We start from the raw sequence: 72,089 nt of genomic DNA on the forward strand, positions 1-72,089 counted from the left end.
CACAGATAGACCGACGGACATTTTTCAAAAATGTGTTTTTGAACTCGGAGAAGTCTAAAGCATGGAGACTCATCGAAATCTTGAGTCCCAATTTTTTGACGATTACAATACTTTCTCTGTATTTAAATACATGAAAAAGTAAAAACTGACACTTGTGTATTAAATGCATATCATTGGCGAATAATAATGATGAAGCACGGGTCTTTGGCGAGAATTTAGCAATTTTGCTTACTTTAAATGTGGGATCATTGGCGATTAATTGCTGCTACAGCTATCAGAAAATCGAATATGTATTTTTAGTAGTTTTAAGTGTCCGGCAAGTCAACCATCTAACTCTCCGACCCGCCACGAAGGCACACGGATTTAAACCATCAAAACTGAATGACCGGACCGTCGAAACAGCAACATTGGCGGGAACTGTGGTTGAGTCCTAAGGGCCGTCACCGGCCACGATACAACCCTCCCCGAAGGAAGTACGTCCCGTCATCGATAGGAGGAGTCGGAACCCCCATGTATTAGTGTACCCTCCAGTGTGGCGAGATCCAACCACCATGCCGGAAGCATCTCATCCTCATTTCGAGGTGCCCCCCGGGGGTCTTAAGTGTCTGGCAAGTCAACCATCTAACTCTCCGACCCGCCCTAAGGCACACAGATTTAAACCATAACACTGAATGACCGGACCGCCGCAACAGCAATTGGCGGGAACTGTGGTTGAGTCCTAAGGGCCGTCACCGGCCACGGTACAGCCCTCCCCGAAGGAAGTACGTCCCGTCATCGATGGGAGGAGCCAGATCCCCCACCTATTAGTGTACCCTCCAGGGTGGCGAGATCCAACCACCATGCCGGAAGCATCTCATCCTCATTTCGAGGTGCCCCTCCCCGAGGGTCTGGCAAATTGAAATAATTAATTCCTGGTTATTTTCAAGAAAATTGGTTTCTCTATCTCGCTTATGAAAAAATTCAAAATTGAAATTTAAAGGCAATTTCAAAAAAATAATAAAAAGGATGAGTAAACTTTTTAATATAGCCCAAATGCTATTTTTATAACATGAGTGGACAATTTTTAACTTGAGAATAATTTATTAAATTATTTAAAAAAGGAATATAAAACTTATGGCAGTTAATTCATTAAGAATTATATAAGAATATTACTCCCATATTTAAAGTATGCTTGATTTTATTTAAATATTTTTATGCTTGTCAATCAAATTTCTCCAAAAATACCAAAAAAATTCGAGAAATCTCTGGTCATCTAGGCAATTGCCTGCTTTCCTATTTTTTAATCTAACCCTGAGTATAGGGAGTATTGATTGTGTTTAATTTCAATTAAATCTCTTTCGTATAATTTATAATCATGATTCCCTCGATTGTAATGATCTTTGAAGTGGAAGTTGAATATATCTATTCTAATAGTAAGTTATATAAAAAAAATTCTTTTATTAAAATCTCGTTTTTTTAGAAAAGACACCTATATAGATAAACTTTAAAAGAAAATCCTTATCTAAATATAAAAGTTAATCCAAATCGTTAGAACTGTTTCCGAGACACACGAAACAAATAAATTTAAATATATACAAGAATTCCTTCTTTAAAGTTGTAAGAAAATTTAAAATTGTTGAGGGACGACATTCTTTATAACTCCTTATGAGATTATGAGGTAGATGAAAATAATAAACGAGTTTCAGGAACATTCTTCATAACTCATTGTGAGGACATTCTTCATAACTCCTTGTGAGGACATTCTTTATAACTCCTTATGAGATTATGAGGTAGATGAAAATAATAAACTATTTTCAGGACCATTCTTCATAACTCCTTATGAGGACATTTTTTTAACTCCTTATGAGATTATGAGGTAGATGAAAATAATAATAAATGTGTTTCAGGAACATTCTTCATAACTCCTTGTGAGGACATTCTTCATAACTCCTTGTGAAGACATTCTTTATAACTCCTTATGAGATTATGAGGTAGATGAAAATAATAAACTATTTTCAGGACCATTCTTCATAACTCCTTATGAGGACATTTTTTTAACTCCTTATGAGATTATGAGGTAGATGAAAATAATAATAAATGTGTTTCAGGAACATTCTTCATAACTCCTTGTGAGGACATTCTTCATAACTCCTTGTGAAGACATTCTTTATAACTCCTTATGAGATTATGAGGTAGATGAAAATAATAAACGAGTTTCAGGAACATTCTTCATAACTCATTGTGAGGACATTCTTCATAACTCCTTGTGAGGACATTCTTTATAACTCCTTATGAGATTATGAGGTAGATGAAAATAATAAACTATTTTCAGGACCATTCTTCATAACTCCTTATGAGGACATTTTTTTAACTCCTTATGAGATTATGAGGTAGATGAAAATAATAAACGAGTTTCAGGACCATTCTTCATAACTCCTTATGAGGACATTCTTCATAACTCCTTGTGAGGACATTCTTTATAACTCCTTATGAGATTATGAGGTAGATGAAAATAATAAACGAGTTTCAGGAACAGCTATTTAAATATTTTATAAGTTCCTCATTTCAACAAGACAAACACGAACACGAAAATACACAACACTCACTAGAATACAATCTAATAATGACTTCCCAAAAGGATCATGGGAAATATACTTTGATGCCCAACACCATCTGTTGTATCAAAAGAGAAGGTGTTAGAGTTATAAAACCGCTACAAAATTATAATTAAAATTTTTTTTAAATCACCTCTGGTGAATATTACTATACTCCAAAGTATACTTTAACCAAATTCAGTAGATCTAGGTCTGTAGAGCCTCAACAGATGGCCGACTAGGATTTTCTTTTCACGATTGGAGAAAAAAAGAGAGAGGGAGAGAGAATGTCAGGATTCTATTTCTTTTTCAGCTTCTGTTTGTTTTTATTCAATGATCCCTATATATATTGTTTGATAAAACTCGTACAACAATATACTCTGATTTCATGTTCTATGATTCGTGACAAAATAACATTGTAGAAAGAATTACGATGTCAATGGCAATGGAATAGCTTTAATCTTTTTCGAATCAAGCGCAATCTTTTAGAAGCATATCATTCGAACAATCTCTGGCGCATTCTATTATGTTCCAGAATAATGAAAACCTGATATGCTATTTTAGTTCTCAGAAATATAAAGACAAAGTAGACAAAAGCCACTGAGCAGACGATTTATAGCTACATTTTGCTGTAAACTTACCTTGAACTAAATGATATGGTATTGTGATAAATCCTTAAGCCTGATTTATGGCTTCACAGCAGGGTTGTCTTGCTCAGCATTTTAAAGTAAAGTAGAAAAATGAAACTTTTTTAGCAGACTTGTGGTTCAGGATTTTTCCATGCGACCGAAAATTCTTCTTTGGTCCTTTTTCTTTTGGTTTATTTTTTATCAGTCAATATTATTTGAATTTTTTAGAAAATAGCATTAAAGCACTGTTTATATGTTTTTCAAGAGACTAGACGATGTATGAATATATAGTTGATTGTGTAAACTTTTATTCTAACAAATTTGATACTATTAATACAAATTCGTTTAAAATTGCTAAAATTTTTAAAAATTGCATTAGTATAGCATTGCAATGTATTGAAAACCAACGAAATTTGTCTCCCTAAAATTTATCGCATATCTTCTGATAGATTTGTCATGCCAGAGAACGCCATACATGGCATTGACGACAGTAATTACGAAATACTAACTTTTGGCGTGCATTAATACTGAATTTATCATGTCATCCTTGGGAAGTTATTTGTCGATTAATCCGTGGCATGCGTTAACAGTACATAAAAAATGAATTTGGGATTTAGACATGTTTTGCCAGCGTCCTGGCATAGGAGTAGCGTGTTTTCCCCTTGATCTGGGCGTCCTGGGTTCGAGTTCCAGTTTGGGCATGGTTGTTCTTTCGTTGTTCTGTCTGTGAGATGTGTGAATGTGCCCGCCTGTAAAAAAGGGTTGTGCAAGCGAATGAGGGATGCATGAATAGCAAAGTCGTACTCTTGGCCCTATTTGGCGCTACTATAAAAACAAGAGACGCTCCCCCTCCGACTTAAATCGCTGTCTTCAGCGGATGTCCATGGCAAGGGCCATAGGAAACAACAACAAGAAGACATGTTTTTCTCAACCGATTGAAACAAAATTTGACACAAAATTGCATTTGTTGTCAAAAACTCTCATACCAAATTGGATATATTTAAGTCATTGCGAATTTAGAACTATCGCGTTTACTTATTACCGAAAGCAAAGACAGACAGACAGTAAATCCCTCGTTGTATTTGGCTCAAAATTTGACAGGCGTCTATATTATAGATATAAAATTCGTGTACTCAGTTTTATCTACCAAGCTTTCCTCGTTTTGTAACTATCGTGTTAAATTATACTGGGATAGCCGGACAGATGGACTTCCACTATGTGCGAATTTCTCTCAAAGTTTGATCGAAATTCGCAAATTTATTGTAAAGACCGTATACCAAATTATAACTGTGTAGCTCAAAGCGGTTTTGAGTTATCTTTGCCTCAGGCAGACAATTATTTTCCAAAAAAGTTTTTTTTCGAACTCGGATGGATGGATTTTTGTGGCGCAAGAGCCAAAACTGGCTCTCAAAACAAGAGGTATTTGTATATTACCATATGATTTTTAAACAAAACATTTCCTCAAGGTTAAAATACAAACAACGTTTTACACTTATAAAAAGAAAGCACAGTAAGTTTAAAGGGTAAAGATCTTAAAATTATGACTCCAATTATGGAAAAAATTCCAAGAAAATGTTTAAAATCCCTATAGTATTCATATAAAATGGAAAAAATTTATAGCTCTTAAAAATTCAAAGATATTCCTGTGAGACCTGAACTCTTGGAACTTCCTAGACCTGAATTCGGAAAGGTCTAAAAAGTTCTAATGGATATATCTGCATGATTCTCGAATATTCGGTATCACCAAATGATCGTCAAGATCGGAAGTCATTGACCGGCACCCATTTAGTATCCGATAAATCTATCTATAAAATTCTTTTCCTTCTTAAAATAATTATAGGACAGGGAAACAATATTACAAATTTGTAAAAATATTGATTTTTTTTTTCGAAACTATGATATTGGTAGTGGGACAGATGCGTACAACCATTTGCGTACGAATCATAAAACTGTCAATCAGTTGTCTCGTTTACAATGCGGTTGTATTACTGAGAAGGTTCAGTTCTAGAAGAGGTTACAACATCTTAAACGTTATCTAAAAGTGTCATATTTGGCGAGAGTTAGCCTGATGTTTGACACAATTTCGAATACTTAACGATACGTTCATTAATATAATTTCATGCGTTTTAATACTATAGGAGTAATTTCTACTTGCTTTTTATGAAAGATGGATTGCTTTTCAATGTATATATTTAAAAATGTAAGATAAAAACATTGGGGAAAGATATTTCTGCTCATATAAATAGTGTACCCACTTCGAAATAATAATCATTTTTTCTAGATTTCAGATATAAATGCATTACTTTACATAAATATAACGTTTTGCATTAAACGAAAGAATTTGCGTTTCATTAATTTTTGATTTATTTCTTCTTGATTCGTTTATTTAATTCAATAAGTTCGTTATTTAAATATAGGCAATTAAAAATTATTTCTTAAATTTAAAGTACAATTAAATGAGGTTAGTGGAATTGGAAGGATTTGTAAGGAGGGATTTGTATTTGTTTTTAAAAAATCAGTTTCCAGAGTAGAACGCCATTCAAATTTAAACATTTCTGTTTATCATCGTAGATTTAATTTAAATGTTGTTACATTTTTTTTCAAAAATCTGCACTCTGATAAAGATAAATTATTTGTTCATTATACGACTTTGCACTTTATGTATGAAATATTTTAAGTATAAGGTGCGTAAAATAAGCAGCTTACTAAATCAGAAGTATATTAATATTTTGCTAACTGATCATTTGTACCTGCGAAAATTTGTAGGAAATATTAGCTGAATTCAAATTTAATTTTCTTCTAGTTGCACTATTCATTAAAATATAATCGAAATCTACTGTTAAATATGAAACAAAATTAAGAAAAAGGATTTTTACATTAATATATGTAGTATATATTCTTCAGAAACTTTAATTTCATTAAAGATCGTTCTTATATGTACAAAAAGTGATTAAAAATAGTGTTGAATGAAGTTCTGGTAAAATACTCTTCAACAATATACATCTACCCCTTTATTGAAATGTTTATTTATTAGCTATGCGTTTTTTTTCCATATTTTAAACAATGTAATTATTTCTAATTTCAAAAGAATTCATGGTCGTTTTAAACCTTCCTGGGGCCCTGAGATAATGCAAATCTCAAAACCCCTTTTTCCCTCCAAATTTTTTATTGATTTTAATTTAATTTTTATTCACCAATTTTAAGTAGTAAATTTTGAAAACTGAAGTCGCAAGTCCCTTTTTAAAAAGTCCATTTCAATATTGTACAAATAAAAAAAGTGCACTGTCAAGACGTAAAATTAATTTTAAGCAAAATATCGAAAACAAAAGAAAACTTTCTATAACACTCTAAACAATATTGTAAAAGGAGGGAATATATTTCTTTAAACTGTAAAGCTTCAAATTTTTTAGAATTATAAAATAGCATAACGAGTAAATGGTAATTAGAAATATTACTAGAGTAAAGTCTCAAAATTAATTTATAATTTTGATTATAACTTGAATAAATTTGACTGCACGGCCCACTGTCATTAAATGAAAGTATAAAACTATTTACCTTTCTACAACTATTAAAAATTATCAAGAGCTGAGGGGTTCCTTGACAATTGCCAACTTTACCTATTTAAAAATCTTGTCCCCCCCCCCAGATTAGAATTATTTAAATAATTTTTTTGGACTATTGACATAACAGCTCCTGTATAGTAGATTCAAATCTCTTGGGAATTTAATTATATTTAATAGAAATGGCTTTAAGGGCATCTTTCGATTTTACCATTGATTCGGACGTTCTTAAGCGATTTTTTTCGTGAAAACAATGCACAATTTGCAGATATTTTGCTATGAAAAAAGTCTGGTTATCTCACAATGAGCCCATAGTTTTCAGAAGTCCAGTCGAGATCCATATAAGATTTTAAGAGCAAATGAATTTAGAGCATTAGTTTCTTTATTTAAAAAAATAAAGTCAGACTTCTTTTACTGCATTGCAGAAGAAACTCTTGCTGTAACATTAAAGAAGTTTTTAAAGAGATGTTTTATTTCTTCATAACTATATAAGTGAACATTCACTTCTATTTCTGTAATTTACTTTCATTCATAATACATGAAACTTTGATTAAATCTTCAGTATTCCATTATAGTATTTCCATTATAGAAATTTGCAATCTTGTAATTAAAATAAAATGAATAATTTCCTATTAGTATATTGCTAAATAAAAAAAACTGCATTATAATACTTATGTAACAGTTATAATTTTTTTTCTCAATATAGGCTAAAAGTTTGGTGAGTTTGTATTGGATTTGAAGGAATATTTCACAGAGCATTAATTCTTTAATGCTACTATGTACAAAAAATAATTTAAATGATTTCTTAGATCATAGTATTCAATACACTGCAATATTATAAAAATCAAATAAATAGTAAATGCGGGATAAGTTTAAAAATTGTGAAAAATGCTTTCTTACGTATTATTATTCCATTTCCATTTGTAATGTTCCATTAAAATATCCTGAGTTTTATTTTTAATTCATAAAATAAAATAAGGGCTGTTTTAGGAACTTAAATAAAAAATTACCTAATAACATACGCACACACACACAAAGGATGGAGGGGGGGGGGGTGGAAAAAATTGGCTTTTAACACGGAAGCATATATTTTAAATTTCACAGATATCTCCAAATTTTTCGTTTAAAATTATTCAAAAATTAAAGTGTTGAATATTCAGACTTTAATCTAAAAGTTTTAATTAACAAAATAAGATTTTCTTCCAAGAATGAAAGTGAATGTATATATATGCGTCTATCATTCTATTTAAAATATCGACCATTGGACGTAGAGATACTAAATTTAACACACGTATATTTGGAAGAAAAAAATATGCAATTCAGTGCATTTAAAAATATTAATACAAAAAATATTATGTCTTACGTAAATTATCTTAAAATTTTAAAAAAATTCATTAATTTTATTGGTTTATCAGTCTTTGCTTAATTTTATTCTGTAAAAAGAATACAGATCTTAGATAGCATGTATGTTTTATAGTCAAGATCTTCCGTTTATATTTACGTACGAAAAGATAAGTTTTCACATAAAAGAGAATACTAGATTTTTAAATATAAGATAAGATGTATTTTTATTATATCAGGCTTCTTAAATTATTTATTTCATGTGTATTTGAATTATTTATTTGAGTTCCAGAAATTCAAAAGCTTTGAACAGATTTAATTTCAAATAGTAGTAAATTTATCACTGTTAAATTCTCTTATTGATTTATGTGCTATTAATTAGCTGAAATGCACATTTAAATGATCCACTTATTTTAAAACAATGGGAATCGTTTGTGATGGTAATAGTTAAGTTCAGGTGTATTTTTTTTTTAGAATGGAATTTTTATTTCGGATTTTTTTAAAGTTTATTGATTTTCATTTCATGAGAACTATATTTAGCATACTTTGATTTTGAATGAATAATGCAGAGAATTTATATGATTTGGAAGTAAAAACTATTTTTTACTGTAAATTTTTAGAAAGTTATCAAATAATTCTTTTATTTTTTGATAAATTAAAATTCTAATTAAAAATTCAAAAAAATAACTTTCCTACGCTCCAAAATAGATATTTGCCAAATTTGATAGGCAGACGGCAAGGTGTGTACAGAGCCAGCATATACACATAGAGACAAAAGTTTTTTCCCTGTGTTTAAGCATCAAAATTTAGTTAAAATACCAATACATTTTCTCGCCAAATACTCTTGCCAACAGATAACATATGTTTTAGCAAACCTAGACTAATTACTCCCTACCCCCTTTTTTCAAAGAGCTACGCGTGATTTATTGGCATTTTTATGAGCTGTACGAAAATGGTTGTACGCATCTGTCATACAACCATGATATTGGTATTACACTTCATATGCTCCTCCAAAATTATTTCTGTTCTAAAAGAACTCTAACATGTTTTAATACCGAAAATTAGGCTATTCCAATTATGTTGAAACGTCATATAAATACAAATAATATATAAACTGGAAATAGTATTTTACTGTATTTGTTAAACTTTATTAAGTAAATTTTTATGCAATCTAATTTTTTTTTAAATTTATTTTTACTTTAGTTATGAAAAAAACTGTTCTCTATGTTTGAAAAAAAAGTTCTTATCAGATTTCTTATTATTTGGGAGCCGTTGGTGTTTATATTTGGCGTATTTGTTCTAATTCTTATTCACTAATATTCTCATATATTTTCCGAGTTATTGAGGGAAAAAAATCGATCATTTTTTAATTAATATTATAATTCAAATTTTGAAAATCGTTTTTAATTAGCACCTTTTCTCAAAAATAACTAAGCAATAAATTTAGTAGATTTAGATTCCATAGTTTGCCTTAAAGAGAGTTTTGAATAATTTTTGCAAGGCTCAGTTTACAAGTTAAAAAATTTTATCAAAACTTTTTTTATTAGATAGAATAATTTTTTGGAACTTCCTGTTTAAAATAGAAGCATATTATTTGCCAGTTAAATTTAGTTATATTTGGAGAACGAATTTATCTTTTTCTTTACTTTGACCATTCTGGTTATGCGAATGTCAATAGGGTTTCATTGCAATTTAGATGTCTGCTTTGTTGATTGTCTGCTCAGCTGATACCGAATTCATCTAATTGTGACTAAAATTATGATATATATTTCATAACAGTCCTGTGTAACTTCTAAATTAAGCTTTACTGTCATTTTATTTTAAATTCAATTTATTTTTTTAATAATCATTTTATTGCAAATTTTATTTTTTCAATAAAATTTGGCTCAATCTACTTTAAAATTGAATACATCCATTTTGATGTTATTTTGTTTCTAAGAAGCTTTCCATTAGTGAATTAGTAAGGAACTTAAATGTGAATTTCGCTTTATCGCTGTGGAGTTTTAAGAGCAAAATTTTCGAGAAATATCAAACTGCTCTTTTTTATAAATATGTTTGATATCTAAATTCGATTTGAAAATTATTATAATAAGCTATGAATTTTATTATAAATCTTTTCCTTTTAATCCTTTGAATTTCGAGATGGCATCTCGAGTACGAAGATGGGAAGTTACAGTATGAGCAACCAAGCATAATGATGTTGTAGCAATTAACGGCTCAATCGTCGATCAACACGGGAATCGACTATCAGATATTCTTCAGGGGGCCATTTTGTAAAATAATTTGTGTCATTCCTATAATTTAAAATCACAATATGGTTTAAAAGCGAAATATTTTTAAAAAATAACTGAACTATTCATTAAGCGATAATTAACTTATATTACATTTTTACAGGAAATTTATATATTTACTTAATACAAAACATTAAATAACTGCATAATTATTTCCAACATTTATTTATATGCAACAATAATATGTATGTCTAGTCTAATTTATTTTAGATTTGATCAAAACTTTTGACACTCCACTCTTTATAGCTATGATACTTTTACAAGTTTTTTTTAATTTTATTTGAATAAAAAGTTTAAATAAGGACAAAAATTCAGAGAACAAAAATCAGTTATATCACAAATAAATAGCAAATGAAAGTATATTGTAGAACCTCGTTCATGAAACCATTTATTCATAGGTATATCAAAGTTCACAGTTCCTTATTTCTTATTTACCTCTTCATTTAGTGACCTAGCGAATTCTGCCCGCAAGTTCTTAGTATTCTGTTTTCTAAAATCCCTGGAGGTACTTACTGCCAACTGATGGCAGAAAATGTGTGTTCTGTTTCTCATCTAAATATTCGAAAACTTTCGAGTACGAATCAATTTTTAATTTGCTCAAAAATAATACTATTGTAACACGATTATCCAATGCATTTTACTTTTTTCATTAGCTAATGAAAATAAATACAAAACACCACTTGTATTGGAGAAAAACATTTATTCAAGAACTATTTACAAAGAAATTCGAGAAGTGCGAATCAGATTCAAGGACGGAGTCGGTGCAAAAACTACACATAAATACATTATTGTGAGAAAAAAAAAACTAAAGGATGATATACATTCAGCACAAGAAGTTATTGAGGTACAGTATGATATTGTCTGAAAGGATACATACAACATAAAATCACTAGATTCTGCTTACAGTACTATTTCCCAATCCAAATTTAATTCATTGCGTTCCAAACAATACGTGCAGGCTGTGTTTTTAAACCCTCAGTGCTGCATCACGAAAATTCAAGTGATTTTGAAAAAAAAAAAAAATCACCGTCACCTAACTTTTACAACTTATGATTCAACAATCAAAAGATGTAAGGTATATAATATTATCATCGCACCAGTCGATTCAATTAAAACAATAATAAAACAAACTGTATTACATCTGGTAAAATTTACGATGTACTTGAGCATACATGGAAAGTTTGTGTCCAAAGTTAAAAGTTTTATGGAATGTTTAGAGCTGGATTATAACTTTGAGATGACTCACAGTGAAATGTATGTACAAGTTCGAAGAAAACATACAAATGATGCATTTAAAGCTGACATGAATTCATTGAAATCAATTATTTAAAAATATTAAATTAAAAATTGAGTTTTGTTTTATCTATTATAGTTTAGCTATTCGTACGAATATATCGTCTGCGATAAAATATTAAATTAAAAATAGCAATTCTATTTAATCAATTAATTTTGTTGATCGTAAAGATGAGAAACAAAAATCGTCTGCGATAAAAACTGGTATGAAAAAAAAACCTCTATTATTTTTATGATGTTGGTAAAAAAAGATATTTACACAGGTTTTAAAAGCAACTCTCGGGAATCAAGTTTAAAAAAATATTATTCTATTATAATAATACTAAACGTCTTACTTTTTATTGCTATAGTTTTTTTAAACAAATCTATGCAAGATAAATGCATAAAGACAATTTCTTTTAAGAAATACTGTTTTCTTCAATAGATTACCAAAATGTTTCTAGTAGTTTATATTTATTTTCTCCTAGCAATTAATTTTTGGCACTGAATATGTTTGTCATAGGACTAAAAAAAGTTTAAATTGTTTAAGGTAGAAATGTTTATCAGTCTATGAACTTCTTGTCAGACGTATCTTTCTAGAAGGAGAATATGGTCCCTAGTTTCTATTCTGTGGTCTGAATTGACCCTGGGGTCGAGCATTGGGTCGAGAACGTGGTGGGGCATCAGCTTGAATTTGGTTTCCAACGGCCTTGGAATCATCCTCATCTTCTGCAGCAGGGGTAGTTGGAGGAGGTTCACTGGAAAAATAAAAGAAATTATTGTTATGAGCAAATTTCTGATGATTAGCGTATTCTATATTGACTTAATTTTAAATTAGATTATTTTAAAAAAGTAATTATAATACAAATCATCAAGAACATTATATTCTACACTGGCTTCATTTAAAACTAGATAGCATTTTGAAAGAAAAAATAATTTCAATTCAAATCCTTGAAGAACTTTGTACTCAGTATTGATTTTATTTTAAATGAGGAGCCATGTTTTTATAAAAAATAATCATTACATAAATATATGAAGCATACTATTTCTACATTTTTTTGTTCTAAATTGATGATCATTCTTGTAGAATCTATAATTGTTTTTTTGCAATTTTTCTTCAGCATCATAAATTCAATGGCTTTGCAACGTCAGAAGAGCTGTTAGCCTGTTATCGAGAATCTCCGGAATTAACAGGTATTAATAATATTGAAAACAAGCTAAAAACATCATAAAGAATTCATCATGTATTTGGACCTGGCACAGTTTTGGCCAAATTTCGGGAAGGAAAAACGAAATGCCGAATCAAATTGCGTCATCTGACATAAGGTCAAAATGACCTCGAAAAGAGTTCCACCATTAACTAACTTTCATCAGCTTTAAAATGGAACTTCAATCAAACTAAATTAAATAGCAGATGGATAATGTTTCTGAGTATGAATCTTCCTATCTGCAAGATGAAGAAAAACTGTAATTCATTCTTTGAAGTATTTCTGAAGAATTTGAATTCTTATTCTGTGCATTAATAAAAGAATGAATTAGGAAAACTGAATAAATGATGTACTAATAAATTAGTTGTAGTTAACACTACGAGCAAATTTATGCATTGCGCTGCTCAGAAACGATTGATATTCTGTTATTTCTTTTGTTTATTATATTTTTAAATTCATAAAAATTCAGTAGATGATTTTCGTGTTGCAGGCAATTCCATTCCCATCAAGATTATGCTAAATATAAATATTAATACGTTTCAGTGCTTCTTTAACCATTTTATATGGACTCAAGTGTGATTAAAATACATTATTTAATTCACATTGATTAAAATAATTTCTGACATAGTTTTCCACTTTTCTCAATTTTAAAGAGACATTTGGCCATTTTAATCAATTGTTGAATATCATATTACGATTGAATTGTTACTTCTAATGCAACTAAATATTTAACAGAAATATTTTGAAGCCAATGGCAATGGATAGTAGCTGATTTCTTTCTGTTAAGAAAATAGTTTACGAAAGACTGATGATCTAATTCTATTTGTTGGTTTTGCCCTCAAAAAGCAATATTTTAAAGGTCAATCTATTTTTCTTAAAATTGTATAGAAATATAATTTTTCTTTTATTCATTTTCTTTGTTAAATTATACCTCTCTTATAAATCACAACCTTATAAGAAAACCTTTTACTGAATTATGTTTTGTTTTCATTGAATTCTAGCTCAAATTCGTGCTTGTTTTAAATAGAAGAATGAACAAACAACCGTTTATTGTTCCGTTAGAACATCATTTTTAAAGCAACTTTTTGTATACTTTCAGGTCATGCAATAGATCATTCTGTATTGCCGGTTGCTAAGAGAGTGTTCACCTTGAGGGCAACCATTATGAGAGAAAAAATAGAATGAATAGAATAGTTTTGATGACCTACTCGGATAAAGAAAACAACAGGAGAGAAGTTACATCTGATATTCCCCTTTCATAAAGGGCAGGTGTTAGAATGAAAAGTAGAAATATTATTCTGAAAAGTCGTTTGAAACAGTGAATCATTTGAAATCTATCTTTTCAGAGCTCATTATTTTGAAAAACGAAAAAATACCACTGTTTGAAAAGGTCAAAAAATCGTTTGAATTACATTCTTTCTCAATGAATTGTGGGAAAAGAAAAGATTAATGATTGCGGTTGAAGGCATCGCTCTCGAGATCTAACCTACTCGAATAAATTCTTTTTGTTCTTAGATATGTTTTAGTATAATTTATGTAACTGAACTTTTAATAGCGTAATATTTAATACTGTACGATTTCAAATGGATATTAACGAATTACAGATTATTTGTGGAAAGAGAGTGAATTCTGTGGATAATGACCGACAAAGAACAAAAAAAAAATTAACATGAAACAGTTTTAGTTTACTTTTTAATTACTTTTAAATGGTTTATATTTATTGTAAATATCTCCACATATGTTTTAATAAATATTAGATTTCTGCAAGTATAAATTTATTGATTTACTTCTTTAAGAAACAGTTTGATGTTTTAGTCTTTTTGTGTTAAAACGCATCTTATTTGAGACTGAATAACAATATTATGAAAAACAATAACAAAAGAAAAAGAAAAATTCGGATTAGTAAGAATTATCTATTTTGTAGCAGAGAGTTACTATTATCCAGAAGAAAGATGATGTTGGTGTCAATGCAGGAATTTCTCAAGAAGCTGTTATAAAAGTTGAATATAGAATAAATAAGAAAAGTAATATAAAATTTTCACATTTATGGAAATGTGCCATTTTTAAGCCTTCTCTAGTTTTCCTTCACAATCACACAAGAGCCAAAAGGCACAAGTATTTATTACATATTAATAAACAAAAACCATTATTTCTTCAAACATATTTAATTACCATGTTTCTAAAGTAGACATTGGCGTCTCCCAATGTTCCTGTCATTAATTATATATCCTTGGAGAAACATTCGAACCGTGCTATGCTAAATTCTTGACTATTAATGACCAACTCGTGGAACGACATTTTCAGTGACCTACTTTCCAAAAAGATGTTTACAACGCTTCCCTTTCCTTGTGCTCCAAAAAAGTATGCGCTAATTAGAGCGACCATCAACACCTAAGGGAACTCGACCGGCTCTGAACTGAAATTTGGAATTTGATTTTCCTTCTCCTAGCGGAATGTTTCGGATGGGTTAGAGAAATAGTAATAATTTGAGAACTAATCCTTCACAATCAAGGACAATTTCTAGGTTTTTTTCTGAATTCAATGACAGATTTTCTTCTAGAATATTTTTTTTTTTTTATCAAGGTTGATTGATTTCTTCCAAATAATCCTTGTAGAAAATTTGATTTGTGATGACTGAATGTAAAAAGATATTAGATTTCAATATGGATAAATAAAAAATAATTTTGATTTTAAACTGATTATGTTGAAATAAATCATTAATTATTTTTTTTAATTTCTGAAGGCATCCAATAATTCAGTAAAAAATCTTTAAAAAAAATTAAAACAAAATACCTAAATGAAAATTTCAAAACAAATTTCTTTTTTTTAAAAAATTTTTTTTGACTAGATACTGTAATTTTGGGTGAGAAAAAGAATTCCTTGGAGCGTGAAATGACCTTTGAAGAACTGTAAAGAGTATATTTTTCAATTTATAAAATAATAGTAAGACCAGCTACAACTTTAATCAAAATTCGATTATTTTCTTGTGAAATCTACATATATGTGCATGTATGTACAATTATTATCTTGTCTTTTTATCCACAAAAAAATGACAAAAACAGTTTTATGATATTTTGAGAGTAAAAAAATATTGGTAAAACCATATTTTAAATGTTAACTTGATTATAATTTGGTTTATGTTGTAACATATTTTTTTCCCTTCTGAAATTTTATAAAAATATTTGGACCCATGAATTTACATTTAGTCTTGCTAAGTTAATCCAAGCGCATATAGAAATAACAACCGAATATAGAAATTTTAAATTCCCTATTTAAGTATTGCCTAACAATAATGACAAAAAAAACCAAAACTTGCGTGTTCAAATCACGTCCGGGTCACCAATGTAGCTGATTGGAATGAGCGAGGATAGAACATGGGACATTGTGGTTCGCAGCCGAGTAACATAACCACAATACAAAAGCAATTGCTCGTGTAGCGTAGCTGTTAACTGGCTTATAAGCTTTCAGCTTCATTGTAGCTTCATTGACTGAAGCTATTACCTGTTTAGATACCTTTATATAAAAAGGAATCTCAATAAATTTCCCCTCTAAAATAATGAACACATGAGTTAACTTACCATCCAGGAACATTTTGGGAGAGTTCACATCTCAAACCAGTGGGACTGAATGCCAGACCAGCTGGGCATCTTTGGAGTCGAGGGTATCCACCAACGCAGAGCCAGAACCTACCGCAAGACTTTTCAATGGGGATGTGACCGTTAGGTTGATCCTTGCAGATGGCTAAAAAGAAAATAAGGAATGAATATTAAAATGTAAATTTAAGCACATTGTTTGTTTAAGAGACTACGTGATTCTGAAGAATTTTTATGTAACACTTTGCAATAACGCGAGTACAAAATCAGTGCAAATTTTGGTTTAAATCTTTGCAAAGCTAACCCTAAATGTTCGTTTAGCAATATGTACGTAGTCTCCAAAGTTTAGTAAAAATGAGTCGCATTTGTAGAATTAAAACAAGAACAATTCGTTAAAGCGTGCAACCTTTGCAATTCGTTCTAAGAACTTTAAAAAACGCTTCTCGGTTGAATGAGACAAATGCAAAAAGCAAAATTAAAAAATTTCAGAAAGAACAATTCGGTTTCAGAAAATAAACTGTTCTATTTAAAAATACTGATATTTAGTTTTTTGTTTACGCAAAATAATAATAATAATTTTCTGAATAAGTTTTTTTTCTAACTTTTGTACATTTTGCACCAACAACCATTATATGCTCAATGTTGGTTTGAATTTTGAGAAACTTGATGAGTATGATTAATGATTTTTTATAGTTTGCATGAATTATATTGATTTTGCCATTTGCTCATAAAGCTTATAATTTGCAAATGTTAAACATTACGAAAATTAGAAAGCGTATTTAATAAATTATAGAAGAAAGAAAGTCTTTGAAAGAAATCCTTGTTTAAACAATTTCAAACAAGGAAATTTTAGGACAGCTATCACTAAACATATCATTGTTTGATGACATTTCTGCTATTGTCTGAAGGGCATACGGTAAGGCCAGTTTCTTTAATATTTAATGAGCACTGTCGTTTTGTCCGAGTCTTTCCTACAGATTGCATATGAATACAATCTGAGAGAAAATACACTTCTTTAAAACGTTCACGACTTGAAAAATTCTATTGTGACGGTGTAGTATTTACATCGTGACGCATAGATGGGTAATGATATCACGATCGCCATTTAAAAAATATTTTATTTCGCAAACTTCTCATCATACTCATGAATACTTGTATTTACAGTGGTATTGTCAGGACATTTTCTCTCGTTATTGCATGAATTTAGAAAGAAATACAATAGAACCTCGAATATTAATCAATCGAGATCTGTTTTAACTGAAAAGATACCAAAAAATTGATTTTTTTCCCTTTATTTTTTTAATAAGTCAATTTATGAGAAACATTTAGAGTGGGCATTGAAGTTGATACGTACCATGTTAAGTTTTGTAAAAAAATAAATTATTAATTCTGTCAATAATGAAAGGTTTCAAATGCCTTTTCAACGAAATAACGACGGCAGTTTAAGGCGCCTGGTTATCACTGCGAAATTTCTCCCCCTTTCGACATTTGTGATTAATTAATTACCCAAGGTTCGTGCTTCGCTGGCTAGAGTCGCTCCTGAATGGGTTTGGAGGATAACGAAATTTTCGAGAACTCTCAATGTTTAAGCATATATTTACTTATTAGCTATAAGCTAAGCGGGGCCCTCTTTTTTATATCAACCCTTTAAGAACATGATTTGTCACTGCATTCTTTAAAGAGGGCTGAGAGTTTAACAATGACTTAGGAATAAGAGGTTAAAACAGTTTTTCGATTTTATCCAAGGTGATTATGGTCTCCAAAAGGGATTTTAGAAATGAAATGTTAAAAGAATTTTCGATTATCCCAGGTGATTACGGTCCCCAAAAGGGATCTTAGAAATGAGATGTTAAAAGAATTTTCGATTATCCAAATTGATTATGGCCCCAAAAATGATCATAGGAATGAGAAGCTAAAAGAATTTTTCTGTTATTCAAAGTGTCTACGGTCCCCAAAAGCTGACATAACCAAAATTCTTCTGCGTGCTTTCTTTTTTCTAAAACGAATTGAGTTTCTTAAATACTTACGATGTTTCTGGCAATCAGGAACATTGTCGGGCCAGTCGCAAGAGTGGAGGACATCGTTGTACAGAAGAGAGAAGGGGCACTGCTGGATGGTGGCAGTTCCGTTCCAGCATTGCCAGTATCGTGTGCAACTGGTCTGGTGAGCGAACACTCCATACAACCAGGGGCAGTTTTCAGTTCCAATGGGAGCCTCTGTAAATGAGAAAATATAAATTAAATATGATTTTATTACTGTATTATTATTGCAAGCAAAATGTATATAATCATTTCAAATAATTTTGGATTCCCGTTTTAAAATGAATGCAAAACATACTGTGAATATAAGAATTTTTTGAAAAATATTTCGAAAATCTAATCGGAACACATGGTAGTTTGATAGTTAAGGATTTATTTATTTATTCGTATTTTATATTTAAAATTTACTTTTAATCACATGACGGCAATAAAATGTGCACAAAAAAGTCCATTTAATACCATCGCAAACCCCTATGTGTATAAAAGCAGTTGCTAAAAACAATAAATAGCATAACTATATATTATTTTTAATTTTTTTAAAAAAATTACTAAAATAAGAGAAAATAAAATTTTTATCACGAAAAAGCTCATTGTTTTAATTTTAAAGTGATGTAAGAATGAATGTTATGCTATAATATGCATCGAATTTTAACAGTGTAAACACAATATTTCTGTGATCAACGATGGATGTGTGATAAAAACAATTAATTCTTAGATTTTTTTATTTTTCTAATTTATTTCAAAATTTTGGTGTTTCTCGTCTGTTTAAAATAAGGAAATGAAATTCTTCGCCGTTAAATGCCGAATCGCTATTCCAGCGATAAAAAACATGGCTTAAATTAAGAAACCACATTAAAGTTAGGATTGCATACAGGCTGTCCAAATGTCAGTGTTATTTGTTTCCTAGCAACATCATCTGGCAGTCAGATGATAATGTCGCCTTGTATTTAAAATCCTTATCTAACAGCAAAGTGGAATCTGAAATAGTTTAGGTAAAGTAAAAAAACTGTAAAAAAAGTTTCTAGACTTAACTTCAAAACTTGTTTTACAATTAAATTGGTAACAATTATTTGTTATCTCTGTGAACATCATTCAACTCTTTTCAAAATAAGACCATTATAAAAGAATGTATGATTTAATAATAAATAAGAAATTGCCAGTTTAATGAATGATATTTCGAAGAAAATTATCTTGGCGATATTAAAAATTGTTATTATTAACTCTGATAAAGCAAGACAAAAATCCAAGTCTATTGTGCCATAAAATGGGGCAAAAGATCATCTTATGATTTTAAAAATGAACAGAGGAAGTATGCGGACTTCGGCCTCCTTGTATATAAATACAGTATGACATGTTTTGTTCATTCCCACTTAAATATGTCTGAATTCTTACGAAGTGGCCAAAGTCCGCAAGCTAGTCTCCTGCTCGGACGACGCTACTAGTACTAAGCATATACTGTCCAGTGTTATGGCTTCGTTGTGTATTAAAGAATATTGAGTTGCAATTTGGATGCTTTTTTTTCCATCTGGTTGGATTAAAATTTGATGCATGTTTGTGCATTTAGTCCAATGACCACATTTCAAATTTCGTTTATCTATAACTTTACATTCATAAATTATCGTGTTCAAATTTAAAGACCGGTTGACAATCAACCAGGAAATGGTTTGGACCTAAAATTTAATATGCAACTACTATTTTGATAATAAAACTTAACGCTACATTCCAACTATGTACTTCTTTGCATTAATTAGATATCTTGTTCATAAAAGGATAGACTTCCTGTAGATACATTTCCCAGAATTTGAAAGAAATCTACAATTTTGGTATGAAGGCAACATGCCAAATTTCGTTAGTTTGGTTTTTTTTATATTTATGTTATCATATCCACATACAAACGATAAAAATTCCAATTTCTAAATTCAGAAAAGTCTGGAATAAAAAATTTCCTCGAAACACATAACTTGAATTTTTGATTGTTCTAGAAAATTTCATTGTATATTCCACATACAAGAAAGAAAAAATACTGTGCTTAACTCTGAATCAAAATGGCGATGTGAAAAATCACATGACATTACAATTTCAAATAACAAGAAAGTAAAAAACAACTTCGAAAAAAATGGATGGTTTACTTACGTCCCATTATAGCTCCATCATTTCCTGGACATCCTACTCTGTGTGGGTAATCACAGTTCTGGATAAGACCCCTAGATTTGCCAGCGAAAGATAGACCATTAGGACATGCTACTTCTTTAGCAACGCCATTCTCACATTCATAATAGTAATCGCAGTATTGGTCGTGTGGATAGAGTCCATTTTCTTTCTTACATACATTATTTCTCTGTGCATTTACTGTAAAGAAAAAAATGTAATTAGATTTATAAAAATATGAAAGAACATTTCAAATAAAATAACATCATTATATACAGTTTTCCGATAAGATAGAACGATATTTTATTCAAGCAAACGATATTTTATTTGGTTTTTATAAAAGATAAAAATTAAAAATTGGATAAATTTTAAATAAATATTCAAAATCGAATTCCAACAAGCATATAATAAAATTTTAAGACCAAAAATTCATTGATAATGGTAAATAATATTTTTGGAATATTGAAATTTTGAATAGTTCAAGTTAGTTTGTTCTTTTTATTTAAATTGGGTAATAAATAAAAAAGATCTTTTTACACAAAGGTTACGAAAAAGTTTATTTAAACAAAATATATAATGATTCTTTTTTATTTATAAAATTATTTCAAATACGAGAAAATAATCTACTGAAACTTAATATATAAAAACCGTACAATAAAAATAATCTCTTAGCTAAAAATTTTCAGATAATTTATGCAGCTAAAAAAATTTTACATTCTTAGAATAGATATTTATTTATTTATTTAAGCTGTTTAGTCATTTTAATTAATTTGGACTTCAAAAGGTGTTCTTTTTTTAATAAAAGCTTATATAAATAATCTCAACACATTTCAGTTTTTAAAACAGAATAACGATTTGCAAGGCATTGTGGAAGTCAAAGTCATTTGAAAACAATTGACAGTGATTAATTAAAGTAATTTCAAAATGTGTGAAAACGTGAAATTAACACAAAGGGACCTACTTTTAAAGTTTGCTTTAAACTTGAATGAATGAAAAAGAAAAATTTCAATAAGAGTGTAAAATAATGCCTTCCTTTTCGGAAAAAATGAAAACACCCAAATTCTTTTAGAATAACTGCTTTATTTGTATATTTTGCTTGAATGAATTTCTATTCTATGTACCTTAACTATTTTAACGAATAATTTCTGTAAAAATGTATCATGAAATCATAAAATTACTGCATCGATTAAAAAATGAACAAATCATTTTAGTTGTTCATAGTACATTTTTATCTATTTTAATATATTAAAATTGATTGTAATTGACAACATGGTCGTGATATTTAATATTAAGCAATTAATGTGTATTTAATTCCATTTTTAATTATGTATTTTTCATATATATTAAAGGTGCTAAGAATTTTTTTAGCTTAATATATTCACGGTTATTTTTAAGCTATAAAATGACATTCTTAAAATTTTCTTGATATGATATCACAAGACTATGAACGGAAAAACGAATATAATTTAAAACCTAAATAAACGACTTTTTACATAGTGCTTCGCCTATAATTTCCTTCTAAAAGATTTTCAATGCATCCAAGATGTATCATATTTAAAATATTAAAAAAATAGATTTTACTTAATAGATTTCTTTAGAAGTTTGATTGGAGACAAATTATGTTTCAAGTGAAATATAATAAATGCACCTTTTTTTTTTTTTTTCCTAATTTTCGAATCCGTCAACCATTTTCCCGAATAAAAGAGCATGACATCATTAAAAGTAAGGCTACTTGTTTTTAAGCATTAAACGACTCGTGCAATTTCATTTGTTACGCGTTTTGATGTCGCATGAATAGATTCCTTTAAAAAAAACAAGACAATACTCAAACTCTTTTATGAAAAAAAGAAGATATTGAATATTGTTTTACTGTTTAGAATTGAAAATGAAAGTAATTTCTGACAACTTAGGAAAATGAAATACTATCAGTAATCCAAGCAACAATCTTATGAAATTCTATATCTCCTTTCATTGTCATTTTAAGATAATACTAAAGTTTTGATAAAACGCAAATACATTCTTGACATTGCATTAGACACGAACTCTGCTTGTTATGTATTACTTTCACATTTGGTTTTATCAGTTGTTAAAAATGTTTCACTTTCGAATTAAATATGGATAACCCTTATTAGATCATGGAAGTAATCAAACATACTTAAACAAAAAGTTTATTTTATATTTGTGTAAGCAAAAAAAAAAAAAAAATTAAAGCTGCAAGTTACTAGAAATTATCTTAATAATTTAACTTATTCAAATACAACGGTAACAGAAAAACGTAAATATTCCGATTCGAGGCACAGAAACGCTTTATTATTTCTAGCTGTATAATGCAAATTACAAACAAGCATTTTTAAATCAAAAATTAATTGGATTAAAATATAGAAGCTAAAATTGTATATTAAATAAAAAACAGATTATTTTTATTATGACGACTATCCACAAAATCGTCTGCCTTTTGAATATGATATGGAGTGAATGGCAATTAATTTAGCAATAATTGATAATATAATGTTTATAAAATTGTTATATTAGAATTCTTGCTTTACGAAATTCGTATTTATAATTATTAAATATTTGCTTGAATTCTTTTCGCAAATTAACTCGCATTATTCTTATTTGCAAACTAAATAACGTTTCACGATAATATGCTTCAAAATTAAGAATTTCAAACTGTAAATTATATTAATCTGGATTTTAAAATTCCTTTTTGCAAAAAATAGGAATTTTTTCGCCCAATTTTTTATATACCGTTCATTAAAAAATAGTTCTGTTTGATATGAATTTTATTCAGAAAAAACTATGTTCTTTCACAAAAAATTTTCTTTTTTTAGAATTAAAATCACTAAATATTTTGTAATTTAAAGCAAAAAGAAATCAAATATTTAGAACATTGCATTTTTCTATGTTTCATTTTATATAGATAGCAATTGTCTCACACTTTTTGTTCTAGAAAAGAATAAAATTTCCTTTCAAAAATATTTTTTTTTAAGTTAGCTCTTAAAATTATGTAAAGAAACATATTTCAAGTAAAACATATTCTAAAGAAACTTTCTTTAACTTATGCTAATGAAACTGTTATCATTTGATTTGAAATTCTGACAGGTTTAGGCCATTGACTCACAATCGCGTTTCACCACGGAAGAACCTGTTTTATGTTTGAAATAAAATTTTACATCTCAGTTCAGAAACCTTTATTACTTTAAAATATACTTAATCTTTCGAACTTTTTAATGGACTTGATACGTTAAACTGCATGGGAAAGGTAAGATTTGTTTATTTTAAAGAAATAATGACTGGTTAATGCTCTGATAGTACAACTTAATAGCTTTTTCGTGCATTTCGTGCTGATGATTACGATTGCATTAAATAATAGCTTAAATGCTATCTACAAAACGAATTGCAGACGATTTTGTCCAAGTAAATTCACACTGCATGGAAAGAACCAGCCATTCATAAAATCAAAACTATTTTATATATGAAACACGTTTCTTATATTAAAAAGGAAATTTTTATTTTCCGTTGTATCTTGTTTCTTGTACAGAATGTTCAGGGAATATGCTTGGAATTATTCTGATAATTCTAAATCGTAATATAAATTTTATAAATGAAATTATTTAATATATTGAAATTAAGATATTTTATAATGAATTTTAATATTCCTTCAATCTATTGGCACAGGAATATTATAATCAATAGATTCCCAAATTCACAGTATAAAGCAAATTATGTGATGTATCACAACCACAAATTAAATAGTCCATAATATGATTTTTACACATTTAGAGGCATTTAATATATTTCAGTAGAATTTGAACCTATCGTAAATATTATGTATTATAAAAAATCTATATTTGTGACAAAAGTTTCTTAATAACTTTCTGTTCTTTCTATGTTTTTTTTTTTTTTTTTTTTTTTTTTTTGCTTGAAGACGAAAGAGAAATATGTCTTCCCTCATTCAATACTGAATTGTTCTTTAAATTATGAAATAATCCCGATACATTCTCAGTGAATTTGAATTCAGCAATAAAATTGCTTTGCGTATGGCACTTCTAGACAAATTAATACAAAACCTAGTTCTAAAATTCGCATACATAATTCTTCTACACTTAATTTATTAAATAATCTCCGGGGGGCCCCTCGAAATGAGGATGAGATGGTTCCTGCATGGTGATTGGATCTCGCCAACCTGGTGGGTACACAAATATGTGGGGGATCTGACTTCTCCCATCGATGACTTCCTTCGGGAGGGTTGTACCGTATCCGGTGATGGCCCTTAGGACTCAACCACAGTTCCCGCCGGTGCTGCTGTTGCGGCTGTCCGGTCATTCGGTTTTATGGTTTAAATCCGTGTCCTTCGGGCGGGTCGGAGAGTCAGATGTATGTCTTACCCATATTAACTATCCCACCGGAAGAATCTCAGAAATAAGGATGAGAAGCTTTCGGTATGGTGGTTGATTCTCACCACCCTAGTGAATACAGAAATGGTGGGGATCGGCTATCTCCTAGCGATGACGGCACGTACTTCCCACGGGAAGGACTGTACCGTAGCCGGTGACGGCCCTTAGGACTCAACCATAATTCCGGCCAGTGTTGCTATCACGGCGGTACGGTCACTCGGATTTTTTCCGTTTGCCTTCAGAAGGGTCGTAGCCAGGGGGAGTAGCCAGTTATAGTTGCCTATATTAACTGTACGAATAATTACACTACACATTAATACATAATAATATGTTATTAGTTCGTTTTCCCCTTTATTCCTACTTTTCGTGGCATCCCTAATCTTTTCAACTTTAACTTTGATATTTATTTTTTTTAATTTTTTTTTTTTTGCATCTTTTTAAAAAATTCAATCTGAATTTTTTCTACGAATGCACTTTTTTTTTTGTAATATTTAAAACCGAAAGATAACAATCAAACTTCTTAAGGTCAAGGAAATGCCTGTCATAATTAAGTAATCAATTCTCAATTTTGAATCAAATAATCTTTTAAAATTCTATTTCACTTCATCTCAGCAATGTTGAAGAGGTTAAGATTCTCGCTATTAAATGAAATTATAAATTTTATGCCCATTGCCTTATTATGGAATGCATTAAAAAATCATTAAGTTTCTTGAATAAAACCCTTTTATTGCAGACACAACCGCTCATTTGCGCAATATTCTACAAATTGAAACTTGCATCAAGCCTGGAAGTTCGGATCTTATCAATTAGAATTCTAGACGAAACACCATCCAGGTGTTCTGATAACAGACAGGGAAATGCCGTTGGGGACAGCGAGAACCAGAAGAAAAAAAAAAAAATGAGAGTGTAATGAAATTGAAAATAACACACCGAACAGGTTAGAAAATGAAGTTATACAGCATTTCATTTCCCTCCTTTTCCCCCAGCGACGCGACCAAAGTGGGTCACCGAACGAATCAGAATGTCCTCGGGTACATTCGATTGCGCGACAGAGAAAGTTCCAGACTTCCAAAACCGAAAGACAAGAGCAGGTGGTGACTAGGGCGGTTTCAACAGAAGGTGAAATTTCAGCAAAGTTCACTTTCTTATTTCTACATCCGGCAATTAAAAAGTAATTGATTCCTTCCCCCCTCATCCACCGGTTATATTTTTTAAAAATTCTTTAAGGGACAAAAAGAACATGCGGTCACTCACATCACGTGACTTCGATTTCAAAAGAAGAATGATATTTGGTAGTTAGTATTGATAAATTATTATTATTTTTTTTTTCAATTCAGTTTGAGTTTCAAATAGTACTAAAGGCTTACAATTAGGTTTAAAGCATTGAATTTAGGATTTCAAATAGTATTAAAGAATTTGTTTAAGATTTCAATTAGAATTTTTTTAAATGGAATTTTGAATGATATATAAATTGATCCTTATTAAAATAAAAATAATAGTCATTTATTAAGGATAGAAATAAAAAGAATAGTCATTTATTAAGAATAGAAATAAAAAGAATAGTCATTTATTAACAATAGAAATAAAAAGAATAGTCATTTTCCAGTTTCATTTATTAAGAATAGAAATAAAAAGAGTAGTCATTTTCCAATTTCATTTATTAAGAATATAAATAAAAAGAATAGTCATTTATTAAGAATAGAAATAAAAAGAATAGTGATTTTCCAATTTCATTTATTAAGAATAGAAATAATTTGATAAGTTTTTCATCAAAATGATCATTACAGATTTAGATCACTTCATTTCTATTTATGTTGACAATATCTTTGTCGAACTATCAGTTTCTTCTTAACGAAATTTAATTGACTTTTGTCTTTGGTGAGAAATTCAATTAAATTGAATGTGTTTGAATAATTTTATTAAATAGGTAGATTTTTTTTCGAAAACTAACTTCGAAAGTAACGAGGAGGATGAAATACTTTTTTTCCCTTTACATTCAAATGTTTTAAATTCTTTTCATTTGACCAAACAATTTTTAACATAAACATACTTATAACTATTACATTTATGATGAAACGATACATTCAGTTTAGAATTTGAATAATCTATTTAATTCAGCTTCTTATTCAATCGTCTGGTCTTTTTCTTATTACAAGTGTAAGGCATATAACAAAATATTTATTTTTCTAAAAATATCGTTTACGTGTTTTTTTTTCTTCGGGAAAATAATTATTAAAAAGTCGTTATAAGTTATTTTAAGCAATCTTTTTGAAATGAAATAAGACTATAAAATAGTATAATCGTTGTTTTTTGAACAACCATAAATTACCATAAACAGTTTATTCGTTTTAGTTTTTTTCTTATTTTTTTATAGCAGTCGTCATTTGAGAATTTTCAACATATTATACAGCATTATATGTATATATATACGCTATTAAGGCTTTGCGTATAAATAACAATTTTTCGCCCTTGCGAAAATAATCTAACATCTCAAGGTTGCATAGCCGGTGGCTCGACACAGCAAAAATAAAAATTCGCTCCAACTTATTCATTCAAGCATGCATATTCATTCTTTTCTTCTCCGATCACATACTAAACTGCATTTTGTCGACTAGCATTACCATTTCAGCTTGCGTCAACATTTTAATAATCTTAGTGATCTTCATAATGAGTTTTGGAGAAAAATTTGGCAGAAATAATTTACGATATTTTTCAAAAATCGTCTTCCTTTAGGAAAACAATTTTTAAAAAAATGCCTACATTTGTTTAATTTAGATTTTTTTTTAAAATTCACGAACTTCTTTCGTTGAATTCAATATTTTTTAAAAGCAATTATCTCAATTGTCTTTACATAATTATTTTTCATTAAAAATAGTAAAATGTATATAATGTTATTTTTGTTTTTGAGTCAAATAAAAACATATTGATGCGATTATTATTGATCTTTAAATTAAGCGTTTTATAAAAAAAAATTCGCTTTATAAAAAAATCGCACTATAATAAATTAATAGATTGTATTAATTCTTCGAACTTTATTTTATATATACTCTTATTTCAAATCCCTTTGTTCTTTTTTATTATTATTGTCAGAATGCAGCTTTTACATGATAAATTTTCTTGAATTTTCAACAGAATTTTTATGCGATCTCTTTAATAAGTTTCATAGTATTTCGGTTCCTCATGTAAAATTGATTTAAAAAAATCGTAAATAATGTCCTTAAAAAGTGCTTAAAGAATATTTTTTTGACAAAGAAGGATATTTTATTTAAAATTAAAACGCTTTAAGACTTTTAATGTAGAAAAATTTCAATGATGAGAAATACTTGAACAGGATATCCGATTGATAGCAAGTTTTCATGTCAAATGTTAATAATTTTTAGTCACAAAATGGATAATTTCACATATAATTTATCTTTTAAAAAACAACAAACGATATTGCTTCAAATATTTCCTTCGAATGTAAGACTATTTTTCTTTTAATTGACCCTTTCATGAATCAAAGAGAGTTAAAAAAATATAATGAAGTGAAGTGAAGATTTGAAGACAGGCGGAATGTCAAAATTTTCGATGTGCAGTAGAAGGAAGCTGTCTTAAAAAAATTCTTTCAAAGGAGAAAATATAGTGTGTGTTTTTTCCTATCTGAAATTGCATTCAATAAATCAAAATATTAAAAGAAAATCTCAAGAAAGATTTCCATAGAGTTGAGTAAAAATAAGCAATATGGCACTCCAAAGAATTAAGTAAAACTTTCAGAAATAAGAACTTCAAATTTTAAGGGGAAAAAATCTGTATTTCAGAGATTTTTCTGACAATGAAATTCAACAAATAAGCAATCGTTGAAAATCAGAATTGTTTTAATATTTTTTAGTTGACTGAAAGTTGAAATCGTTTGGTTGAAAATAAAAAATATTATTTATTCTGAAAATCTTGAATTACGATTTAAATCCTCAAAATTCATTCAATAAATTCTGTGTGAAAATGGAAATCGTTTGCTTTAGAATAAACATGTCGTTTTTTATAAAAATATTTATACAGCTATTTTTATCCATTGAAAATTTTTACTTCCAATAATTTTTCTTTAAATATCAAGCAAAAAAGAATAGAAGAATATCTTACCAGCACAAACGAAGAGCGCTAAGGCTGCAAACGCTAAATACACTCTCATGGTAAAATTATTCTAGCTGCTGGATGACTGAAATTTTCGAGAATAACTCTCGAAGAACACTGATCGGTAGGTCCGTGGGCTATCGTCTGACAGTTGGTTCTGATTCAGGACCGGTCAACGAATATCTTTTTGTAGTCAGAATGGTGACGAGTAGAGTTAGTAGGGCGAGACGTGTTCCCATTGGCTACCTGCTCTTCTTAAAAAGATGCACGTAACATAAACAAATAAAAAAAATGAATCCCATTCGAACGACATCTAAACTCGTTCATTGGCAGAAAAACAAAATGGAACAAAATAAAAAAAAGGAATAATCAAGCGTTGCCATTTTAGCCGGGTTTAATTTTCAACCGGTTTTTGACATTGAAATTTTGTGAAGCGATTGAGTGGAAGATCTTAATACCAAAGGATTTTCGATTATCGAATACTTTTCGGGGGTGGTTATCTTTACACGTGCACCATTGAGGGATGGATCCATTCGGAGGGGGTAACAACTTGACCCACATTTTGTGTTCGATGAACCCTGTTATCACGGTATCGTCTGCTTTTTAAGAAGTGGGTTAGTGTCACGCACCATTTTTACTAGGAGATGCTTTTCATTTTGGTTTTAGAGCAAATTAAAATACAAAGAAAAATGAAAGGGCGAATCTTGCCTGCTTTTATTTTCATTTAACGTCCAAGTCATACGTAATCTTACTGCACATTCGAAGACTCGTAGCAAAAACTTCTGCGATAATATTTGTATGAAAGCTCTTGTTAACTTAAAATTTATCTGTTTCCATATTTGTATTGTTAATTATTACAGCTGTCAGTTCTTTTTTTTTTATTTTAATCTTTTTCCTTTTGCCTAAGATGAGGTTTAAAGTATCTTTTTGTAAGCAGAAGCGCTTCACAAAGTCAAAAAACATATTTGTTCTTCAATAAAAGTACATTTTTTAAGATAAATTTATATTACTTTCAAATAAATATAATTTTTGTGAAGGTAAGTCTTGTTAAGATACCTTCTTTAATAACATATGAACTGCTATTAAAGAAGGCACAACTGGTTTAAATAAAATGAATCATATGCTGGCGAAATAGTAATATTGTTTGATTATTGCACTTAAGATACAACTTTAATATGAATCCTTGCTCACGAATTTTCTATTAAAACTATAAGGCCCATTTTAAGCACATTTTCAATCTAAACTTTATTGACAGACGGATTCGCATGTCGTTTAGGGGATACATATACTTTTGAGAGAAAAATTAATTCCAGAATTTAACATTAACTCTTGATATTTAAGTTAGCTGCTATAATAATAGTTCAGCAGAATTCAAAAAATATGTGGCTTTATATTGAGGTATTCTGTTTATCCAAATCAGTATGTGTTTTCTAGAACATAAAGATCAATGCTATCTAGTACCCAAAAAATAAACAGAATGGCAGTAATATTTTTACAGTATTATCGAATAATTTTGTTCGTGGCATTACTGGAATACATTTCAATCTCCTTAAAATTAATGAAGGAAGATCCGAAATGTATCTTGTTGATGGGCAATAATGGGATAAAAGAATAAAAAAATATGCAATCATCGCAGAAATTCCTACTAAAAAAGGAAAGGCCAAAAATGCGGAGAAAATTTCCAAGCTGATTTTATTAACTATAAAATTCAATGAGAATTTTAAAAAATTATAATTTAGAAAAACTTTAATACTACATTGTTAAACGCATCCGTGACTGTGTTTCAGAAAGTTACTTATAATTTATTTCGAGCTGGTCTGTACTGATTATAACAATATGCCATTATTTTAAATTATTACACTAGTAGGTTAAAACCTGCGGTGAATTGGATATAAGTTTAAACTTGGCCATAACATGCCCAGAAATGTCTAGCCCTGAATTAAAGTAATAAAAATTCTAAACTGGCCATAACAGGCCCAGTAATGTCTGCTCATGAATTAGAGTAATAAAAATTCTAACTTGGCCATAACACGATCAGTTATGTCTGCTCATGAATTAGAGTAATAAAAATTCTAACCTGGCAATAACAGGCCCAGTAATGTCTGCTCATAAATTAAAGTAAAAAAATGTTCTAACTTGGCCATAATAGGCCCAGTAATGTTTAGTCATGGATTAAAGCAATAAAACAATATCTAAAATACAATAACAGTAATAAGTTAAACCAGTCAGCAATTGCTAGTTCGTTGTGCATGAAATGACGCAAACCCTTAAGTACAATCAGATTCAAATATAATTATAAACTAAAAACAGGTGGAAAATCAGTATCAATTTCCATATTAATGCTATAGATGGGTTCGATAGGTAATAAAGCTAAAGTCATATGCTCTGTTCTGCTTTTTTACATATGAAAATTGATTGATATATCTTTATCTGGAGAAATTACTGAACAGGAAGTGCAAAAAGGAATTATTTTTGAGGCAGGATGTTTCTTAAAAATATTCTAGATATGAACGTACCTTGGTTATCATGTATGTTGATTCTCAGTCATGTACATTAGAACGAACTAGCAGAGTAAAATGGTTCTGAAATTATTATGGATGTCCCGTATACTCGTAGACATTTGTCAAGAGGCTGTATGTAAAATCCTAACAAATATCTTTTGCAAATCAGTTTTGCATAATTGCTTAGGTAAAATTAATACGATTCATTTCTAATCATATAAAATTATCGAATAAATTTTAATAAACATCATAAATAGTGAAATGTATGAGTCTGTTGATAGGTAAACATTTTCTCATATTACGTGACTTACTCTTTAAGTCAACTACCCTTTATGAATGTAAGTAATGCCGAACCTCCAGGTTTGTGCAAGTAAGAAAAAGCAAGTGATAACAAAATTCTCAGAGCTTTAGCATTTAGGAAAGTAAAACATTTAGAAGCTGTAGTGATTCATTTTTCATTCACAACCGAAACTGAGTTAACTTCTCATGACGGACTTTCGAAACTCCTCGACGGATTTTGTTCAAAATTTTATAGGGATTACGTTTCAGATATTTAATACGTATGAAAAATTTATCTATATGACCGCTTACGTTTTCTAGTTATCGTTCATTAAGTTGTCTGTTTGGATAACCAGAGAGACATATTTCTTTTAAGATTTGACAGAAATCAGCAAATTAGGTGTAAAACTTATACACCTAATTTCATTCGTCTAGCTCAAAGCGTTTTTTAGTTATTGCATTCAGAGTTAGAGAAAACCACAGACATTTTTTTTTCCTTGGGAAGGTCTGATACGTAATTTAGTCAAAATCTCGAATGTGAATATTTTGACCATAACAATATCTTCTCTTTGATACATCGAATACGAGAAATAAAAAAAATGGATTAATGGCTTTAATTATACTAATATTTTAATCTTCGCTTTGAAGTCATTGTATTCCACAGCTCCGGCCTTCCAAAAAATGACGAAACCACCTTATTTTAAATTGAACATATCTAAAGCAGAATTAATTTGACTTGCAAATTTCTGTCTACATATTTAGAACACAAAGTTACTTAAGATGGGTGGCTTGTTAACCTTGAACATTGCTTTTTTCCTTTCAAGGCGATAATCCTTGAAATTAGCAATTTTACTTCAAATTACTTTTAGCAAGTGAAAAAAGGAAAGAGCAGAAACTGAACGGTATCTGAACTTTAACTTACACCCATAGAAACTCATTCCCAAATGGCAGAAAACGTTTATCATTTTGACAACCTCTTTCACGCTTTTAGAAAACCGTCTCATTTTTAAAATACATTTTCACTTTCTGGTATACGTAGTGTAGAGAAAGTTTAGTGATTGTCAAAAAATTCGAACTCGTGATATTGACGAATTTCCATGTTTCAGACCACCCCAAGATCGAAAAACACATTTTTGAGAAATGTCCGTCTGTCTATCTGTGACAAAAATAACTCAAAAGGCTTTGAATTAAACGGATGAAATTCATTCTGTGGTCTTTACTTCCTTTTTGCAGATTTTTATCAAAAAGTATTTTGAGTAAAATCTACTCAGAAAAAGTCAGTCCGTCCAGTTGTTCATCATTTGCACGATAGCTACAAAACGAAGAGAGCTAGATAAATAAGATTCGGTTTTCAGATTTAACATCTATAGTGTGGACACCTGTCAAATTTTGAGCCAAATTCAACTAGAAGTGGTTGGTCTTTAGAAACATGCAAACACGATAATTCAAAAATGCAATTATTTAAATATATCAAATATGGTATTGTATTTTGTGATTAGAAGAGCAGTTTTGAGACAAATTTTTGTTTCAATCTGTTCAGAAAAACGTGTTTAAAACACACATTTGATTTTCGGATTTTGTAAGCAGCTAGCCAGTGGTTAATCACCAGATTATTCTCCAAGGATTACACGATAGATTCTGTAAAAATGCTAAATTCACTTCAAAGTTTAATATTTCGAAACTACTCCTGTGCAAGGCATTCTCTGAGATTAATCTAGGTTTAGAGAGAACGCGAAAAAGTTTTCGGGAGACCATTCCCGCTGTTTTCATATGAAATCGGAATTAGAGCTCTTTCAAGTTGTTTTTTTATGGCCATAATTTTTTTTAAATTAATACGGGCTGCCAATCGAAAATTTCAAAACTTTCGGAAAGAAAAAATTTAATATTGAAATCATTTGATTTTCGTTTGGCTTTTTCCCCCAGACAAGAGCTGTATTCCAGCATGCGACTTGATTTTAAACAGATTTCACAGCATTAAATCAAACCACAGTTTCCAAATACAAAATTGAATTATTACGATTTATTTTAATTTAAGAAAAATGGATACATTATACATCTTATCTACTTTTTTGTTGTTATTCTTTGGTAAAAATAAAAAAAAATAGATGTTTATATTAAAATGACATTATTTATCTTGAAATTAACCTGCAAACGATTTTCATAAACTGTTTTATTTATTTCTGATTATAATTGCATTGTTAGTTATTTTCAGACATAACTATTTTTAATATAACAGCATGTTGCTATATCTTCGCGATATTGTCATATATTCATAATATCGAATAACATCATAGTGATATGATACAATATCTTGTGTTAATAAGATATGAAAATACTAGTACCAAAAAAGTAGTAAGTCGTTAATTACGATATTAAAATTTCAAAAATTGTTGGGAAAAAACCATTTGACAAAAATTGGTAGAGAAATGTGGTAATGTTACGAATCCACTGTACGGCATTTTTGCAATATGAATTTATTAATTGAAAAGAAAAATTTACAGATTTTTCTTAATGGATTCTGAATGAATTCAATACCCCCCCCCCCAATCTTGGAAACAAAAATGAAGGTTCTATTGTCGCTGTTAGAAACCGGGATCTCGGAATTCTTCCGGAAAGTTCCATGTGACATCGAATCCTATCGGAAAACTTATATAAATTCGAAACATTAGATTAGTTCAACTATCTCTTTTGGGTGTTGATGCAGAGCGAGCTGTCTTGTTGTTTGAACAGAGTTCTCTTATATTCTTCTATTTTGGAATTCGCTATCTTAACTGCTTGAGTTATTAATGTCTACAAATCCTTTGAGCATATCTTGAATGTTTTTATTAAATGTACTCCTTGCTTTCTCGAATATTCGGGAACTAAAATAATTTTTTCAATTACTCGCCTTGTTAGGCTTCTTTCACCATATATTCACCACACAATTTCTGTAACAACATGTACATTTAATGCCAATGCCCGTAACCGGTTATTTTTTTTAATAATCACAATTAATAATAATAGAAAATTATTATTTATATTACCGAGATTTATTACTTTAACAATAACGTATCGTTAGCAATAACTGACTAAACAGTAACATATTGTTAGCAATAACTAACTGCTAACAATATGTTACTATTAACTTACAGATAAGTTACTGCGTAGGCAGTAACTTATTTTCCTGCGCAGTAATTTTCATGAATAAGGAAAAAAGTTTTACGTAATCTTAACTGATGTTAAATAGATGCTTGGCCTTTGTTATAAATTTCGCATTGGACTTCGGAAACAAATATGAAAGATCCAGAATATTTGAGAATTTCGGCGATGCCTCGAATATTAGCAAAGATTCGCTATCGTTATAGAAACTTCTTTATCGCATTAAAAATTATATAAAAACGAGAGACAAACCTATAAGTCATCGGTATTAGGAAGAATTGCCAGTGGAGTTAAGCTTAAGGGAGTAGTTAAGCGAAGTTTCTCTGAGCGCTTTGTATATCTAGAATTGTCTAAAAGCGATTTGTTATTTATGTATTTCTGTTTATTATAAATGAATTTATTGCATATGTTTCGGCTATATTTTCTTGCTTTTGTTTCGTGTTTTTGAGCTTTGTTTAATGTCTTTATTAGTTATTGAGTCTGTTGTACTTTTCCACTGTACATACACTGTACAGGTAGTGGGTTTTTCCATAACCGTATATACATATTAAAACTTCATAGTCTGCAAAGGTAATCTGAGTGCATATTTTGAATGTTCCTTTTCTTTTCGTTAGCTAATTTAGTTGAAAACTGGGTATGAATTTTGCAATATGTCTACAAAGATTGTATACCGAATCCAAATTCCATTATTCTAGTATTTTTTTATATATATTGAATGAAAAGCACACAGAAACATAAAAAATAAATCCAAGATTTATTAATGTTTATCGATGAGAATTAAAGAATGAAGATCAATCAAAATCATGAAATTAAATTGTTTAATGATAGCTATACTTCTCGTAGATTAGAAAGTGAAAATAAATGAGTTAATACTTCACTTGTGTGACAACTGCACGCCTCATTTAATTTAATTGCACTCATTCCCTAAAAACTGGACTTTCACCTGGAAAGCTGAAAAGAAAAATCGGCATCGAATAGTTAAAGAAATACAATAAACAAATGAATAAATAACGCTAACAAATTCTTTGTTTTTCTTATTGTTGAATTCTTTATAAGCAGTGTTCTAATTTCTCACAATTCTATTTTTGTGTCACAAATAATTTAAATTCCTTCAAAAGTTGATAAATAAAAAGAAAGAATTATAGGTTGTTTTGTATTCAAATAACAAAACATGATTATTTCATATACAGTGTTCTTGAATTTGAAAACCAGATTACATCATCAGAAATAAATTTATAATTAACATAGTGAAATAAAAATATAGAAGAAAATTGTACTGTTCATAGCTTTTTTAAAGTCGGAGTTTTGAATTTACAGCTGCGCAATTATTTGTATAACAAATTATTTTTATTCAAATTCTCACGTTTGTTTACCAAATGTAACAAACTATATCATCATACCTTTTTAAAGAAAATGAAACAATCAAGTTTCTCAAAATAATAATTTATAGTAATTTTTCTTCGCATTTTTTCCAAAACTTATTTCAAATCAGACCCCTTATATATTATATCAGAGCCGTAACTATATACACTTGTCTTAAAGTAGAAGAATGATTTCGGCTTCTTCCATTAAAAATATCTATACTTAAACTTCATATCCAAAACTAAATCTGCGTTAATTTTATCAGATCGTCATCAGATTTATTTATTAAATAATGTAAATAAAATTAATATAATTTGATTTAATTTAATAATGCAAAATAACACAGATGATTCTGAAGTAAACCGAAAAATATTTTTAAATATGTATTATTTGCCTTAAGCCTGTTATAATGCAAAAAAAGAAAATCGTCTGTGAAGATATTTATTTCCAAAAATAAATCTGAGTTAATTTTATCAGCTGAGCTTTAGATTTATTTATTAAATAATGTGAATAAAATTAATATAATATGAATTAAACTTATTTTAATAATGCGAAATAACACGAATGATTCTGATCTAAACCAAAAAAAATATTTAAACATGTATCATTTGCCTTAAAGCTGTTATTAATGCAAAAGAAGAAAAAAAAAATCGTCTGCGAAGATGTTCTTCGCTTTTTCTACTTAAATTTCTTGAGTTATTACAAGTATGAAAATTAGATATGAATTATTCGTTGATTAAACTTCGTTTTTTTCTACCAATCTTTTAATTTATTTAGCATGCCTCATATGAATGCTTCACAAATTTTGCAAGCCTATCTATATGTATCTCCTAATAATAATTGTTTGTAAAGAGAACTTAATATTATATTTTGAGCTGTACAAAAAGGTCAAATATCCAGTAATTTCGATTTCTTTTAAGCCGGAAATATGGCCATTTAGGGTTGAATAAATATCTGAATTCCGATACCATATCATTCTGAATACCTTTCAGTCATCGCTCGCTACGGTATTTTTTCTTTCTTTTTTTCGGTTTACATACAGTGGGTAAAAAAAAGTTTCCGTACGCAGCTATGCGTGTAAATAAAAGTTTAATTTTTGGCACAAAATATTTTGCTATGAAAATGAAAATTTTAAAATTGGTTTAACACAATTTTATTTATTATTTATGAGTATTATAAAGGAAAAAATATAAAGAAAATTAAATACTTAAATTGAAAGAATAAAAAAATGCGACTAATAAGGAACAAAAAGGTTTCCATACGGTACTTACATAGTACATGAAAAACCTTTTTTATGCTGACCAACTTGCATTTAATGATCGATAGGCCTTCCTTTGGCCTTTTTCTCTTCTCTCAAATGTTGTGGCATAACCCCCATCAGTTTTTTTATGTTGTTTCTGGAGAAATACTACTCCAAATGTCTTAAATGACCCTTTTTTGTTCAACTTTGTTCTTTATGTCATATATTTTTAATTCATATATTATTTTTTTATGTCATATATTATTAATATTAAGACAATAAATGTCCTATAAAGATTAAATCGGAAGACTGGGGAGGACTATGAAGCTGTTTTTTAACATTATAGAGACATTAATCTTGACAAATCTTGGAGTTGTGCCTAGGATCGTTGTCCTGTTGAAAAGTAAAATCCATTCCAAGGGACAGTTTTTCTGCATTGGTTAAAACATTTTGTTTTAGAATGTCCAGATGCATGTACCTGTCCATATTTCCATCTATAAAACATAAATTTCCGACACCAGCAGCACTTATATACCCTCATACCATGTTCCAACCATCACCGTGCTTCATAGTTCCACATAAGTTCTTAAGTAACATATGTTGTTTTGATTCCCTCCAGACCATAACTCGACCATCTGACCCACAGATATTAAATTTTGATTCATCACTAAAAAGGACCGATTCTCAAAAAGATAGAGGCTTCTTTGTAAACTCGAGACTCTTTATTCTGTAGCAGAAACTTATAACAGGCTTCTTACGGGCTCCACATCCATTATAACCTTTTTTTAAATGATATTTCTCACAATTTAAGATGCGAATTTAATGTTGTAATTAACCGTTAAATCAGTTGCAAGTTGAGGTGCACTAATCCGAAGGATTATCTAGCACCTTACACATGATATTTCTTTCATGCAAGCTATTTAACTTCGGAGTTCTTCCGGATCGATCTGTATCCTCAAATTTTTACACATCACTGTATCTTTCAATAATATACTGCACTGTAGACTTTGGTTTGTAAGTCATTTCACCGATTTTTTTCATAAATAATCCATTTTTTCGCAACCGAATCACTAACTCTCGAATGGATTTCTGAATTTCCATTTGAAGACGATCAGTGAAACATTGGAATTAAACAACTATTGTTATGTCGTTCTCTTCACTCTGACAAACCATCAAACTTCGAATATTTACTGTGGATTAATTGTAGAGCACGTCAGGAGAAATTTGCATATTGCTTACGGAAACTTTTTTTTGCCTGATACTTCGTCATTTATCTTAAAAATTGCAAACGGACTTGCTAAGTTTTGTAAAAAAGAGAAATTTATTTTGAATCTCCCTTTTAAAGATTCATATTAACAATATATAAGTAGTTTATGAAGATAAAAAGCAAAGATTAGAAATTATGCTAGTTTATTTTTATTTTAGTCTTCCGTACGGAAACTTTTTTTACCCAATGTATATCATCAATGTGACACGATCGAGTTTAAAATTCGGAAGCAGAAACTTCCGAGTTTTCTCTGTCACTTTGACCCACGAATAAATGCCATTAAGTGAACCGTTTCGAATACGATTTTCACGCATTGTGGGCCGAAAAAAAAAAAAGAGAAAAGAAAAGAAACGACAGAATAATGATTTTTTTTCAACGAAATCGCGCAGTTCGGAACTCGGTAAAAGGTTAAGTGCCAATTTTATATGATGAGTGTAGTATGAATTCGTGCTACTTTGCATTTGAGTATTCCGTGTGGAATATTTCGTGTGTGATTTAAAATACATTTATCTGTAAAATTTTGTGATTTGGATTTTAAAAAATATTCACATGTCTGCGTTTCAATGTTATAAACTAATCTTCAAAAACATAAAGATATCTAAGAATTTTAATTGACTTTTACATTTTCCTATATTTCTAATATAAAGCGGATAATATGCTAAAACATAATTAATGTAAATTTACAAAATTTCGTGAAAATAATTTTTGTTTATATAATTTATTAAACATTCTTAGCTTCCCAGTTTATACTTCTTACTTTTTCGTATACAAAGTATAGAGGAAATATTGTAATTGTCAAAAAATTCGAATTCGAAATTTTAATGAATCTTAATGTTTCAAACCTCTTTGAGTTCGAAAAACACATTTTTGGAGTATTTTCTCTCCTTTTATCAGTCCATCTGTGAACACAATAAATGAAAAAAAGTTTTGAGTAGCAGCTGAAATTTAATATATAGAATTACGAGGAAATCCGCAGATTTCTATAAAGTTTTGAGCGAAATCCATTTTGTCTTTCTGATTGTTCGAATACGGAAAATTTCGATAACTCCGAAACGAACTAGTGACATAATTTTAGTAAATTTCTGGTTTAATATGCATAATTGTTATTGTGCTTAAAATGAAAAGAATCATAGTATCAAATCACCAACTTTGTACACATTCAAATACTACGGAGAAAAAAACAGCCTTCCTTTTTAAAAGAAATTACTTATTTGTACACATTTATCTTTGAAACTTTTATTCTTTCTATTTTAGTCCAATCTGTAATTATAAAAGAAATAGTTTGCGCCTCTGTTTGTCCGTTTGAGTGCCGCGATATCCAGACAAATCTATCGCAATTTCATTCACGAAATTTGGTCCACAGATAATCGTAATGGTGGCTCATTTCACTTCGAATCCCGAATTTTAAAATTCAGTGTTGATTTTTTTTTTATTTATTGTTTTGAGTAATTTTGGATGATTATTCGTAAAGATTTAATTTTCCTTAATGTAGTTTTTTTTCTAATAATCAAAGGAGGAAAAAACTTTTCTTCAATAAAAAAAAGGGGGCAAATAGTTATAGTTCTGATGTGATTCGTTTTGGAACTCTTATATTACTTACTGAATGTTAAAAAATTTTCTAAAAGTTAATCACTCTTCCCAAAAATGTTTTTTTTATTGAAAATAAATTTTCTGCGCTCGACATTTTATTTCCATTAACTTTTTGAAGTGTTTATTTGAACATTTCTCTCTAATTCAAAACAAAAATGATAAAAAAATACCTTCATTGATTCAATTTCAATTAATTGTTTACCAGACGAGTTAAAAAAATTTTTCATTGATCTTGCCAATGAAGAAATAAACCTTTTCCCCTTAAAATTTTAGTTCTTCATTTATTTGGCATGTTGCCAAATTAGGAAATCAAAAATCAGGAAAATTCATATATAAGAAACAAGAAAACTTACCGAATTTGTTAAAGCCCGTCTGGCAACAACTTACAAGTATAGATTGTATATGTGACGAATTCACGGAAAGTTGAGAGAGAGAGATTTTTTTAGATTAGTTAATTTGTTTAAAAGTTAGTCAATTCCCTCCCCCCCCCCCCAGTTTTTTAAATTGAAACTAAATTTTTTATCTTCGGCAGTCTATTTCTATTAGCTTTTTCAATTTTTGAAGTGATTATTTGAACATTTCTTTCTAATTCAAAACAAGAATAATAAAAATCGTTTCATTGATTGGATTTTAATTAACTGTTTACCAGAAAAAATTTTTTCATTGGTCTGGTCATTGAAGAAATCCCCCCCCCCACCACCACCGAACTATTGATATTTCGGTTCTTTATTCATTTGGCATGTTGTCAAATTAAGAAACTAAAAGTCATGAAAATTTATATATATATAAAAAGGAAAAAATTAATCGAATTTGTCAAAAAGTCGTCTGGCAACAACTTACAGGTATGAATTATATATTAAATATTAAATATTATACATTAATATATATATAATACAGAAATATTATATATTAATACGTGGCTAAATTCAAGGAAAGTCTTGGAAAACGATGTTTTTTAAGATTAGTTAATTTTTTTTCTAAAATTTAGTTACTTCTCCTTAAAAAAAATTAACTAAATTTTCTGCATCCAACATTCTATTTCCAGTAATTATTTGAATATTTATCTCTAATTCAAAACAAGAATGGTAAAAATACCTTCATTGATTGATTTTTAATTAACTGTTTATCAGAAGATTTCAAAAAAAAAATTTCCACTGGTCTGGTCATTGAAGAAATAAAAATATTCCTCTTGCAGTTTTAGTTCTTCACTCATTTGGCATTTTGCCAAATTAGGAAACCAAAAATCATGAAAATTTAAGTATAAAAAAATGGAAAAACTAACCGAATTTACAGCTTACAGGCATGGATTAAATACGTAATTGAATTCAAGGGAAGTCTGGAAAAAGGATTTTTTAGTTAAACAGTTTGAGAAAAATCAATTTAAATTACGTATTTTCAATTACAAATCGAATTGAAAGCTAGGATGCATTAATATGTTATTTACGAAATTTAGCTCTAACAGGAGTGTTAGACCTAATTTTCGCAAATAAATATTAACTCTTCAATGCATCGTGTAGCCATTTGGCAACATGTTTCATTTTTTTCCCCTTTATAAATTTCACATGAACTCTTCCAAAGGGCAACAATGAATGTTTAGAAATCCTTTTTCAAATGCTTTTTGATAAAAATTTGTAGAAAAGAGAGACAGATTATAATAGCGATACTAGAATTCAATTTAAACTGAAAAATACCAGTACGGCTGTTGTATTAATAGCTCTACCGTTAAAAATACAATCAAAATACTTTTTTTGCTTCGTAAAAATATATTGTTAAAAGAGGATTTTAATTTTAATTGCAGAATTGTTATAATGTGATTTGTATCAGTGGGGCATCATCGCGTATCTTTTTTTTTTTAACTAATTAGATACCGAGATTAAATTTTTGATCATAGATAAAGGATTGAGCTCCGTTGGCGGTTTGATAAAAAAAAAAAAAAACTGTGAAGTTACTCCTTTGATTTTATCTAAAAGAATTACTTTGCGCCGGCGTCCTGGCCTAGAAGTAGAGCGTCTTCCCCGCGATCTGGGCATCTTGGTTCGGGCATTCTGTGTTCTATCTGTGAGATGTGTGAAAGAGCCCCCCCCCCTCCTGTAAAAAGGTATTGCGCAAGCGAGTGTCATCTTCATATGAGCTAAAAGTCAGATGCTCAGGGGCCTTCACCCTCAGAAGTTGCATGCATAAACTCGGCTTAAAATCGCTGCCTTCGTCAGCGGGCATGTCTACAAGTGCCATAAGTAACAACAACAGAATTACTTTGCCAGTAATTCTTATCGACTATGTTTGGAATCCATTTAGGAAAATTAATAGAAATTCGGAGGGCCTTTGTTTAAATGGAATTTCAAAATTTGAAGTGAGTTTCGTAAAATTTATTAGTAATTGCACAACTGTTAAGAATTAAACTGTAGATTTTGTTATTGCAGATATTGGTTAGATCCTTTTCTGGATTCGTACATTTTGTAAGCGATAGATTGTAAGACTTTGATTTTTCTAAGTCTAGAAGTTCCTTAAATTAATCTCAGTTTTTTTCGTTTTGGAAAAAGTTAATTTTATTATCTATTCTATAATTCGTTTCCGAGGCAGTGGAAAATCTGTACATATGACTCAATCCACATAAATCAAATCACAAATGTAATCAAAATGAATATTTCGGAATATGCTGTCATCTTTAAATAGAATATCTTACTGTTGCCTCAATCAGTTTCTAAATTAATACAGATAAAATAATTCAAAAAAAATCACCAGCATCATCCAATGAGAAATATAAAATAAATACAATAATTCTTTGAAATTACTTTTTGTTGCATGATATAAATTAATTAATCTGGCTCAAAGAACTTAAAAATCGTTTTACGTATAATCTTTTTCTTTTTTTTCCATAAAAAGTGTTTTTTATTCTACCATATAGCTGAGAATTCAATTTTATTGCTATTGTAAATGCCTAGAATTTCAGAAACTGAATGTTGCCATCTATTAACAAAAAAGAAGAATGTATTGGCTTGTATTGGAATTCTGTAAGTCATACTGTTAGACATACTAAAGTTGATAGAAATATATTTTCGAAAGCAAAAATTTGTATATTGAAATGATTTTTTAAAATTTTTAATTAGAATTGGCTTTAATTAAAAATTAAGTAAGATTTTAATGTTTCCCTGCACAATTTTGGGGAATATTATTCTTAAAAATGATATTCACTCAGTTTTTAAATTCAAAATTCATCATTTTTCAGGAATACTAAATGTCGTGCAATAGATTTTTCTAAATTGTGACAAATTTTAAAAATTTAATTTCTTCTAATTTTCTATAACTTATTGTTTCTACTTTGATTGTTTCATCAGATATTAATTGCGTGAATTTTGATCCGTTGCTGAAAGCTAAATAAGAAGTATTCTGTTTAATATTTGTGCATTTTACATGCGGAATAAGAAAATGAACTTTTAATACTTCGAACGACAACTAGGAATTAAAAGATGGATGATTTAGATAGTTATATTTTTAATAATATTGCCGCATTGAAGAAAGACAGTCGAATATCCATGGCCGAATGGTCATGGCACTGGTCTCATGATCAAGAGACCTGGGTTCGAATCCCGCTAGAGACAATGCGATTAATAGTATATGTAAATACTTAATTCCTCGATTTTATGTTTTCCTTTATTTCATGTTCCAGAAGATACTGGACATTTCTTTAATTTACCAGACAAGTGTTCTGGATTTTTCTTACTGTTTCCAGAAGAGTATTCTGGAACTTTCTCTGCTTGTATAAAAGCAGAAGATTCGTCAGTTACTGTATTCTCTCTTAGTTCTGAGTTCAGTTAATAAACTATATTATCTTATATTAGAGATAGAGCTAAACTTAGGTTTAGCTCTATCTCTTGTGTGTGTGTGTGTGTGTGTGTGTGTCATTGAGTTCTATACAATAGTATCTACGTGACATTCTTTGGTGGAGGCGCCGGGTACGATTCCAGGCAGCGTGGAAACGGATTTACGAAGGAGCGATCGCCTTAAAGGCCTAGAACCAGAATTTGGACTTTATTATCCACCACCCAGAAAGACAAGGGAAATGCCTATGGAACAGGAAACTAAACCGTTCATCCTAACACCAGCACAGCCACAATACAGAAACCCATCCGTATTTAAAGGAGAAGTGGGACAGGACCCAAACAAATGGCTTAAGAAATACGATAGAGTATCACAGTTCAACAGATAGGATGACATGACTTGTCTGGCAAATGTGTTCTTCTTCCTAGACGGCACAGCGAAACAATGGTTTGAAAATAATGAAGATAAATTGACTTCCTGGGATGTTTTCAAATCAATGTTAAAAGAGGCATTTGGAGAAACACAGGACTATGTAAAGAAGGCAAAAGATGAGCTAAAGTATAGAGCTCAAAAATCTGGCGAAAGCACGCAATCGTACATCCAAAGCGTGTTGGGGTTATGCCATCAAGTCAACCTAGGTATGTCAGGAGAAGAGAAAGTGTCTCATTTGATGAAAGCAGTCGCCGAAGACGTTTACCAGGCACTACTGACAAAAGAAATAACCACTACAGAGGACTTTATTAAATGGTGTAGAAAGATCGAAGAGATGCAGCAGAAGAGGATCTGTGGTAAAAAATTTGAAATTCTCCCAAATGTCGTACCAATGGCCGAAATTGACCAACAACTGGATCTGGTATCATTAGTACGCAAAATAGTGCGAGAGGAGGTCCAGCGCCTCATATCTCCCGTAGTCGATCCCGAACTCCAAGACAAAGGACTTGAAGCCATTGTGCTAGAGGAAGTGGAAAATGCTTTGACTCCTTTGTCACAGACAACTCCAGAATGGACAAAGGTCAAACCAAGACGCCAACCTTCCTATGCCGCCGTTGCCAGAAGAATTACGCCTATTGCACAGCAACCACAGAGGAAGACAAATGTCTGGCGCACTCCTGATAGAAGACTCGTCTGTTTCCATTGTGGCCGCCCTGGCCATGTATTTCGATACTGCCGAGATCGCAAAGCTACTTTTGAGGCATATCGGGCTAATAGGAGAGATTTCGGCCGTCCGCCGTCGAGTGAGGGACGCTATGCCGACGAGTACAGCCGACCAGCAGTCCGAAGTTTGTCGCCCAACCCAGCACGAGGACGATCGCCGACACGGCGCTATAGATCTCCGTCGCCATATAGAAGATCCAGTCAATCTCCTAGCCGGAGAAATGAGGAAAACTAAGCGGTGCTACCTTTCTTGGGGGTGAGGCAGCTAGTGACAAAAATCCTCCGATTGCCGCAAAGATGTCGGGAAACAACATTGAAGTAATCGTCGACAATGAACCAGTACCTGCTCTTGTGGACTCCGGAGCCTCATTTTCTGTTATCTCGGAGAAGTATCGTCGTCTACTGAAGAAAGTTATGTTTACAACAATTGACAATGTTCTTTTAAAAGTCGCCAATGGAAATTACGTGAGACCAGTGGGTAAATGTACGCTTCGTCTCGAAATCAATGGCCGACCTCAAGCTTTTGAATTTATTGTTTTACCGCAATGCAGTCATGGTATCATCCTTGGTTGGGATTTTTTGGGTTCTTCTCTAGCTGTTATAGATTGTGGCCGTTTGGAGCTCTTGTTTCAAGACTTCATTCAAGAATCCCAAACTCCAGATTCCAGCCGTTTATTCTCGTTAGAAGACTATACAGTACCTGCTCGTTCTATCAGAAAGATTGTTGTCTCAGGGCGTAATAACCATCGAGCTATCGACGTAATAGTAGAGAGAAATAGGATGCTCTTCTTAAAAAAGGAAGTTGTCATTCCGGCTATTATAGTTACGCTCTTTAATGGTAGAGCCGAACTATGGGTTGCCAACGGACAAGGAGAACCTCAGATCATCCCTAAAGGCATGTGCATCGGGTATGCCGAACCCTTACGCGAAGACTACGTAAATACCATAGACGAGGGATCGCTTAATTCCACGACCACTTCAAAGGCAAAATTGGGTGTCATCGACTGTACCACGATGATAGCTCCGGATTTGAAGAACAACCAAAAAGAAAGAATGTTGCATCTACTCCAGAGGTTTTCAGATATCTTCGATCAAGACAACACTTTCAAGAAAGGAAGTCAACTCAATTTTAAACAACGAATAAACACAGGCGACCACTTACCTATCAGTCAGAGAGCTTACAGAGTGTCCCCATCCGAACGCCGCATTATCAGTGAGGAGGTAACCAAAATGTTAGAAAAAGGCATCATTCAACCATCAGAAAGTCCATGGTCATCTCCAGTCGTCTTGGTCAGGAAAAAAGATGGAAGCTGGCGTTTTTGTGTTGATTATCGCCGACTCAACAAAATTACCAAGAAAGACTTGTATCCATTGCCGCGTATTGACGACACCTTAGATTCCCTGAAGTGGGCAAAATATTTTTCGTCTATGGATCTCTACTCCAGTTACTGGCAAGTAGAAGTGGATGAAGCCGATCGTGAGAAAACAGCCTTTATAACACCTGACGAGTTTAAAGTGATGCCATTTGGCTTATGCAATGCTCCTGCAACTTTTGAAAGGATGATGGATAATCTTCTGCGACATTTAAAATGGACAATGTGCCTTTTCTATTTAGATGACATTGTGGTGTTCTCAGAAACATTCGATGAACATCTTCAGAGGTTGAGTACCGTCCTTCAATGTATACAGAACGCAGGCCTTATCCTTAATCCAAAAAAATGTTACTTTGGAGCACAAGAGATAAAGATCTTGGGACACCTAGTATCCAGTGATGGCGTACGACCAGACCCAGAAAAAATAAAGGCCGTGAGTGACTTTCCCGTGGCTAGGAATATCCATGACATCAGAAGCTTTCTGGGACTTTGTTCTTACTATCGCCGATTTATAAAGGACTTTTGCCATAAAGCCGAACCTCTACAGTTGTTACTGAAGGGGGACACAAAATTCTGTTGGGGACCTGAACAAGTGGAAGCTTTTAAAACCTTGAAGAAAGATCTTACCTCCGATCCTGTCTTAAGCCTTTATGACGAAACTGCACCAACGGAACTTCACACCGACGCGAGTGGATACGGAATCGGCGCAGTATTAGTCCAAATCCAAGATGGGAAGGAAAAAGTAATAGCTTATGCCTCGCGTACTCTGACGAAGGCTGAGAGAAACTATTCCACAACTGAAAGAGAATGCCTTGCGACCATATGGGCTATAACTAAGTTTCGACCATATCTCTTCGGAAAGGCTTTCAAGATTCAGTTTGATGTTCTTTTATATTTTTACTAATTAAGTTGGTTTACTAATGTTATTTGAGTTTAAAAAGCTGTTTTCATATTTTTCGTCTGTTAACAAAATCGAACTCCCGATATCGAAAAAGGATTCAGAATTTAATTATGAAAGTTAAATAAGTTACTTTCGAATTTATGTCGTAATTACAAAGAATAAATTATAAACAACAGAAAAGAAACTGCGACATTCTGATAAGAATATCCTTAAAAAAATCGATCGCTTAAAATGTCTTGAAGTGAGTGGTATCAGGATTCTGATAAATATGCATCTTTCATATTTTGTTCTGATTGAATTTTGTAATTTATTTTATACAACGTTTTACTAAAACAAATCTGTAATCGCAATTAAGTAGTTTAAATAAACTCATTTTCTTGAATGATAATATGGTTTGAAACACATCAAAACAAATGTTAAATTATTTTGAAATGTTTTTTTACGGTATAAGATTATTTGCTTAGATAATAACAAAGAAATTAGGTTACATTTTGCATTAAAATAAACTAAATAGTATTTGGATTCATCTTTCACAATACGATTAAAATCGTGTTTTTTTATATCGATTCGGGAAATCTAAAGAACAAGAACATCTTTAAACAGAAATTCAAGGATTTGATCTATTTTTGCGAAAGGTTATCGTTCTATCATCTTCTTTGATGATGCCACTTTCATCCTGAAACGCTATCGCAAAATTTTCCTTCTTTTTCTTGAACCAAATCAACCGCTTCACACAATTTCCCACGAGAATTTCCATAATTGCTCATTCATTTAATGGCATTCACTCTACCGCATTTTCGGGTTGACTTTGATGCTATTGCGTCATCATGAAAAGCGAAATTTTTTCCTTCTGCTGGTGGAGATTCTTTACCCTTCGGGGCACACGCCCTCAACGCCAAACGATAAAAGCAGAAGACCTTCCATCTCAGAACCGTTCTGGGCCGCTGCTTTTTGAAAGTAGGCTAATTCTGGCGTTAATTCTTCCTCTTTTTTTCCCATCTGTGTTCAATATCGTTTGCACTCAAAGTAAAGAAAGAATGTTCGAGTTCAAAAACGTAAACCACACCTGCTTTAACGACCTTAGAGGCATTTGAAAAACTTTGCGAATGAAGTTCCATTGTTGACTTTTTAAATTCTCCTGTCATTGCCATACAAAGGCGAACAAATAAACTAAGAAAATCAAATTCTTTTCGAAAAAATGGAGCACTAACAAACTGAGTTCCTTTCGGAAACTGATCCAGGAAAAAAAATGACTAGTTTATTTTTTCTTTTTTTCATTTGTAAAAAGAAATCTGAAAGAGTAATTTTTACCCAAGGTCCTCGACCCAGCCTACCATCTGTGTTCTTCATTTTTAAACACTTCCTATCCTTTCTGACAGGTGAAATTTATTTTTGCTATTTATTTTGCGAAATCTGGCAACTTTCGTTTTTGAGAAGGTTCACTGTATGAATGACGCACCGGGCAGACATAAACAAACCTAAGCACTTTCGAAAAATATTTTTCTTCTATTCTATTTGTCTTATTACTTCAAATGTGACAACACCTTTTTTTTCTCGTCTGACATCAGAATTCTGGGTATCAAGATCAATGAAATGGGCGTTATCTTTAGTTGCTTCTTAAAATTCAAAAGAAGCCAAATCGTATGAAGGATTTTAAAGCTTACTTACGAAGTTGTGTCTGTGAAGGACTGAATTTTCTATCATCAAGTAAACATAAAAAATTGACTTTAATATTTACTTCACGTTAAATTCCAATTTGTTACAAGTTCTGCAACCACATAAATTGAAGTGCAGAAAACTAAAAGAAAGTTAACTTATAAGGTCATTCTTTTAAATTTATTTAAAAACAAAATTTCTTGGAACACTTGAATTAGGTATATTTTTACAAAGAAGCATTTGTATTGAGTATCTTGAACACCCTTACTTAAAACAATTAAAGCTTTAAAATACAAATTGAAGCAATTTTCAAAACTTTTACGAAACACAATTGAATTTATTATTTTAATAATATAATTAAAGACAGAATTTAAAGAATGTTGTTATAGTTTTTATATCTACTAATAATAAAAGAGAATCTGTGTTTATCTGATGGGTTTTGATGCTCTACAACTCAGATTGTTTGACAAGAAACTATCAAATTTAGGACGTACTTTGGAAGCGGAGCATACCTATGAGCGATTTTTCGAAGATTTGATTAATTAAAAAGTAAACACATTTTTGATGATTTTCGACTGTAACTTCCGAAAACATTAAACCTCAAAAATAATTTCATCTTAATATTTAAAGATTATTCTTTGAAATACATCGATATTCTCCCATTTTTTTTATAGGAAACATAGCGAAAGTATTGTAATCGTTAAAAAACTGGAACTCAAGATTTTTAACGGATCTCCATGTTTTAAACCTTCTTTGGTTCAAAAAACATATTTTTGGAAAATGTATGTCTATTTGTTCGTCTGCCTGAGACAAGGATAACTCAAATCTGAAAACCGATTTGAGTTATACGGATAAAATTTGATATATAGCCTTTATGTCAAACTTGTAGATTCTGTAATGTCCTGATCTAGACTGATCAAATAACGAAGCAGAATTTCCAGACAATTCTTTATTTTACCGCCCTATATATACAAAAAACAACCTGTTCTAATCTTGGTTAAATAAATAGTTATTTACATCTGTAGTAGGAGATATAACAGTCAAATTCGTAGGGTTTCTTGAAACTGAGTTGGTTCACGGACTCCGAACTCTTGGGCGTAGTCCAACAGTCTGCCTGCAATTCGTTTCTTCTCCTCTCCCTAAAAAAAATCTCCACGCTTTATTTCGGCTACAAACTCAGCCTCTTAATTTACACTGGTCATTTGAGATCTCTTTCGGCCAATCTAGGTTCAACAATATGCTCTCCCAGCGGCGCCAGTGGGTCGTGGGAAGGTCCTTTCAGAAAGAGAAACATCTAGCATCCAGATGTTTGGACACATCTTTCTCTTTGAAGGTACTATCAATACCTATTGGACGAGGAATTCCACATATGGTCTTTCATTGTAGTCGCTAATGAACAGATGCGAGACTACCCAGGTGAAAAGATCCGCCATCTGGCTATCTCGAGGAGTTTAATAAGGAACAGCAACGATAACTGACTGTAAATGTCTTATCAGCACTGGGAAACGGGAAATGTTACAATTCCCATCGAATTTTGAGTAAATCTCGTTCAAAGGAAGTCTATCTGCACGGCTGTTCAAATAGAATTTAACATCATGGAAGCTAAATGAAGAAAGCTAGATAGATAAAATTTGGTAGACAGATTTAACAACAATACTGTAGACACCGAAACACATTTTGAGCAATTCCGTTCAGTTGAAGTCTGTCTGTCCGGCTCTTTCTATATAAGTTAAAGCGATAACTACAAAACAAAAAAAAATCTAAATAGATAAAATTCTGTAAGCAGAATTAAAATTTATAGTCTAGATATCAATCGAATCGTGTGCGAAATCCAACAAGGAGTAGGCCGTTCGTCAGTCTGTACTTTCAGAAACATTTAAACACGGTGACTCAAAAAGTAAGGATTTAAATATATCAAATTTGGTACGGGATTTTGTGACTACAAAATTCAAATTTTTGTATTAGTTAATTGGAAAGAATGCGTCTAAATCACTAATCCGGTTTTTGGACACTATCAACCACATGCCAGGGATTAATCGTCAAAAAGCTAGTCAAGGATCAGTAAATATATTTACGCCCTAGAGGTTAATATATCGTGTACCAGTATACTAGTATGCGGGAAAGTTTGGGAGAGACTACTTCCGAGGGTTTCCTGCCTAATCTTTTTCTACATTCAATCAATTTATTTAAAATATTTTGAGTGTGTCTTTGAACATTTCATTGTTGAAGTGAAACGGAAATCATTTTCATTATTATTAATACTATTTCTTCTTGGGTTTTTTTACATTATTCATGATGAAAATACAAAGATTCGATTTTTTTTCCCTCACGTTCAGTAGCTTCCAGTGAAAAAATACAATTTTAATAAAATTTGGAAATGTGTACTTACAATTTATGTTTATTGACCTTATAATTAAAGTTTAATTTCATAATTAGAATTGTTTTTAATCGTGCCCATTTTTAAATAAATCTACTCTTCACAGTGTGCATTTGAATGTATAAAGATACAGCCAGAATGTAACGAGTATTGATATATATAAACAGAAATAGAAAGAAATGTATAACATAATGAATAAAACGATATGATGCTTCTAAAATTGTGTGAGTTCATCAAAATTTGAAGTTTTAAGAAATCTTTTGGATGAAGTTATTAAGACACAATCACTCAAAATTGAATTAAAATATTTTTACAGTTCTTAATTTCAGCGAACCAACTGATCGCTATAGACGATTGAACCATTATAAAACACCTATCATTAAAACCTCATGTTATCGAATTTTACTATCATTGTAATAAGCCCCGTTTCATTTAATATCTTAAAGGAATTAATTATGGATTAATAGTAAAGGAATTAATTATTAATTAATCCTATTAAGGTGTACGTACACACTTGAAGATTTTCTTAAAAATTTTAACTTTAAAAATCCAGTTTTTTTTACAGTAGGTTATTAATTTATGTTTAAACTCATTTCAGTGAGAAAAAACCACATTACACTAATTATTAATTAATTAAATAATATTTAATGAGCTAATGAGCCTATTTTTTGAAACATGATATCTGAAATTCTAATTTGTACAGACACACAATTCTAGTTGGAAATGATGCCTAATATGAGTCTTCATGTTGTCTGCCTCAGACAAGTTATAAAAATGTATAGTTTTTTTAAACAATTTTTTCATCAACAATGAATAGAAAAAGCGAGATTTTTTCTGTAATTTTAAATTTTAATCAGCTATTAAAAATTTATTTCTATACATATAACTTTGATTGAGGCACAAAACATCCACTATTTCATACAGATTATTTTAATATATAAATAACTGTCTTTGGTTCATTTCTTGTTGAGTTATGATTGTTTGAATGAAGCAACATAGTGGAAAAATATCATTCTTCATAAAATGAGTTTTAAAAACACCGTAAATAGAGTTTTTAATGAAAGCACCTCAAGAAAAACAATTATAACTCCAGAAATATTTCGAATATTGACAACATCTTGGTATCGTTTGAAAGTTAAAGGATCAGAGAACATTATTAAGCAATAAAAAAATATTCGATATTTTGAGCGATTTTTGAAATTTCAAGTGTGTACATACATCTTAACTATTCAACTGCCTTGGCTACTTTTTCTCCTCAATAAACTGATTTTATAATAATGGAATCAATTAAGCAAACAAGCAAATAGGGATTTGCTTAATTGACAGTTAAATCAATGAAGCAAGTAATAATTACATTGTACAATACAGTCATGTAATCACTGTTCCGGTTTATGTCATCAAACAGGTAGTTGTCCAACTTTCATAACTTCTTTTTGCAAAAGGATGTCAAAATTAAATTGGGAAAGAACATTTTATCTATATATGAGTATGAATGATTCGATTGAAAAGTTTGCTTTGTGTTATTCTTTCAATAACAACGTTTAAAATAGATCGAGTGTTGTTGTTTTTTATTGGATACTAGAAAAATAGCATTGCGAAATTGTTGAATTTCTTTAAAGCGGGAAAAATGTTATCAAGATGATAAAATGAATTACATCAAAAGTATATTCTTAGAATTTAATTTAGGATAATGTCTGTTTTCATAAACATGTAAACACGATGATTTAAATATATGAAATTTGGTATCTGATTTTGTGACTACAAGTATAATTCTATAAAATTTTCTTTTCAATCGATGGAGAAACACTTTTTTAAAACGAATGTTCGATTTTCGTATACTATTAAACCGAATGCCAGGGAATAATCGCGAAAAAAATCTCGCCAAGGATTCCAGGATAGATTCCGTAAAAGTGCTAAATTCACGCCAAAAGTTAGTATTTCATAATTATTCTACGCCAATGTCATGCAAGATGATTTCAGGATTAACATCTTTATTAGAAAATATGCGAGAAAGTTTTGGAAAGACCACTCCCTCTAGTTTGCCATTTATCATTACAGTATTCTGAAAGATGGCAAGAAATTTCTTTCGTGTTCTGAATAAGAAATTAAAAGCAATCGATTTGATTTGACATTTAATACACATTAATAATACAATCAGATGAAAGCTTTTGCTTTTGAAAACCTGCCAAATGGTATCAAGCTTTTAATTAATGTAATATATCATCGAACAACTTATTAAGATTATCAGGCGTATTACCAATGGAATTTTACCTCACTGAATAATTAATTTATTCCAACACGAATTCTGGAATTGTTCTAGATGTGGTTTGGCAATGATCCAATATCGCTTTTTCGGAAGTCACGTGATTAAAAGCCTGTGTAAGATTTCTGTATTTTGTTAATCTTTTCTGGCAAATTACATTACAATATTCTAATATTTTAACAATCAGATTTTTGGAAAATTTTTAATTTAATTTTTAATAAATTTAAAATGAATCAGATTTTAATAAACTGAATTTTTAAGTTCCGATTTGTATCAAGAGCTAATGCGCGTTTTAGATGCTGCTTTTTCGAAGCAGCTGTAAAACTGTTTTGCCATTACAGCAATAGCAATTAAAACAACAACAAAAATATTAATGGAACAATTTCTCTGAAAAATTTCACCTGCATCTAAACAGATCGCACTTTTAAAATAAAAAAGAAATTAGAAAGAACTAGAAAGAATTGATCTAAATAGAAATGTTAGAAATTAAGAATGTTATAGGACGGGAAAAATAATTCATAGAATAAGCTTTATACACAAAATCAAATATTCATTTGTGGAATTTATCGATGAGAAAAAGCATTCAAATTTAGTAATAACTAGCCACTTTTGACGAGCAGTCGGTTCACTGAAATGTGGGTTAGTGCTAGTTTCAATTACCTAACCTACAAATTTTCCTGCCTAATTTAAAATATGCTAGAGCTAAGAAAACAAGGTTTAAGTTAAAGAAAATTTAATTACAACATATTTACAAGACTTTGTACAGTTGCAAGATTAGTGAAAACACGTTTAAAGATTCAGTCAGAATCGTTCCGGTCGCGGTAGCGTTTTTGTTTTTCTTTTTTCTCTTCTTGCTTCGCGAGCTTAAGCGTGTAGAGAGCGTGCGCATGAGACTGAAAGAGTCGTTAATTTGCATACTTGCCGAGATCAAAAATAACCACAAAGCGGCACTATCAATTTGATTTGAACCTCGTGGCAAATGTCAGTTTTTAGTTGCACGTTGTAGTACCGCTACAGAAATAATAATCGCCAAATTTTTCAATTAAATAATTTAGTTAACTAGGTTTTAATAGTTTCTGCAGCAGAATATTTTTAAGCTTCAAAATTTAATAGATATTGTTACGGAATTTCAGGGGTTCGTTTGGATAGTGGGGGTTATATGGTGTGGAGAACGCTCAATCACCAGGCAGCAGTAGAAAATAAAACAACGACGTTTATTTACACGAAGACACACAGGACAGCACAAAGACGAACAACTATATACAGCACAGAAGACGATTATCCTCAGCCGAGACGTGCAGCATACAACAGTATACACAGCAGCTCTACTCCGTCGCTGCTCCGCTTGTCCCTGGAAGACGAGTTCTTCACCGTCGCTTCCGACTACTCTTCGATTCCACTGGTCCACGACTCAATTCACCATCGCTGGGTCACGACTATTTGGCAGCTGCGGGCCACTCCTTTTATAGGTCTCAAAAGGCGGGGCTAGAAGCCTCTCAACCAATCAGGAACGTTCGAGGCGTATCTACGTTCCTACTGGACGGATCGGGAAAATTCTCGATGTTTCGGGTATAATCTATTTTGGCGCCAAAGTCACCAAATGGTCGCCAAGTTTGTCGCCAAGCTCTGGGACCTCCTATGGAACCAACTATGCTGGAAAGCCGCATCACAAATTCGTAACAATATATAATACTCCATACTATTATAGAAGCTCATACCTTTCTGTTCATTGTATTGCGTTTCCTTTAATTTTCCGTCCAATTCTGTAAAGTTTGAATTTTAAATTTAAGTGGAAGCGATGAAATTTTAATTTATACAATTTTTTGTTGGAAAAAGCCAAATATATATATATATTTTTAAATAGAGTACAGGAAAGAGGAGCATTCAGCATTGAAGTCTTAAGTGTAACATTTTTTTTTTAAATAATTTAAGCAATATCTCCAAAGTTTATTCTATAAAAAATTTCTCTAATTTATCATAAAATTCATTTTTTTAATTTTAATTTTGAAAGGATTTAAATGCCGTAAATAATAATATTTTACTTTGTTTCGTTTAATAAATGTATTTCTAAAATAATTATTAAATCTTACTTTTATAAAACCAATCAATCTTATAAATCATATTCAGTAAAATATTCTTGGCACTCCAATTTTTTTACTAAAAAATGATTCAATATTTTGCAATCAAATTTGGCCGAGTTATGAAACTTTGAATACAATTATTTTAGGAAGATTAATTTGTTAGTTTAAGTGGATCAACCTTTTAGAAACACTGGGTGCTGATAGATATATTTTCGTCGAAGTGGTCAATGGAGTCGTCTAAATTCGTACCTTTTTATAAAATAGTGATATTCCGATTTTCTAAACTTACTAAATATTATAAACTAAATTATCTTTATTTAGAATGTTAATATCTTGAGAATAATTTTTTTAAATACGGCTCAAAAGACAAAGTTCACTATGAATCTGTAGACGATTTGCATAATAGTTTATAATTTGTAATTCGTCAGAACATTTATTCATTCGCATTTCTTTCATAAAATATAATTGTTTATATCATTCTGACCGTTTCCGTATCTGACGTGCATGCTTTTTCCAATGTTTTAGAAATTAGCTGAAGGGCTGCGATTTAATAATACAGTATCCTGTATTTATTAAACCATATTTATCTTATATGAAATAAAATAATTGAATTTATAATATAAATATTTTAAAAAACAAAAATCCTTTTTTTGCATATATTTTTCTAGAAATTATTACATTTCCTATTCATTTTGTTTCATACAGACACGTGCTGAAAATTGTACTTTTTAAAAATTTATTTTGCTATGATAATTTACTTAATTTAGTTGGATTCGGCGCATGCGTATGACATAAATATTTCATTCTCCTAATATACAAGCAAACGATATTGAAAGAAAATATTAAAAAAAATTGAGAATTTTATGTAATTTTTTTTGTTTTTTTACAATAAAAAAATGGATTTTGAACATTAAATTTGTTGATGATTATAAGCATGTATAATTAATTGTAAATTGCGTCATGTGACATTGTCAAGAAAAAACATTTTCACAACATTTGACTATAAACTATTACAAAATTTAACAGGAAATCTAGAGCTTCTAAATTTAGAGAGCAATTATTTTTTGTAAATTTCATATTCACTAAGAACATGTAATTGAACATTTTAATTAGATTTTAAATTAAAAATTAATTAAAATTTTAACATTTTTCTGCAATAATTTTGCGTATATTATTTCATCAAAACTATTGTTATACCACTTTAACCCTTTAAAGAGCCATTTTTTTCTAGTCATATTATGTTAAAATATTTTTAGGCTTGAAATTAGAATAAGAAAAGAGATTCATTTAGCTTATTAGATAAATTGATTAGCTTATTAGATAATTTGATTCATTAATTAATTTGGTTAATTAATAATGAAGTGACAAACCAAGACACATCATTTTGTGTGAGATAAAAAACTGAAGCATCTAAGTTTCTGTCTTTCTAAAAAAATTTGTCAGAACTTATGCCAACCTACATAATTTCTTACAAAGATTGATAAATTTGGTGGGAAGATTATAATTACATATGGAGCTGCATAAGCGCATCAGAGAAGGAGTAGTGGTTAGGGCTTCGTACTCCCAAGGATTTTTTTTCCTGATGTTCGATCCCACATTTGCAAATGAATCAGATTTCGCTTATAACTTTTAACGCGCTATAGGACTGTTTTGTTATTTAAAGTTTAAAAAAAAAACTGCCGAGCGAAGTTTGTTCTGACAGGTACTAAATTCTTAAAATAAAGCAGATAGAAAAATAAATCCTTAAACCTTATGATGATGCGATGTTTTAGATTAGGGGCACGAATCATCTTAATTTTTTTTTTATTATTTTATATCTTATTGTTTCTTTGTTTATATTGTATTCTTCATTTTGTGGGATTATCATGTGATATTCTTGTTGCAGATACCATATAAATTCTTTCTAATTTTTTTTCCTATAAGATGCGCATTAAGACAAAAGTAGACAAAATTTGACTTCATGACAGCAGTCCACCTTTAACAGATCATAGAATAATAATTAGGAATAGAAATTTTCTGATTAGATTGCTCGTTCATTTGGTGTTTGGAATATAAAAGAAACATCTGTTGGTTCTTGGAAAGGCAAATATTGTTTGAAATGAAGATATTTACCCTCTATGATATAAAACAATCTCATTTCTAAAAACGTTGCCATTACGACATAAAACAATTGTTTTGCTATTCATTTCGAATCTGGACAGCAATTAATAATATGGCGTAAATTATTAAATATAGCCACATGCAATTATATCAACATTTGCTTACGTATCCATGGAAACAAAAATGAGGAAACTCAACGACTGTTTTATTTTTTTTTTAATTTCCTTATGCGCTTGAGTTTTGAAATTTTGATCCCTTTTTGAAAGACAGATTCGAGTTGTGAAATGACAAGAAAGTAATAACAATATTTCACAGTGATTTATTTCTTAAAGACTAAAAACTGGAAAATAATAAAAGTAATTGTTTTGAGAAATAAGCTTACACAATTGTACAAAAAATAAATAACATATTTATTTATGACAAAATTGAAGGCAAAGCAAAAATGATAAAATTGCGATTTGTTGAAAACATTTTCATAAGAAAATAAGTCACACTGAGCATCATAACAAAGAAAATTTCATAATATTATATATTAGAGGAATTTAATATATATATGTATGTATATATATATAATATTTCTTAATCTAATTTAAATCCTAATTAATTTTCTAGTTTTTATCTTAATTTATCCCATATTAACTTCAGTCTCTAATTTCCTGATCCAGTTCCCAATTATTTTATTTAATTAATTTTACACGTACTCTGTAAAACTGCTTTAATAAACAGGTTCTCTCGCTCCGAGCGAAAGGATAAAAATCTTAAATGCTTCAACAACAACATTCTTTTAAAGATACCTAAGATTCCCTTATGTCTAAACGTATCAAAGAAATCGCTATCAAAATCTCATAGTAAAAACACTGAAGGGAAAAATTTCAAGCTCTTTTGTACTTGTATCGCGATGTAAACGGACGTCAGTTTTATCATCGCTTCTTGTACATAAAATACCTAACGCAGTGAAAAAAATCGAAGTAAATTTTCAACAGTTTTTCTTCTTATCGGCCACGCATCTTTTGAAACGTGTTTACACACATACACAGTTCTATGTTAATCTCAAAGCAAAGCAAAAATCATGTATCGCATTAAATGAGCTTAACAAATGCTTAGTAAGCCACATCGCTATTTTACTTTGAAATAATAACAAATTGGAATCACAGAGTTGTTTAAAACAGATATTCAGTTAATACGAAATATAATGCTCGGATAAATCCTGATATAATAAAAAATTAACAAAAAAGTCCATTGGCAGTAATTTATTTAATGCTTCATGCCTACCAAACTACAACTCACTAACTTGCATTTATTTGAAAATCAACAAAGTATTTCTTCAAGGATAACGGTTCTAACAAATAACTTTAAATCTACGATAGAGAAATAAAGTTTTACACGAAAGTTTTTGCCGAAATATTTCGCTAAAAAAAATGGGGAAAAAATCTGCAAACGATATTTGTCTCCAACAACATGATATGTCTATGATTATTATGTATAAAAACTTTTTTTGCTTTTTATTCCCATCTACTTTGATAAGTGGTAACCATAAAATAAATTTTAAAAAAATTTTTTGATAAAAATTGTTTTGAAGAAATTTTTACTTTAAAAAACAGTGTAACTTACTCGCTGGTTTTACATTCCAGAGAATAAACTTTCGTTTTGCTAACCTTCCAATATCTGAATTATTTATACTCTCGAATTTAAATTATGTATGAAGTCAATGAATTTGATGTCCTTTTTTTTTGGATATTTGATTAAATCGTAGAGTAGGAGCATAAAATGATTGTTTTATTAGTATGAATAAAATGATGTTTAAACATATGTTGTAATCAGCGTTCACAAAATTGTAATAAGTCTGCTTCAATCAGTATTGAGATAATTACAATCAAATCTTTGCTTTTATCAGAATTGAGATAATTACAATCAAATCTTTGCTTTTATCAGTATTGAGATAATTGCAATTAAAGGTCTGCTTTTATCAGTATCGATATAATTGCAATTAAAAGTTTGCTTTTATCAGCATTGATATAATTACAATTAAAAATCTGCTTTCATCAGTATTGGATAGTTGCAATCAAATGTCTGCTTTTATCAGCACTGAGATAATTAAATGTGTTTAGTTAGAATTAAAAATTTCAATTCATCTGCTTTTATCAAAATAAGAAAATTAAGCAGTTAAATGTTTGTTTTAGTTAGAATTTGCAAAATTAAAATCACCAATATTATTATCAAATTTGCTCTAATGTTTTAATGGAACCAAACTTAGCATTAATTCGCGAAATACTAGAAACATTAAAAGGCTGACGATCTTGAAAGGAATTTTAAAAAATAACTTTGTATATGCACGGATTTTTGTGACTAATGGACATTTATGCTAAATTTGGAAGAAGAAAAAAGAATTATGTATTTGGTTATGATCGCGTAACAGACAGAAGCAATGACGAGCGGACGATTTGAAACCGGGTCTTTTGCTATTTTATTATTATTTTTTCTAAATCTAAAACTTAATTATTAAATAATGAAATTTTGTGATTTTCGAATTTGTGGGTCCAGCACTTGTAAATTTCAGAATCGTCCTCTGATAATTGGATAATTTCTTTTTCATTTAAAATATGTCTTTTAAACTTTAGACTTTAGATTTTACAAAATTGAATATAAAAAATATCATTTTATCTAGGAGAATAAAGACAACAGGTTGCAAATAATAAAATTTTTGAAATTTTGTTGGAAATTTTCCTTTTAGCGATTTTTAAACTAGAGAATGGTGCATAACAATTAAAAAAATTTTCTTATGTATAAATCTATTATTATTACTTATAATGAAAGTTTATGTATACATTTGCTATATTAATCAGTATTTATGGCAAAAAATGTGCGTTTCTCATTAGATAAAAACAGTTTCTCCCATTAGCGAATATAATACACATGCCTAAGTTTTTAGTAAACAATGGCTTTTGGAGGGAAAATTTGATATTTAACCCTTTCGATCCAACTTTTTCATGTTTAAAATTTTAAATTTCATGAAAGTAAGAATGAAATCTGATATCCGAGATGATATTAGAGCTAAAAATTTTTAGGGACACGTATGAAATATATGCATTTCAGTAATTCCTATAGAACTATATATATAATAAATTATGTATATCTATATTTTTGGCATTGATAATAAAAGCTTTATTCTTAAATTTTATATTTTGAATAAAATAATTTAAACTAATTTTCTTGAACTAAAGAAAAATCTATGAGAAAAGCAGTTTTAATTCCGAAGATATTTCTTGTTAGAAGCTCAGCAATTTCTGAAAAGAGAGGAAATACCATTCGCACAGATAAAATCTTAAAAATAAATTTATTTATTTCCTTTGAACCGATTTCGACATCAACTATTTAAACATTATTTCCAAAGCTGTCTTTCTTCTAAAACATTCAAGTTATGATCGTTTGTCCTTTACAAAATTCGTGCCATTGCATCAAAAGTAAAACTTTAACAGTAGAAATCGTTTTCATTTTGATTTGTAAGCATTATTTGAAACATTTACTTTTTCTTTATCACTGCTAAAAAGCAAAATTTATCTTTATATAGTAGAAGGACAAAGTAATGGTTAGTGATTTTGAATGTCTGATAAACGGAATTGGCCTTACTCTAAAAACATTGAAAGAATGGAATAAAGCATAAATTAAACACACTGCTGCGTTACGTTTTTTAAAACTAATATACGGTTTTAACTGAGTTAAAATACTTTGTCAAATTAAGCTGTCACCCATTTATTCAATCATTCTTTTCCATCGTATTTTTCTACATTTTTAGAAACAAAAGGTGAATATAATTTAAAATTCTTCGAACTAAATAAAGGTAAAATAAACTTATGTTATTTTTAAACCAGATTATGTCGTTTATAAGAGGGCTATTCCGTTTATAGGTTACATGTCATATCCTTCGAAATCTGGTAGGTTCCTCTTTAAAAAAAGAGAACAATCTGCAGTAATAATTTCAAAAAAGAAAGAAAAGAAAAGAAGCAAGCAAGTAAAACAATGAAAGAAAAAAATCGAAAGGCCTGACGATAGCATAGTAACGACGAGACGCTTGCAGTAGATTCTATGAAGATTTATAGATATTTGAATGGGCGAAATGAACTAAAACTACAACGTTATTAGAAATTCAGAATTTAATGAACATATTAAATGTAAAAGTGTTTAGTAATTGTAATCAAGATAATAAATATTTTATAAATATTCATTTATGTTATTTTTATTGGGCGGGAGGGGGGATAAACGGTCCCATTATTGAAGAAGAATTAATAATATTGCTATGAATTTGCAATATTGTTTCTCTGCACATTTAGTTCTCCAGATAAGGAAGACAATTTTACAGAGAGATCTAACAGATACTGAAAGGTTGCCGAGTCAATGACTCCCAGAATTCGGCAGCTTGGCGACGAATTTCGAGATTTTGATGTCAAAAATGAAAACCCAGAATATTCGAGAAACTTGGCGATATCTCCTTTCGGACTCTTGTTCCCAGATGTTTGTTCTGGAAACTTTTTTGCTTTTGTATGAAACTATATAAAGCTGAGAGTAATTCTTAATGATTAGATGAGTCGAGAAACGTGAGTAATTGAGAGAAAAGAAACTTTGGAGTGCTAATCTCCTGCAAGTTCTCTCTAAGCCCTTTGTGCCGTTACAGTTATTCATTATCGATTTGGACTTTATGTGCTGCTACTTACTGTATTGTAAATGCTATTTCTTGTGCATATTTTAGTTATGATTTGCTACTGTGTATTTGTGTTTCGTCTGACATCGTTACTTGCTATCGAGTCTATTGAATTTTCCCTCTTTACATCTACCATACAGATTTGTTTTTTCCTGTAACAAAATTGAATTAAACTGCCTGTAAGAAATATGTTCTGAAATTCCTTGCTGTCCTCACAGTACCTCTGAATAATTTTTCTTTGCTGATCATAGATCTCACTCCTTTGCTTTACTTGCAGATTCTAACAGAAATTCTAAACAAATGATAATTTCTTTGAATACTTTCATATCAGTTTCATGTAACGAGAACACGTGAACTGATTGTTGAGTCCCATAGTCGTCAATTTGTGGTTTCCTGACAATGTAATATTTAACTGACTCGCGAATGAGAAGATTTTTGAATGTATTTACTTATTATGAAAATTTTAGCAATATATATATATATATATATATATATATATATATATATATATATATATATATATATATATATATATATACAGTTGACAAAATGTTTATTTGTACACTTCAATTTTGGAATATTATAGCAAAATAAAATAAGGTAACTAAGTTAAAATTGCAGAAATATATTCTAGTGAGGTAAAATAATAATAAAATATCAACAAAAAAATAATCACATAAACTTTAGTTGATTAATGAATAAAACTTTATAAAAACTGTACAAAAAGAGTATTTGTACACTTAATTTGGGACAAATTTTATCCATAATTATAATTATTTTATAGAAATTTAATACTTTCTATGCATTCCATTGGCTTTTACAATTGCTTCAAGACGTCTTGGCATTGATTCTGTTAACTTTTTGGTGGTTTCTTGATCTATTTCTTCGCCAAGCTTCTATGAGTGCTTCTTTCAAACTATTTTTACTTGTAATATTTTTTTTTCGGACTTGAGCATCCAATAGCATCCACAAATTTTTAATTTGATTTATATTCGGGGATTGTGGTGGAGTTTCAAGGCGTCTTGGCGCATTATAAAGCAACCATGTTTTAGTAACTATCGCAATGTGTTTTGGATCGTTATCTTGTTGGAATAAGGAAGTGTCACCGATACCCAATTTTCTAGCACTGTCTAATAAGTTATACCGCAACACATTAATGTAACCTAAAGCTGTCATTTTTGTGTCAATAAAGTATAATTTTCCAACACCGCCATGAGCTACACAGCCCCAAACCATCACATTTCCACCATCATGTTTCAGGGTTTGAAGTACATTTTTACTATCAAGGGCTGTTTTATTTTTTCGCCAGATTTTTCGGATACTAGGGGATGAAAAAATTTCAAACTTACTCTCATCTGAAAAAATAACCTATTTCCAGAAGTCCATCGGGTTTTCTTTGTATTTCATAGCAAATTCTAGACGCTTCTTTGTATTTAATTCAGAGATCATTGGTTTTTTTTCTCGGAGTTCTGCCTTTTAAACCAGATCTATGTAACACATTTCTTATTGTTTGAGCGGTCACTCTAATGTTAGAAGATGCGAGAAGGTCATCTGCAATTTTCTGAGCAGAAATTTGTGGTTTTCTAATAGCTGCTTTAACAATACTTCGTTTATTTCTTGAAGTTAATTTACTCGGGCCGCCTGGCCTGCGTTCATTTTCAACGTGTCCAGTATTTTTATATTTTCTTACGATGTAACCAATAGTTGTAAAGGGTAACTTAACCCTCTTTTGAATTTCTCGATAAGATTTTCCACTTTTATTAAGGTTAGCAATATGAGTTCTCATGTCTTTTGATTTCGTGGAAAATTCTCAACTTTTCTCTGCGAGTGACCTTCAATGTTAAAAATGATAACCTTCAATGTTTAAAAAATACAAACTATCCAAAAAATTAACTGTAATGTGAAAAATTACATGAAATGATAGTAATACTTACCGGAGATATAGGTGTACAAATATACTTTTTGCAAGAAATTTTCCAAGTTTGTAAGATTTAGATTTTATTTTCAATTATTTCAAAATATTTTTTTCGTTTACTTAGAAATAAACAACAAACTCACTCTCACACGTCGCAATGAATAAAATAGCTGCTTATATGTTTCTAAAACTTAAAAAAAAAGTGGTGTACAAATAATCATTTTGCCTACTGTATATATATTAAACTGATGCTCATAAAAATCGCTGGTAGTACTTGACTATGGATTTTACCGATATTACATTTTATGCTTCAAAAACATAATAATAGGGTTATTTTATCATTTCACAGCACTTTCAGCCGCTTTCTCTTTGGCAACAAAGAATTATTTTTTCACTTGGCAGTAATACATATACATTCCAACTGAAGAGCCTTGCAAAACTGAACTTAAAACTGTTTTATTTTATTAAATAAAAAATTCAACATATTATTAAGAATTTGTAATATTTTTTCCCAGCAGTGTTGATTCCATGTTAAGGAAAATGGTGTTACTGAGGGCTCTGGTGGATGCTGAAAGAGTGGGAAAGCAATGACCCGAGACTTCGCGACAATCTTATCCACCAACTGGCGACTTGACAATGAAATAGATAACTTTCGCGTCAATATCGAACATTCCAGAAACTACAAGAATCTTGGAGATAGATTCATTAGGAATTGAATTTTGGAGATATGTCTAGAATTCCTTTGCCTTGTGTAAATAGCCAGAAAACAGAACAGAAGTTTGTCGTGTTGTGAGAGAGCAGTTGAGTTGAGCTCAAGCGAATAGTTGAGAGAATTCTGTCTGTGCGGTTACTGTTGTTTATTGCTGACTTGCTGCTTTTGTGCTGCAAACGCTGTTTTGTGTGCACATCGTCAATATTTTTATGACTGTGCATTCATGTTTTCGTAATAACAGATGGTCTTATTTGTAACTGCGCATTTTGGACTTTTTCAACGTACAATCCAAGAATCGGATTTTTTGGAGATTTCTCCATAATAATATTCAAAGTAATGTTTAGAATGTTTGTATAACATGTTGTTTATTATAGTATTCTAAATTAATTTTAGTAGCTATCTGTCATGCTAATGATAAAGGAAAATGTTTGAGTGTTTATATGCATGTCTATTAGTTGACCAGACCGGTTCATTTGGAGCTACCTAATTAGGTATAAATATACATTGAGAGGTGAAATATGCACCACAAAACTAATTTTTTAAATTTTAATTAGAATTAAAATTAATTCAAAATGAAGTGAGATTTTGGCATTTTTCTGGGATAACACCCGAAAATATTACATGAAAAGAAGTTTTTCACTGTCTTGAAATTTGTGTAAAAAAATATCTTTTTAATAATATGCTAATTTAAATTTGCAAACTTTTCTTAAATTTTGAAAATTTCTTGATAATACTCTTTTTACAATATTTGCTACATTACTTTAATGGCTGCAATAAGATGGAAACCATTATCACTGTTTTATCAAATATAAAATCGTATGATTTTCTTTCAGTTTAGAAATCTAAGGAAGAAAGATTTTGTTTGTCAACTGTACAGTTTACATATGGAATAAGAAAATGAGGTTACAGTATTTCTAAAAACAGTGTGCTAACTACAGAAAGATTATGAGAGATAAACAGAGAAATAGATAAACCGACTCCTTGACGGATTTAATAAATTATTCATTTCATTTAAAATTCTACTATTCAATTTAATATACATCTTAAATTAGAGACTGATACATTTAAATGCTTTTTCTTAGATCTTTAGAGCGTAACAAGATTTTATTCAAATTTTATGGAAAATTCCGGAATAATATTTCACTTTTTAAAACCAAGAACATTAAGCAATGCATAACTATTATGTATATCACAGAATTTAAATGAATTCCACATAATAAATTTTATGTTAAATATTTTTAAATACTGTTTAAAACATTGGTTTTAATTAAAACCAAATAATCCAAATATTACAAAGCTGCATGGCTTAAAGAACGTTTCTCATGAAAAGGCAATTAAAATAATGACTATTCATAATGAAATATTAATAAGTAAATATTAATTATTAATAATTCATTTCCTTAAGTGGTTTTAAATTGCGAGATTGTAGGAAATCAAATTACTGGCCTACATCAGGTCGTGGAGAACGAAGCTTATTATCATTTAATGCGGTTAGTCAACGATTCTAATTCAATACCTTCCAGCTACGCAAAGCGTTACTTGTAAATTTTCAAAAGTCCTTATTAAAGCTTTAATTAAATCGTGAAGCAAATGCAGAATTTTTACTCACGTTCAACTAAAAAAAAAAATCACAAAAAATCGTCTGATTTTTAACTAGCCTATTCAAACCTGGTTTCTTTAAAATATAGAAGCAAAATATCGATTGTAAAAATGAGGTCGATTGTGTTAGTGAATCAAATTGTTCATCGTTGCCACCAAAAGAGGTTAAAGTTTTAACTTTTGAATATATATGAGCCTATATTTTCAGCTCTTTCAACACGAAACGAATTGAACCTTATACGTGAACTGCTGGTTTCACAAAAGCCTTTAATATGGGAAGTTGGGTGATTTTCATTGTTTTTATCTTCTTTTTCTTGCATAGTAGACTTTATTACCAATTTTTCAGAATTAGTTTGTACAAACTTTTTTTTGTCTCTATTGCCTCGTAATCTATAATGAGTAATTGGAATTTTTGTATTATTTTTCTCGTCTCTTATCTTGAATTAAATTTTTGTTTCTCTGGATTTTGTTATTTTTAAATGCACTATAATGTTTTTGAATTGAACGTTTAAATATAAAGAACAGTTTAGTAGGCTCGTGCGTTTTTTCGAGTGCATCAAAACTTTTTGTCTTACGTCGATATTTATAGTATGATGTTAAAATATGCTTAAAACAGAGAACATATCATCGATAAACAATTGTTAAAATTTAAGCTTTTTTAGGACTGTGTAAATTTTAATTATTAAAATTTAATTTTTGAATAGATAAATAGCAATTTTTGTATCTCAAGTATTTTCCAATTCGTTATACTGAAAACAACCAAATTAAAAGAGATATTCTCCTGGAAAATCTCCAATATCCATCCGATAAGTGACCGGTAAAAAAATCCAACATGCTTCATAATTTTATTCCACAACAAAATACAGTACTCAGTTAACAAAAACCAGACAAAGCGCATACAAAACACTATTTTTAATAAACAGTAGAACAAATTGGTGATAAGCAATCATAATCAGTTTTTAGTAAAAAATACTCAGGGAAAACACGTTCAAGAGATTTCGCTCAATTATTTACTTATGCTCAATACATCTACTCTCTTTCCATATACTACTCTTCTCGGTTCGACTCTGCTTTTTATAACTACTGTGACAGATCACTGAATGCTGCAGAACGAACGCAAGAATCTGGACTCTAATGGCGATAAACCAAGATTCTCGAATGTTCGAAATCTTTTCGACTCTGCTTTTTATAACTACTGTGACAGATTACTGAATGCTTTAGAACGAACGCAAGAATTTGGACTCTAATGGCGATAAACCAAGATTCTCGAATGTTCGAAATCTTTTCGACTCTGCTTTATAATAACTACTGTGACAGATTACTGAATGCTTCAGAACGAACGCAAGAATTTGGACTCTAATGGCGATAAACCAAGATTCTCGAATGTTCGAAATCTTTTCGACTCTGCTTTTTATAACTACTGTGACAGATTACTCAATGCTTCAGAACGAACGCAAGAATTTGGACTCTAATGGCGATAAACCAAGATTCTCGAATATTCGAAATCTTTCATTATTGTTGGTAAATTCATCAATAAATTATTTCCGAAATTGGAAGACTGTTGATTCAGCATATATTAATCATGTGTTAGAGATAATTGAAAAACTCACTTTCTAACTATAGAATTAACTGCGCAAGAGAGTAATGTGACAAATTCATAGCACTATATTCCACAATATTTCAACCCTTTTTCCTAACCACAAGATCGGCAAGAGTAAAATGACTGAATAATATCAATAATTAATTTGAAGTAGATATTTATTTATAGTAATTATTAAAGAGATAAGCAAAACGGTTAATGTCTAAATTTTTTTAAATATTAATATGACATTTTGATTAATGTTCAATGTTGAAATCTTTATTTCTTTTTATTTATGCAATTAGTTACTCACCATTCACATAGCTATAGCTTGAAAGATGTAAAAGTAGGCTAATTATATAATAATTGGCTATAGCTATTTTTTGTAAATCTGTTCATAAAAGATATTAGTAAAAACACTTAAGAATATAAGTTTTATTTTGAAATGTAAAAAAAAAGATATAAAAATGTTTTATTTTTACTTTTTTCCATTTTTATCGTAATTAGAGTAATCATTATAACCCCCCCCCCCCCAATTCTTACTTTTATGAAAAACAATTTATGTAGACTGCTCAAACACATAAATAAAAGCATATCGAAATATTAATGCCATTCTGGTATATACGCAGATTATACATAAATATTTTATTTGTTCCTTCATTCTCTTTTCAATTGGATTGCTTGTTATTAAATTTCAATGAGTCTTTTTTTGCTAAAATATGGTTTCACAAAGAATGAATTAAGTTTAAAAGTGATTTCAAGGCAAAATTTCAAAAGGTTATGCAACGGGATTTAATTTTTTTTCTTTTGCACTCAACAAAAACGCAAGCTCGCAAAAACTAGAAAATGTTGCTGGGAAATATTTTTAATTTATTTATTTGCAAAGGCATTCATATTTGTAATAATTAGGTTAGTTTATGCTAGGATTACATTTGACAGATCTTTTTAGTAACTTATTCACCAAAAATAGCGTGAACTCATGTAATTAATCTACCTTTGAAGTAAACCGTTTCTTTTACTGCTGAAACTACACGTCCTTATTTTTATCTGTTCTTTTCTTCTAAAAGAGACATTTGTGATTGCTTCAACCTAATTCCATTTTGCATAATTAGTTAATATATTATCTGTATTATATTTTTAAAAACAAGTTAAAGCCCTAACATCTTGCTAAAATTTAAAAAAAAAATTCCTTTGTCTGATCATAATATGCTATTTTTGTTTGATTATTCATATGTTTAATGTTTCTATTTCCGTTTCAATTCTTTTTCAGCAGACGATTTTCAATTCATTTGACAGCAATAAATCAAAATGTCAGCTAATTTCATCCAATATTTCCTTACATATTTCTTCCAGACGATTTTTGTTCTTTATCAAACATTTGACATGTTCATTTACTTTTCATTTAGTTGTAATGGAAATAAATAATATTTAGCTATTTCTTTTCTGATTTAATTTCTTTTCTTTGAATACGTCGCCTTGTTTCTAAAATTATTCAAATAATTCTTCTATTTTAATATGATTAACATAAATAAATATTTAACCATGTACAAAGCTGTGCTCAATTAGAGCGCATCATTGAAATCTCTGCAAATAGTCAGAATATTTTCTTCCAGAATAAACAGGAAAAAAAATTAGAAGAATTATTTAAAAAGAAAATTTTTACAATAACATAAGAATAAATTATTAAAAATATACGATAACGTAGTTTATATTTAATGGTGCAAATGATTTTATTTTTGTACATTTTTCCCGTTAAACACTTTTTCGACAATAGTTTTTATTCTATGAATATTTTTTTTTACATTGCATTACAAATTAAGGCTATATATTTAAAGATACTGAAATTATTTTCAACATTTTTTTTAATCTTTAAATTTTAAACATAAAATTCGTTGTAGTAAAGTTTGCGCCATTTCTAATTTCTCCATGTCTTATGCGCCATTTTTTTTATCGAATACTTTAAGAATTGTTTTAAGTTTTCTTCATTTAATTCAATTTTAGAAAAAGTAATAATTTAAAAGGGATTTTCTTACATTGAATGTCGAATTTCTTTTTCGAAATATCGTAGCACCATAATGTTTTATGATTTTTTTTTTCTGTTTTTACATAATTTTTTTAAAAATTCAGTCGTAATATCCATTTAATATGTACATAAAAAATACATTCAATACCTTCACAATGCGCTTGGATATGAATCCAGTAACTAAACTAATGAAAAATATTATTATTAAATATACTTGAAAATATTTAGAAAAACTTTTATTAAAATTAGAGAAAAATGTAAGGATATGAAACTGATATAACTGAAAAGCTAATTTTTTGAATTTCAAAGTGGTGTAGAAAGTGTATTGTGCTAAAATAAATTCAGTAAGTAATGAAGAAAAAATTTAAAATCTCAATGATTTTTAATTAATTAGACTTCTAATTAAAACTTTGGGTGATTATTCTTAATTAATATCTACTGCATAAGAAGTAATTACTTAGCAAATTTAGCTAAATTAAATCCAAATGTCTTCCTATAGCAATTCGAACAATTTTTCCATCATGCGTGACGCATTATGCGTGTCAGTTTTTTTTAATGTCTAAAATTATAATACCTCTTTTTCTAATTCCAAAGTTTAAGAGTATCCAATTTGTAAACATTATAATGTTATAAAAATACTAGTAATGACTTTTTATATCATTATAATTTTAAAATATGGAATAACTTTCGGATGTCGATCAATTTGAATTAAAAATAAAATACTTTTAATTTTAATATTTCGTAGAAAAAATTCCATCAAGTATTTAAAATTAAATATATTATAAAATTTTAATAATAATTATCATTGATGCATTTTTTATTTGTTATTTAAATCGCGAAAATTACTCGAGTAAAAATATCGTTTGCTAAGCATTTCTTGCACCATTTAATGTCATTTTTATTATTTTATTTTACTATTATAATCTAAGGATTAGAGTCTTTACTTCCAGGTTAGGTAGAACTTAAACAAATGAATTGCAAAAGGAAATTAGATTAACAATATTCGTCTTATTGGGGTGAAATTGAATAACTTCATAAAAGTATGAACATTTTAATTCTTCTAAAATTTAAAGGATTTCAGTAAGTATTAAAAAATAATTATAAAAATTGCATTTGAATATTTATAACTGAATTTAAAAACTATAAGGTCAGCAGTCAATCCATTTTTAAAAACATCTAGAGTCTTCTCTTGATTTATTTGAAATGAATTCTCTAAATAAAATTTAAGTTTGTCCAGAAATGCTGGCTGACATGAGCAGCAATTCTTCTTGTATCCGAATGTAGCATACGTCTGGTATTATTAGA

General features: G+C 29.8%; 1 protein-coding gene across 1 annotated transcript; it reads right to left on the minus strand.

The window, feature by feature from the left end:
- Positions 1-11,074: 11,074 nt before the first annotated feature.
- LOC129957502 (protein obstructor-E-like) lies at positions 11,075-29,338 on the minus strand. The gene is made up of 5 exons (XM_056069832.1): positions 29,168-29,338; positions 20,640-20,855; positions 18,495-18,683; positions 16,453-16,615; positions 11,075-12,424 (listed from the first exon to the last, which is right to left on the minus strand). Exons 1-5 carry the CDS (start codon positions 29,214-29,216, stop codon positions 12,283-12,285), a joined length of 759 nt encoding a protein of 252 aa, XP_055925807.1. The 5' UTR covers positions 29,217-29,338; the 3' UTR covers positions 11,075-12,282.
- Between the last annotated feature and the right edge of the window lie 42,751 nt (positions 29,339-72,089).

The sequence above is a fragment of the Argiope bruennichi genome, chromosome 11 (genome assembly GCF_947563725.1).
Source record: "Argiope bruennichi chromosome 11, qqArgBrue1.1, whole genome shotgun sequence".
In the NCBI taxonomy this organism is placed as follows: Eukaryota; Metazoa; Arthropoda; class Arachnida; order Araneae; family Araneidae; genus Argiope; species Argiope bruennichi.

Coding starts and splice junctions, on each gene's coding strand:
- LOC129957502 (XM_056069832.1), bottom strand. CDS start 29,216: ATGAGAGTGTATTTAGCGTTTGCAGCCTTAGCGCTCTTCGTTTGTGCT. Junction 18,684..20,639: donor TGATGGAGCTATAATGGGAC/GTAAGTAAACCA, acceptor TCTCATTTACAG/AGGCTCCCATTGGAACTGAA. Junction 12,425..16,452: donor TCCCAAAATGTTCCTGGATG/GTAAGTTAACTC, acceptor TTATTTTTCCAG/TGAACCTCCTCCAACTACCC.